The sequence below is a fragment of the Camelina sativa genome, chromosome 11 (assembly GCF_030686135.1).
Source record: "Camelina sativa cultivar CO46 ecotype springtype chromosome 11, ASM3068613v1".
NCBI classification, from domain to species: Eukaryota; Viridiplantae; Streptophyta; class Magnoliopsida; order Brassicales; family Brassicaceae; genus Camelina; species Camelina sativa.
The window spans coordinates 26,140,998-26,213,086 of record NC_141890.1 but is presented as its reverse complement, the minus strand read 5'-3'; the positions used below and the strand labels follow the sequence as shown (position 1 = coordinate 26,213,086).

Genomic DNA, 72,089 nt, shown 5'->3' with positions numbered 1-72,089 from the left:
AGCAACATATTACACTTTTGATGAATAGGTAAACCTAGAATCATAGATTGGGTGATCAAATCAACCTAAGCATTAAGTCTAACAATAGTGAAGACAATCGATTATATAAAGCCCTATTTGTGTTCTGTTGCTAACCCATGAAACCCCTTTTGAAACCCCTAATCTAGCAAAGAAAACTACTCAAACATAGAGAAATGAATCATAGCAAAAGATGAGAAATTCAATGACATAAAAATAAAAAGGGTTCAGAGAATGCTTCACAAGGTAGCCGCTCTTCTCCCTCTCCCAAAAGCGTCGCTCAAAAACCAAAAGAAAAGGTATATCCATCTCTCCTAAAAACCCTAGGTTAAATAGCATACAAGTAGAGAAAAATAAGGAAAGATTCCAAATTCAAATCTCCCAATTAAAAAACGATCTCAGCCCTCTTTCTCTCACAAAGGATCGCCTAAAATAAGGGGAATTAGGCAGGGAATCGGCGCCTAGATGCTTGCCACGTGTCGTCATGAAACCGTAGAGTTGGGAGCATGTGCTCGGAAATCGGGAGCATATGCTCCTAGGTCTAAAATCAGCTTTTCTGCTCCAATTCAACTCCTTTCTGCTCCGATTGCTCCTGCTGTTCCAATCCTTGCTTTTAGCTTCCTAGCCTCTTATTATAACCTGAAAAGGACTCAAACAACTACAAAACTATCAAATAAACGGGGTCAAAGTGAGTCAAAACCGTAACATATCATCCGAAGAAGCATGTGCTCCCACCCAGCGAGCACGTGCTCCCGACTCCCGATCAGACCGTTCCTACTGAGGTACCTCCTGCACGCGTGTACACCCCTAGGGTTCCTTACCCTGTTCCTCCTAAGAAATCTCGCAAGGATTTGGAGGATGCAAAGTGCAAGGAGATGTTGAGAGAATTGACGGTAAAAGTACCCCTAGCTGATGTTGTTCAGATGATACCTGCTTTGAAGAGATATGTGAAAGAGTTAGTTTCTGGGAGAGTGTCAGAGGAAGAGAACGTGACGATGGTTTCAAGAGAGTGCAGTACTGTGCTGCAAAACAAAGTGCTAAAAAAGAGAGATGATCCAGGGCGATTTGTCTTATCCGTGAGAATCGGTAAAACGATTTTTGCAAACTCCCTCTGTGATCTAGGTTCCAGTGTGAACCTTATGCCATATTCAGTGGCTAAAAGGCTGGGATACACGAAGTTCAAGTCTACACGGATTTCGTTAGTATTCGCGGATAGATCCACCAAGCGCCCCATAGGAGTGTTGGAGGATTTACATGTCCAGATAGGGGACACGCTTATACCAGCAGACTTTGTGGTTCTGGAACTTGAAGAAGAACCACGTGACCCCCTGATCTTGGGTAGATCATTCTTATGCACAGCTGGTGCGATTATAGATGTGCAAGGGGGAGAGATCGATCTCCAGCTGGGGGATATGATCGCAAGGTTTGAGATGAATAAGCTGCTCAAGAAACCTATGATAGATGGTCAGACTTTTGTGGTTGATGATGGTTCAGAGGCTGCACATGAGGTTACCGATGAAGTTCTCACTCTCGACCCGTTGGAGGTTGCCTTGACAAAGGCAGAGGGTAAGTATGGATTCTTGAATGAGGAAGCTGACAGTTTTACACGCATTTTGGATGCAGGCAGACGGTTCCAGCAACTGGTAGCTTACGCCAGCCTAGACGATGAGAACCAATTAGGGGAGGAATCCGCCGAGGGAGCAAAGGTCCCTACACAAACCTCATGTGTTGAGAACCTAACACTTTATCACAGAAAAACTTAATTTCTTAACCTACTAAAATTCACAAAGTTAAAGTAACATAAATTATACCTGTGATCGCCCCGGCACTGGGTCCACCAGTCTCTGCAGTCGTGTAAACCCGTGGCACCTGCTCAATCCGTGACACCTGCTGCCCTCCAGGCTGCACCTGCTGCAACGCTGCCACTGCCACCAGCTGCAACTTGGGACACAAGGGCCTGATATGCCTTGGCTCCCTCCAATGATAACATACACGAGCCGTTGTCGTCAGAGCACTCCTCTTGGGACAGCTAGCAATCTTGTGATCCTTGCTTCCAAACCTGAAGCAACTCGCACCACTCGACGTCTGCATAGCCTCCCACCTTCTCTTGGTTCCCTACGCTGGATTACCGCCCCTGCTAGAACCACCCTGCTGCTGAGCCCTACTAGGCTGAACTGCTGGACTAACCGCCACTGACTGTGCCCGGATATCCTCCTCAATCCCTGCTGCAGTCTCAACCAGCTCTGCACGCGTAGCATAACTCTGCCCTCTACAGTGAACCCTCAAATCATCACGTAGGGCCCTCAAAAACCTCCTGATCTAAGCATGCTCAGACTCCATAGTCCGACCCCCATAACATAGAAGTCGACTGAACTCCAAGTCCAGCTCCCGCACTGACCGCGTCCCCTGAGACAACTGAAGGAACTGCACCTCCAACTGGTCCAATGCCTCTCCGGAAAGTACTTGCGGTTGAACTCCCCCACGAAGTCAACCCAAGTCATCTCCCGCTGCACTCTAATAGCAGCCACTGATCTCCACCACAACTCAATATCACCAATCAAATGGTGGACCCCTATGTCCAACCAGAACTCCTCAGGACATCTCAGAGTATGGAAGTTACGTTCCACACTCGTCCTCCACGCATATGCAGCAGTAGGATCTGTACCACTCGAAAACTGTGCAGTCACGAGACCTTTCATCTCCTTGAGCATGGACAAATAACGTCCATGTGCTCCTGCATCCGCAGCCCCTAGCTGCCGCTCCTCCGCCACCCCTGGTGGCACAACCTGAGCCTAAGCTGGTACCACTGTTGGCAACCGCTCCAACAATTGTGCTAGCAAAGCCATAAAGTCAGCACCAGGGACTCCACCCGCTGGGACTCCCACACCCGGGACCCTAGCATCACCGACCACTGGAGCATCAATACCGCGACTCGCCAACACCCTCAGCTGTCACACTCTGGTCCTCCGTCTCACTAACCACTGGGACTCTGCCCCTACCACGACCACGTACGCGTCCACGACCACGACCACGACCAGCAACAGCATCCTCTCTAACCATTTGCACTACCATGAACAGAAGGCTAAGCACGCAATTATACATAACACAAAAACATATACTCACTGTGGAATCACACTGTAGGCTCGAAGAGGATGTTCTAGGACTCCATGACACACACAATTGACTAACTCACATAATCAATCAAGAAATGCAATCCCAAACATCACAACAGAAACCTAGTGAACATAAACCTAGAACCGTAAGGGCTCTGATACCAAACTGAAACGAACCGACCCGTTTTTTTTAAATAATAAATAATAAATAATAATATTAATAATATATAAACTACAACTAGTGGTCCCATACCCACTAGCCACCTAACCACAATCACAACCAAACAGCGGAATAACAAATACCAATATCCAAAACAATATCCAATAATCCAAACAACAATAATCATAGAACCAGCAACCTAGCAATGTTCTAATGACCCAATTTAGCAACCTAGCAATGCCAGACAACATCCAATCGAGTCCCTAGAACATCCTCCTCTTCATTGCCTTGATTCCACAATCACACTTTGCCTTTACCTCCACCACAAACACAAATTGCAATGCATGAGTATTTTATAAACACTCAGTAAGGCAATCCTCCCATCTATTGGGCTATACACACAAGCAATAGAGACATCTCTAACCATCAACCAACAATGAACAAACAACAAATAACAAACCAGGGCTCTGCATCGACCGACACCAACATGCATCGACCGACACCACATAGGGATGCATCGACCGACACAAGGGATGCATCGACCAACACTCGCACTGCATCGACCGACGCATGGACATAACACGAAAACCCTAGGTTTTACATGCCGTCCTCGCACTTGCATCGTGCGACGCACAAAGTGCATCGACCGATGCATCATGCCGAGCATCGTGTTCCCCGAAGCTTCTCGCCGAATCTTTGTTCCTACAACCACAAAACTCGATCCCAAGCCACAAGAAAGCTTTCTAACGTCCCAAATAACCATCTAACAAGCCTAACAACACAATAAAAAGCAGATCAGAGAAGCTCTATCTTAGATAAGCCATGGTCCTGCAGTTACCTATGCCACAGAAGAATCTGAACCTAAAACAAGCAATAGAACACTCCTAGCAAGCTCCTACAACGTTCTACACCTCAGATCTCACCAGGAAACATCAGAAACCCACAGAAATCACCAAGAACACTCTTTCTCTCCTTTGTTTCTCTCAATAACGGTCAAAGTCGACTAATGAGACAAAAGAATCGACTTAAGGGTTTTCCTCTTCCCTTTGCCCAAAACGCAGCGTTTCACTTAAGTCAAAACGCAGAAAACTGAATCTGCATCGACCGATGCAATCCCCAAACCGGGAATTCAGTTCGCGGGTGTTACAAAAACACACGTATTTAACTACAACTCACTTGATGATTCTTTCTCTCTCTCTCTCGTAACTGAAATGTATCGTTGATAGAGGCTTGTAAATTGCAATCTCCTAAGACATAATTTCGTCTCTACTATAGTGTAAGTAGTTAAGTGGGCGTCTATCTTGAGGATTCAACTATCGATCTCCGGATTACACACCTTCGGAGATCCTAGCAAACTATACTCTGTTTTCTTTCAATAATTTATGGGAAGAAGAAGAAGAGACGAAATTGTTATGTCTTCGTTTATGTCAAGTGATTTGTTTATATATTACACCAAACGTTGTTTCTATAACCGACATATATGTCTTTTCTAATCGACACATACAAAGAGTGAAGGTACGTGTATGTTCACTTATAGATGCAATCCTCCAAACCGGGATTTTGGTTCGCGGGTGTTACAGCGGAATTGCGTACTTTCTGGTTTGCATGTTTCATATGTTGATTGTGAATATTTTTTCGGTTGTGTGTATAGCCCAGTAGATGGGAGAATCGCCTCACATAGTATTTATGATAATACTCACGCATCTCATATGTGTTGTGGTGCAGGTAAAGGCAAAGTATGATCGTGGAATCAAGGCGATGAAGAGGAGGATTTTCTAGTGGCTCGTTGACGTATTTTTTGGCTTCTGTTAGGTTGCTAGAGTCGAGTCGTTAGAATGTTACTAGGTTTCTGGTTTGATGTTTTATGACTCTGCTGGTTAAATTAATATTAGTTATTGGTTTATTGGTTTAGTGGTTATTGGATTATTGTTTATTGATTTAATGGTATTGTTTTATATTATCCACTATTGTTTGATTGGGGTTAGGTTGTTAATGAGTATGTGATCACTATTTTAATATTATATTAAAAAAATAGGTCAAGTCGTTTCAGTTGAATCCATGTGCTCCTTAGTTCGATTTCTGGTGGGAGAGATACTTTACACCAAGTTATAAAGTATTAGCAAAAGCCGGTCTTGGACCTGGAGAAGATTATGGTCCAAGCCCGAACTCCTATTACCTAACAAAATAAAAGAAGGGAAATTGCAATCTGTACCCCATATAATTTGATAATTAGTTCTCTCCTCAAACATTCTTCTCACTTCTCTCTATTTTTTATCATTCCCAATCTTTTTTATGTATCTCTCCGATTGCAATTTTCAACAGGTTGATAGTGGACTAGTGGTGAGAAGGTTGATAGTGGACTAGTGGTGGTTCCGATTTTGATTTCGTTGATGTGATGACGGGGTGGTGGTACAATTTGGATTCCATGAAGATCAAGGCCAAGCGGTGGCCGTGGCGAGTTCAAATCTCGGTGGTGGTTCCAATTCCGATTGGAATTGTGCAGAGAGATGGCGACGGAGCAGTTGTGATGGTTGAATATTATGACGGTGGTGGTCTACATAGATAGTGTATGTGATACTCTTCTTTGTTTTTTTAATTATTTCTCATAAAAACTGAGAATGAGATAATTGAGATGCTATTTTCATCACCAGATTTCATGGGTTTCTTTTGGCTGTTCAATCTCTGATCCAGTGCATCCACGGTTAAATATGATAACTTGTTTAACATGATAATTATGCATTTATCAAATAGAATTTTTACGCTACAATAATTGTTATTTGTTAACATGTTAATCAAATAGTTATCACACAAATACTACACTGTATATGACTCGTTATTTTATGTATATGATATAACAAATGAGTTACTGCGATAAACATAAGTTTATCACATGATTGATAAACATATCGCCATATAATTTGATTTAACACGATATATACGTAAACTTATTGATATATGTATATTGTTATTTTGTTAACTAATTTGATGTAACACGATATATATGTAAACTTATTGATATATATATATATATATATATATTTTATGTATATGATATAACAAATAAGTTACTGCGATAAATATAAGTTTATCACATTATTGATAAACATATCGCGATATAATTTGTGTAACATCCGCGAATCGAAATCCTGTTTTAGGGGATTGCATCGGTCGATGCATATAGTGTATTGGTCGATGCAGGTTCAGTTTTCTGCGGACGAGTTAAGTTAAACGCTGCGTTTTGGGTTAGGAAAAACCCTTAACACGAGTTTTGTCTCATTAGTCGGGTTTTGGCCGCATTTGGGAGAAAAAGAAAGAGAGAAAAGTTCCTTAAGTGTTCTTGAGTGTTCTTGATGATTTCTAGAGATTGGAAACTGTTCCTGTAGAGATCTGTAGCTGGGATCGTTGTAGGAGCTTCCTGGAAGTGTTTTCTTGTTGGTTTAAGGTTCAGATTCGTCTTGGCAAAGGTAAGTGCAGGACCATGGCTTATCTAAGCTAGAGCTTCTCTGATCTGCTTGCTTATATGTTGTTAGGTTTGTTATATGGTTATTTGGGACGTTAGGAAGCTTTCTTGTGGCTTGGGATCGATTTTTGTGGTTGCAGGAACAAAGATCCGGCGAGAAACTTCGGGGAACACGATGCTCGGCATGTTGCATCGGTCGATACATTTTGTGCGTCGATCGATGCAAGTGCGAGGACGGCGCGTAAAACCTAGGGTTTTCGTGTTATGCCGATCATGTGTCGGTCGATGCAGTGCGAGTGTCAGTCGATGCTTGTGTAACTTGCATCGGTCGATGCATCCCTTGTGTCGGTCGATGCATCCCCATGTGGTGTCGGTCGATGCAGAGTCCTGGTTTGTTATTTGTTGTTTGTTGATTGTTGGTTGATGGTTAGAGATGTCTCTATTGCTTGTGTGTATAGCCCAGTAGATGGAAGGATTGCCTTACTGAGTGTTTATAAAATACCCATGCATTGCAATCTGTGTTTGTGGTGCAGGTAAAGGCAAAGTATGATCGTGGAATCAAGGCAATGAAGAGGAGGATGTTCTAGGGACTCGATTGGTTGTTGTCTGGCATTGCTAGGTTGCTAGATTTGGGTGATTAGAAACATTGCTAGGTTGTCGGTTTTATGTTTCCTGATGTTTGGTATTTGGATATTGTTTATGATATAATATTGGTTTACTATTGGTTATTTATTGGATATTGGTATTTGTTATTTTGTTGTTTGGATGTGATTGTGGTTAGGTGGCTAGTGAATATGGGACCACTAGTTGTAGTTTATTTATTATTATTATTTTATTATTTACTATTTATTTAATTAAAAAAACGAGTAGGGTCGTTTAGTTTGGTATCAGAGTCCTTACGGTTCTAGGTTTGGGTTCACTAGGCTTTGTGTTGTAGATGTTGGGATTGCATGTCTTGATTGATTATGCGAGTTAGTCAATTGTGTGTGGCATGGAGTCATAGAACATCTTCTTCGAGCCTTCAATGAGATTCCACGGTGAGTTATTGTTATGTTTCTTTGTGTGGTTTTGTTTTGTTCTATGCTTGTTAGCCTCTGTTCTTGGAAGATCAGTGGTTAAGGGTGGTTGAGTTGCTGGTCGTGGATGTGGGCGTTGTTGTGGTGGTGGTCGGGCAAGTTCCCGAGGCCAGCGAGTGTGTGGTCCAGAGTTCCACGAGGAGGTATGTCAGAGGGTCGCAAGCGTATCAGGAGGGACCAGAGGGGGTTTCAGCCGGTGAGCGTGCCAGATGTGCTGGGAACCCAGGTGTGGGGTTGCAGAAGGTGAGCCCAGGGTTGAGATGATCGCTAGGCGGATCTGTTGGCGTGTTGTTGGAGCGGTTACCGAGAGGGGTACCAGTGCAGGCTCCATTTGTACTACATGTGGCGGGGTGCAGCCGAGGGCTGCGGATGTTGAGGACTTTCCATCTTAGGTTAGGAGGATGGAGCAGTTGTAGATGACCGGTGCGAGATTCTTCTCGAGAGGTATCAAGCCCAGAGAGGCGGATAGGTGGATATATGCAGTTGGAGCAGATATTTTGCTGCTTGGTGGTTAATCCAGTTGGATATTAGAAGTTGAGTGGGCAGGTGTAACATTGCAATGTTATACTCGGACCACAGGAGGTACTTTTGGTCGGGAGATGTTTATAGTCGTTAAGGATTGTTGCTTCTGAGGGGATGGCGACTTCCCTCAATACCGATAGCTCAAAGGGCTGAGGGCTCCGAGTGTGGCAGAGGGGATGATGTTCCCCTGAGGGGATGAGTAGTTCCCCTGATACCGAGATCTTGAGGATTGTTGTCCAAGAGTGAGACGGTATAACTCGAAGACGCTGGTCTGAAAGTGAGATCGGTATGGCTCGAAGGTTGCAACCTAAGGGTGGAAGACTTGGGAACAAGCAATGTATAGAACGTGAATATTAACATGATGACGGAATGTAGACCTCGAGAGTGATGGTGGTTTAATCTTGGATTTTAGGATTATGTTGGCCGGTGGGCCAGGTTTTATGACCAGTGCGGTCATTAATGTGTGGCAGATGTGCCATGATTGGGTGGCCGGTGGTGCTGGAGTCCCGGGAAGGAGAGCTGCAGCAGGTATGAGCCGGCAATGGCATGGTTGCCAGGTACATAAGTTCACGAGAAGCCTTCATGGCAGGATAAACTAATCTTTGCGACGATGTTTGATGAAGTTCATCGGAGATGGATAGGGTTGCTAGATTCAAGGTTTTGGTAAGCTTGTTCGAGGGAATAAGTCAAGTGGTTTGAGTTAGCGGCCTGCAAAGCATTTGATGCGGTGAATCAGAATATGCGAATGTATGGTACTTGTTTGTTTTATTACGCTCGTATTGATGATTTGTTGTGGAGAATTGCCAAGCGGAAAGCTATTTTGGAATAAGCTATCTTGTGGAAGTTTTCCCTAAGAGACAAGTTACAAGAGCCAGTTGGATAGACAAGAGGTGGTCATATTCGAGAGGTGGTGAGTTGATGTCGGCATACTTGATTATTAGTCTAGTAGAGCTGAGGTAGTAACTAGAGGATTTATGGAGCAAGGGATCCATCCATCCTAGCGTATCACCGTGGGGAGCGCCGGGGTTATTTGTGAAGAAGAAGGATGGAAGTTTCCGGTTGTGTATTGATTATCGGGGTTTGAACTGGGTCACTGTGAAGAACAAGTACCCTCTTCCCAGGATTGATGAGTTGTTGGATCAGTTGAGGGGTGCTACTTGGTTCTCTAAGGTAGATATGGCGTTGGGTTATCCTTAGATATCGATAGATAAAGCAGATGTGAGGAAGACGGCTTTCAGGACAAGGTATGGGCATTATGAATTTGTGGTGATGCCTTTTGGGTTGACTAATGCGCCAACAGCGTTTATGAGATTGCTGAACAGCGTGTTTTAGGAGTTTCTGAACGTGTCTGTCATCATTTTCATCGACGATATCCTGGTTTATTCTAAGAGTCCTAAGGAGCATGCAGTGCATTTGAGGGCAGTTCTGGAGAAGTTGCGGGAGCAGAATTTGTTTGCTAAGTTGAGCAAGTGTAGTTTTTTGGCAGCTTGAGATGGGTTTTCTAGGTCACATTGTTTATGGAGAGGGGGTTTCTGTAGATTCGGAGAAGATTCAGGCTATCAGAGATTGGCCTAAACCGCAGAATACCACGGAGATCAGGAGTTGCCTTGGTCTGGCAGGTTACTAAAGGAAGTATGTGAGGGAGATAGTCATATTGCATGGGGTGCCAGCAAGTATTGTGTCTGATAGGGATTCTAAGTTCACTTTGGTGTTCTGGAGAGCATTTCAGGGAGAGATGGGCACTAAGGTGCATATGAGTACAGCTTATCATCCCCAGACAGATGGACAGTCGGAGAGGACGATCCAGACGTTGGAGGATATGCTGAGGATGTGTGTGTTGGATTGGGGTGGCCATTGGGTAGATCACCAGAACCTGGTAGAGTTTGCTTACAACAACAGCTACCAGGCGAGTATTAAGATGGCTCCTTATGAGGCTTTGTATGGGAGGCCATGCCGTACACCATTATGTTGGACTCAGGTGGGGGAGAGGAGCATGTTCAGGGCATATTTTGTTCAGGAAACACAGAGAAGATTTGGGTTCTCAAGCTGAACATGAAGGAAGCTCAGGATAGGAAGAGGAGTTATGCTGATAAGAGGAGAGGAGATCTTGAGTTTCAGGTAGGAGACAGAGTGTACCTCAAGATGGCCATGTTGCGGGGTCCGAACAGGTCATTGACAGACACTGAGTTGAGTCCGAGGTATATGGATCCGTTCAGAGTGATTAAATGGGTGGGACCGGCAGCATATAAGCTGGAGTTGCCTAAGGTTATGCATGCGTTCTACAAGGTTTTCCATGTTTCTATGTTGAAGAAGTGTCTCAATGAGGATGATCAGTTGTTGGCTAAGATTCCTGAAGATCTTCAGCCTAACATGACTTTGGAGGCGAGACCAGTGAGGGTTCTCGAGAGGAGGATCAAGGAACTTCGGAAGAAGAAGATTCTTTTGATGAGAGTCTTTTGGACTGTGATGGTGTTGAGGGGAAGTTTCCTGAAATAAAAGTTTCTAGTAGAGGAAAGATTTCAAAAGTGGAAAGTTCTAAAAATGGAAAGTTTGATGGGAGTTAGAATTGTCCATTTTTAGTGGTTGTGAGCCTTGGAGGGGATAGTGTGGCCTTCGTGGCGGACTTTTGAGTCATTGTGCCTGGGTGTGGCGGTCTTTTGAGACATTGTGTGGCCTTCGTGGCGGACTTTTGAGTCATTGTGCCCGTGTGTGGCGGTCTTTGAGACATTGTGTGGCCTTTGTGGCGGGCTGTTTAGCCAATTATGTGGCCTTTGTGGCGGGCTGTTTAGCCAATTGTGTGGCCTTTGTGGCGGGCTGTTTAGCCAGTGTACCTGTTTAGGCGGTGCTTCGGGACAGATGGTCTTTGTGACGGTCCTTCGTGACAGATGGTCTTTGTGACGGTCCTTCGGGACAGATGGTCTTTGTGACGGTCCTTCGGGACGAGTGGTCTTGGTGGCGGTCCTGTTTAGGACATTTGTGTGGCCTTGGTGGCGGTCCTGTTTAGGACATTTGTTTGGCCTTGGTGGCGGTCCTGTTTATGACATTTGTTTGGCCTTGGTGGCGGTCATGTTTAGGACATTTGTTTAGCCTTTGTGACGGCCCTTCCGGCATGTATATGATCCTTGTGTGGGCATGAGGTATTCTAGTGAGCGGATATGTGGTTGGTAGGACATTGTGCTGTCTTACGCGAACCACGGGAAGGAACCCTAGATAGGGATAGGACTCAGACGTGTTCAGAATTGTTTGCTCGCAACTCTTGGGGGACTTTGGTTCTCCTAGTACTGCCATATTCTGAGACTTTGTGGCTTGGGAGTATGGTTGGTATATCGACTTCGGATGACGATCCGGGGGCGCGCTGTAGGGTGGCAACCCGAGAGACGAATATTGGACTTCCTTAGATATTATGGCATGCAGGCTTAGGCCCGATGAGGAGCCAACATTATGGCATGCAGACTTAGGTCTGATGAGGAGCCAATAAAAACTCAAGGTCTAAGCCTCTGCGTAAAGGAAAGTCCAAAAGTCTAGAGCAAATAATGCATGGAGCGTGAGTCTATCACCCAGAGGTGACCTTTCGTAGATCGGTCGGAGGAGTGCGGGCCGTGGAGACGGTTGCACAAGAGTCCTTGGCTGATGGTTGTTTGAGATTCGAGGACGAATCTATGTTGGTGGGGGAGAATTGTAACATCCGCGAACCGAGATCCCGGTTTAGGGGATTGCATCGGTGGATGCATATAGTGCATCGGTCAATGCATGTTCAGTATTCTGCGGACGAGTTAAGTTAAACGCTGCGTTTTGGGTTAGGAAAAACTCTTAACACGAGTTTTGTCTCATTAGTCGGGTTTTGGCCGCTTTTGGGAGAAAAAGAAAGAGAGAAAAGTTCCCTAAGTGTTCTTGAGTGTTCTTGGTGATTTCTGGAGATTGGAAGTTGTTCCTGTAGAGATATGTAGCTGGGATCGTTGTAGGAGCTTCCTGGAAGTGTTTTCTTGTTGGTTTAAGGTTCAGATTCGTCTTGGCAAAGGTAAGTGCAGGACCATGGCTTATCTAAGCTAGAGCTTCTCTGATCTGCTTGTTTATGTGTTGTTAGGCTTGTTAGATGGTTATTTGGGACGTTAGGAAGCTTTCTTGTGGCTTGGGATCGAGTTTTATGGTTGCAGGAACAAAGATCCGGCGAGAAGCTTCGGGGAACATGATGCTCGGCATGTTGCATCGGTCGATGCACTTTGTGCGTCGATCGATGCAAGTGCGAGGACTGTGCGTAAAACCTAGGGTTTTCGTGTTATCTCGAGCATGCGTCCGTCGATGCAGTGCGAGTTTCGGTCGATGCAGTGCGAGTGTCGGTCGATGCTTGTGTAACTTGCATCGGTCGATGCATCCCTTGTGTTGGTCGATGCATCCCCATGTGGTATCGGTCGATGCATGTTGGTGTCGGTTGATGCAGAGTCTTGGTTTGTTATTTGTTGTTTGTTGATTGTTGGTTGATGGTTAGAGATGTCTCTATTGCTTGTGTGTATAGCCCTGTAGATGGGAGAATTGCCTTACTGAGTGTTTATAAAATACTCATGCATTGCAATCTGTGTTTGTGGTGCAGGTAAAGACAAAGTGTGATCGTGGAATCAAGGCAATGAAGAGGAGGATGTTCTAGGGACTCGATTGGTTGTTGTCTGGCATTGCTAAGTTGCTAGAGTTGGGTCATTAGAAACATTACTAGGTTGCCGGTTTTATATTTCCTGATGTTTGGCATTCGGATATTGTTTATGATATAATATTGGTTTACTATTGGTTGTTTATTAGATATTGGTATTTGTTATTCTGCTGTTTGAATGTGATTGTGGTTAGGTGGCTAGTAGATATGAGACCCCCTAGTTTTACTTTATTTATTATTATTATTTTATTATTTACTATTTATTTAATTTAAAAAAAACGGGTCGAATCGTTTCAATTTGATGTAATAATCATCTAACCATAATATGTTCGTACTAAAGCTTCAAAATTTCATTAAAATATATGGATATGGATATGTAATCTTATCCTGATATCATACTATTTAGCATGATAAATAAATAATTTTACAATAAAATCGCAAAATGTTTTACTAGATAATGATTAGTGTTGGGGAATCTCAGATGAACAGTATTATTGGCCGGAACAGTGTTTTCTATCGGTTTCTGAATCATATAATCGGCTTTATAAAGAGATAAGATTATTTTATGTTTAATGGCATTTCTGTAGTTAACATAAAAAAAGAAGGATAACTAAGGAAAAAAAAACAAAGAGAGGAGAGAGAACTAAATATGAAATAAAGAAGGCTACAGATTTAATTATTTTTTCTTCTGGGGTTACAGATTAATATAGGCCAAAAAAGAATGATTTAAGTGTAACCCTAACTTTAACCCTAAGCAGAACTTTGACTCTCCTCCTCGTACGGAACTCTGCGACACAGGGACACGAGTTTTGACGACCAAGCCACTCGAATAAACAATCCAGGCATCCGAATGACGTTTTCCGACAAATTCTCAAAACAAATCGAACACGTCGATTCCATTCTCTGTTCTTCCGACAACTTCTGTAATACTTCAGCGGAAGCACCCAGCATCAGCTTAAACATATTAGATGCCCCCGGACAAACTTAAAAAAAAATCACTTTAACACATCCGAAAACTTATGAATATTTTTTTAGATCTTTATGGTTCATATAAACAACAGGCGACAAACGCCTCTCATAGGTGAATTTCACATTGACGGTAACCAAAACAGGTTCTCTAAGAAGCTTGTTCATCATTCATCAAATGAAAAGAACCTTGTTTCGACGAGTTAGATTTTCACCTATATATCCCCAAGGAGCTTGTTCATCATTCATCAAATGAAAAGAACCTTGTTTATCACGTAAGAGTTCAGAGATACGACTTGGCGTGAGGCTACGTGGAAACAAGTGGATATGAGAATTTGGTACATGTCGTCTTTTAGTGGAATCTAAAAGTGTTACAATTCCACTTTCGTCTTGACTTTGTCTTTACAATCCATGATTCTGGAGAGATTTTGACTATGTTCTTACACTCTTTATTTATTTTTACATTTGAAACCCACGCAGAGACGATGATATTCAGAATGTAGTTTTCCATTGCAGCAGAAGAGGAGCTTCAAACAAAAATTAAATCCTAATTGTGGGATTGGATTGAAGATCGGTGATGAAGCAGTAATTAGAGAAGAGAAAAAATAATTGATTTCTTCATAATGAGTGACTTTTTTTTTTGTTTTGACAACCAGAATGAGTGACTTTATTATAATAGTATACTAGATTTAACAATACACAGTGGTGGGCTTATGTTTTTTTTAATTATATTTTATGTTTTATTAGTTTTTGAGAAAGTTTTTTTTTTAAATAGAAATATATTATATTTGTGACGTATTAAAATTTTCTTAAACTCTAAATTATTATTCTATGGTAATAAATTTTTGGTATGGAAAATACAATTATAATAGAATTTGGTGGATTGTAAGTAAAATGAACATATATATAATACTAGGAAAGAATTTTTGGTACTGATAATTTTTAAATATTTAATTAAAATCTAAATAATCTTATTTTTGTCAATTTAGCATATTAAAAATTTTTTTTGGCAATTTTTTAGGGACTAAGATTGTAAATTAAATAAAAATTAAAATAGTTATAACTAAAAGAGTAGAAAACAAAATATACTTTAAAAATGTTAATACTTAAATAAATAGAGATAAAAATATGTTTCGATTTGTTTTCTATCATATTTATTTTTCTTTTATTGCAAAATTGGATATTTTCCACTCTTTTTTGTTTTTGAAACTTCAAAAAATTTGTTTGATACTTGCTCGGTTTATTCTGGTTTAGATAGACGAGATTTTAATGGAGGAGAAGTGAACGATGGGAATTTAACCTGCGCATGGTGGATTCACAATCCACTGCCTTGGTCCACTTGGCTACATCCGCCCCTACCCTCCCCGCCCTTCATTTTATTTTGTTTATAACAACTATTGGATGAAAATATTACTATTCATGAGTTAGGTGTTATTACGTACACCTCTCTTTGTTTGTTGTCCTGTACACCTTTTGGGTTTTGCAGCCCTATTATAACCAATTTTGATATAAACTCATGTAGAATTATCTTCAAAATCTCGCATAAACTTTTTACTTGTATAATTTATATTTTCCAAACACAAACATCGACACCATGCACGATAGATATAAAAATAAAATTGCTTTAAGGATAATGCTCTATTAATTTAAATAACAATGGAAAATTAAGTAAAATCATATTAAAACAAAGGCAAAGAATTAACAGCACAAACCACAGTCGTCGTACTTTTAAACATAAACAAAGGCAAATAATATTAACAGCACAGACGACGAGTAAGAGAACGAAGATGGCTGAGACAATGGCACCAACATTAATCATATTGCTTCTACACCACACAACGAAAATTCTTTAGTTTATGTTTTTCTTCTTCGTTTAGGACTATAGAGATTATATTTATAGACAGTCGTTTGTATGTTAATAAGGAAATTCATATATATATATATATATATATATATATATATATATATATATATTACATTTATATAAAAGTAAAGTACATATAGTCACGTTATCTTCCGTAAATATTAACTTCACTTTTTCGACAAAATGTTAAGAAATAAACTTTTACTTATTTTCATTTTCCATGTTTTGTTGTCATTAAATAAGGAAATAAAAGGGAATTAACAACATAGTTAATGATAGAATTTCAAACAAGGATTTTTAGTTTTTGCTTATTGATAAATACGAAATCCACAAGTAGGCAAGTAGCCAATTGATCAACTCAACTAAGGCTCTGGTTTCTTAACAGAATATCTATTATTACAAGGAAAAACTCGAAATGGTTTCAGTTCTTCCTTTCTATTTTTGTCTATACTTTTCTTTGCTTTGCAGAGAGTTAACTACTATATCCTTGTGGAGATGCAGTAAACTGAATGGTGATCATTGGGTTTACCCCAACAGCTGAGGGCAATGTATCACAGACAAACAATCCCTCTGCTTCCCAGCTCTCACCGTTCTTCAACGAAAGAAATTTTGTTTTTGTTTTTTTCAATTAGCTAGCTAGTATTAAAAGTCCAAAGAATACCACGTCGAAAGATGAATTTGACACCAAGTTAGTAGTAGATGTAGAAAGATTAAATTGAGCTTTGATATATATATGCCACTTGCCACGTAGCACTTCGAAGAAGAGGTTTTTTTTCAGAAAATTGTCGTGGCATGTTGAGAGAGATGTTAACGAAGTAGATTATGTAGTTTGGTCTTGTCTTAGACAATATTTTTAGAGAAAAATAAATTAGTAGAGAAAAAATGAAGATCTAACAAATAATTAACGATCATGGTCCCCCACTCCTTTGACCCAAAAAAAAAAAAATGTCCCCCACTCCTACCTAGTTATGGTTAGTCATGGACTCATGACGGGTCTAATACACCTGATAATTAATCAAATAAAATGTTTCGGGAGTTTACTCAAATAGCGTAGAAAAGGTTAGAAATGACTAGAATGTCATTTTTTCAGAATATTTAATGACATAAATTTTTTAGGAGGTGAGGTAGGAAAAAACTAATTATGAGGGTGCCATTAAAAAGCATTGCCAGGTAATTGTTTTTATCACAACTGTTTAAAGTTTTTAGGGGGAAAAACTCCTGCTCATTTAATCTATATAACGATAGAGAAATTATTTACGACATAGTTATATAAATATTGGCAGAGTTTTTGGATAGAGTTTTAAAAATTAGTAGTTTAATTTGGTAGAGATATCAGTGAGGGCAGACAAAATAAAAGCAGAGAGATTTATTGTTATCGGTAGAGATATTGGATAGATATATTGTAATGATGATAGAATTATGAAATTTTGATAGAGATGTCAGGACAATGGTGACAGATATCGTACGCTTATGTCGGATGGCAGTTTTGTTTGACAGATTTATGTAGTCATTATGGCAGACATATACGACTTAGTAGTTTTATATGACATATATAATTTTAAGCGATGATAGATATTTCCATACTGATAGATTTAATTAATAGCGATAGAGTTATTTGTTAGTGTAGTGGTAGACATATTTCTTACTGAAATAACAAAAGTTAGGTAGAGTTAAACCAACAGACGTGATAGAGTTAATTGGTTTGACAGATTTATACTATTGTTGTTTTAGGTTTTACTATTGATTAACAGTCTCCTTTGAGACGAGTTTCAAGCAGCCGCTAAAACTTCAAAGAACCGTCATCTGACCTTCTCGTCAACTATTACAGAGGTAGTTGTACATTAAAGTTATGTGGTTCTCCATTTACAGATCTAGATCTATTTCTCGTTTTCCATAATGGAGGATATATCACTAGTGTGTGGAAAGTGGGTTTTAGTAAAGAAGCGGTGGGAATTTTGTGTTGACGAAAGAAGAGGTTCGAGGGTGCTAATGGTGAGCAAAAAAACATTATATGAAGATTTTGTTTCCATGGTGTACGAGGATTTTGGGTTGGAGAGAGAGATGTTTGGTGTTCAACTAAGTTATAAGTTTTCAATGACGTTGCAAACAATGCCAGCTGATACACCTCCTGTTTTTGTCTGCAATCATCGCCAGTTTGAAGGATATCTTAGAATGTGTAAATCTGAGCGTCTATGTGTTGAGCTCGATATTGTAGGGGAAAGGAAAGTGTTGATCGATCAAGGTCCTACGGAGTATATAAGACTAAAAGAGAAACTAGGGGTGAGGAGTACAAGAAGAGGAAGGTAGGCTGGAAGGAACCCATCCACACTGAACAGAAAGTGGAGGAGAACAAAGGAGTTGAGGAAACGAAGTCATTTAAGGAGAAAGAAAGAACGGAGGTCTCAGATGCAACAATTCCTATCATTGATGAAGACGATGAATACCGATTTGACTGTTGCGAGGATAGTGACAGAGCTAGCTCCGGGGATGAAGACTATTGTTTGTATTCTAAGTTTTCAAACGTAGACGAAGATGAGAGAGAAGAAAAAGGTCAATATGGGAGGAAAAATAGGAGGAGGGCACCTTTGCGAGCAACGAGTTCAACCCCGGCTAAAGATTCAGTCCTTATCGAAGTTGGTGGTGTTGTAATTACCAAATCCATCAACCACCCATATGTAGGATAACTTTTCGGCCACATTGCCTTAGGACTCATTATCTTCATATAGAAATTAGAGGCCCCAAAATCCGTCCTCAAGAGGTTGTCCATGTTGGCATCAACTAGCTCAAATGAATAAGCATAAAGAACCACAAGAAGAACTTCTTACTAGGGATAAAGAAAATGATAACTTACATTTCTAGTTATATAAAATTCATTAGGGCATCCACCTTTGCAGCATCAGCCTTTTCGAATGGATCATAAGCTGTTGGGGATAACTTAACACCACGCAACATACTCTTGACCATTAAACTGCCAACAAAAGGATCTTGTTGGGTGGATGATAGGTTCCTTGGTCTAACTTTCCTTGTTACAACATCATCCTTGCACAACACTAACAACTTTTCCATAGCACCATCAAATGCCTTATTGCGAGCATCTTCAATAGGATCTGATTCATCAGAAAGTGTGGTTGGTCAAATTGAGGCTTTTTTTGGTGACATTGGTTCTTGTTTAATGGATGTACTATCGTCAACTTGCTTTACAAGTTGTGGGCGTTTGGTGGACTTTGAGTCTACTGGATCATCTTTGCTTTGGGCTTTGGGCTTACAGAATTTGGCTTGTGCATTTGGATTTCTAACAGCACAAGATATGGGGTAGCCATCTGAAGTTTCTTTCACCTGAACTAACCATGACTAAAACACAACATGTAATTTTTTGTCAATTCACATACCTCAATAGTCAAACATATGATAATACACTTCCCTAGTTTCTCAAATAGTTTAGCTTTGTTATGTTTTAATAACATAAAAGTAGATGTTTAAAATTATAAGATGTCAATGGAAAATTTAAAAGGAAGAAGTAGTAAATAGCAACCAAAAACATTTAAAATGCCACCAAATCGACTAGAACATCATTTTAAGTATCAATATCTGGTACGGAAATGTTTGAACAACTCTAGAGGAAAATTATAGAAAATTCATCAAGCAATAGACTTAAACTTCTTATTTTGTAATTCTACACTCAGCTACCCATTACGCTGCGAATGAAAACCCTTTTTTTTAATCAACCAATTTAACTTAAACACTAATTTAAAGAGAACTGTCGGTCGAGGATCTTACCTCATCTTTCTCTCCAACCACACCATCTTCACCTGTTGTAGATTCGGCGGCCTGAGTTTGAGGTTTGCCTTTCTTTATGAAATCAACATCCGCTTCTAGATTTGTAACCTTCTTTTCTAAACTTTTAAACTGTTCACTTAGCAAGACCACTTGACCGCCCAAATGAGAGTCCATGGTGTCAAATTTATTGGACAATGACGCTAACATATTCACCACGCTTTCAACACCAGCTACATCCAACGACACATGCACTCCACCAACTGACTTCGTCCTTTCAGCATATTCATCCCTTTTGCCTTTCTTGTCCGAACCACCAATTCCAAGCGACTTCTTCTTCGATTTGTTAAGCATTGCTGGATTTCCTATATTGTCTTCGCTTTCCACCTCCGCATCCAACTCCACGGCTTTCCTCTTTCCTGGCTTCCTCTCAACAACAGAACCATCCCAAGCTCGCTCATCAACACAGGCATTCATAATATCACCCAACAAATTGTCCAACAATTTAAAAACACCATAACCTTCGGTCTCATCAGGCCAGAATGGAAACAATTCTGCTTCAGGTTTGACAACTAAATGATGAATTTGGAGCTACAAAACACCAGAAATTGTAATCAAGTCAGTTATATTATTAACATCATACAACAGAACTCGATAAATACACTTGTATCTGCTTTAACAAACCTTCTTTTTCTTCCTCTCTGAGAATAAGAAGTCACCTATACTTTCCCTGGTACGACATGCATCCCAACTAAGCAGGAGGACATCATCACCTTGGTTTTTATTCCCGTATTCTTTGCCTAGTTCTCTAATACTCTCAAAAGCCCAAATCAACAGAACATGTGCACATCCATGAACCACATACGACGTGTTCTCATAGGACACGATTTTTATGGAGACTATTAGTCTCTTGAAACTTACTCGACCCCAAGGAAACCTCTCAAATGCTTCCGTATTGAAAACACGTTTAGCATATTCCAAAGGGATCCTACTAGATCGCGAAATCCCTAAAATACCGACATGCAACACAAACAAAAGCCCAATCATTTTCCTTTTCGGCTCACCCCATGTCCTACATTCCCTCAATACGTAAGTCAACTTTTTCCAGTTTGGTCCCACCCTAGAATCAACCTCATCTCGCCCCACAACTCTCTGTGATCAACATCCACTCTGTCTTCCTCATCAATTTTGTCACAGTTGAGGCCGGTGATATCACTAAACTCATGTAAGGAGAACCTAATTGGATTACCTTCTATTAGCGACCACATCTCATATCTCCTATGTATTGCTAATTGTTGAGTTAAGAAATGATGCACAATCTTGGAACCCCATACATATCGACTATCAGCGAGCTTCAAAATCCCTCTGACGTGCGAATTATCACGAATGTTGTTATAGACATCATCCCCAATGCAATCTCTCAACAGCCCAAAACTGTTTAATGTGCAATTAATGTGCATGCTCCTCTTCTGTAAAGGAGATTTTCACTGAGGATATAGTCTCGGAAGATACCTTAAGGTCTTTTCAGTACTACTAGATGCCATGTCCTCCCTGCAAATGACATTTTCAAAATCCATCAGACTCTATGCGACAAACATATCACATTATACAAAATCTTACTACACAATATCTTCTCTCAAAACTTAACTCTATCATTTCATCACAAATGATCTCTTCCTATACAATCTCTACCACAACTACATAATAGCCTCTGTAACTCTACCAATATACACATACCTTCATTGCCAATCCCCGCCAAATTCAAATCCAGTTACATTTTACAGATTTTTTTCACACTAGTTGCTACCAACCCAAATGTATCTTCACCCACACTAACTACCGCCACCAATTCCTATCAACCATCTCTAATTACCAGTTATTTTTCCTCCACCAATTCCTATCAACCATTTCAAAATTAAAGAAAGGGTTTCATTGTGTTACTAACTAACTTTCTGGGAGACTCGAAATTAAACTACACCCCTTAACCCAATCTTTCTACTCATCGTCGTCGTCACTATAACCTACTTTTCTCGGCCACCGCTAAATCTACCCAACCCACCTTCACCAAACTAAAATTTATAATACACAACTGTACTATCAACACATCCGAAGCTGTCACGGTGTTTATATAACTATACGTTTCACTCAGAACTTACCTTTACTGGATTCTCGCCGACGCCTAGCTTCGTTCTTCCGAAAATTTTCAAAATTTGCTTCTCTTCCTCTATATTAAAACCCCCTCACGAGAAAAATAACATTTATCCCAACTCCAACTCACCAGATCTCCTCACCCTCGCAGAGCCTTAACAAAGATTTTTCTTTTATGGTAATTCTGGAAAAGTTTTAGGTCGAAATCTCTCTTTAACTATCGGGTTTAACAATATGTAATGGTACTTCTGTAATTAATAGTTTAACCTAATGCTTTAACGTTTTTTTCAAATTTTTATGTGTTGTTTGAGTAAAAGTTGTTGTTTGAGTAAAAATCGAACTTATAAGTGATGTTTGAGTAAATTTATGAAATGTTTTAACGTAAGAAAACATATGCATTGCTTTCTCTTTAAAGTGAAGGTAACATTTGAAAATAATATTATACAATTTGGTATCTTTAGAAGAGAATATATGCCATTTGACAAATAAAGATCGACATAAACTTTTGCTTTTAGTTTTACACCTCTCTTTTGCTATCCCCCTTTTACTTTGTTGCTTTAGTCGTAATCTTTGTTTCGGACCGGATATGCATTCCTTAAGACTTCCTTTTCTTATCTCTTTTTCATTTAAAATAATTATTATCACAAGTATTATGTAACAACAATCCAAACAAAAATAATTAAAATATGCTGAAAAAAGTAGAAAAAGAAATAAAGTTTTGACAGAATCCAAAGCGATATACATCTCATCTGATTTTTTATGCTTCTTTGAGATCCACGCTCTTGCGAATCCTCAGAACTTTGACATTTATTTACCTGAAAAAATTTAAATTTTATATACACATATTATTAATTAAAACTTTGAATATCCTAATAATAAAGGTTACTATACTACTCCTCGATTCACCTAATTTTATGATGCACGTGCAAGCATCTTAAATAATATAACATGACTCATGACAGACCTTTATCATAAAACCCATGCATGTATAATTTGAATATGTTTTTGTGTGTGTTTTTCGTATCTTTTGTGATTTAAATCGGGTAAAACTAGAAATTATGTAAGAAAAATAATTTTACCTCCGCCACGACTGCAAACACCTCTGAGGAAAAGAAGGAAGATAATTAGAAGAACAACTGCAGCTAGTAGTCCTATGATGATCGCAAACGTCCTTTCACCTCCGTAGTTTGCTTTATCTATGTAATCAACAACAGTTTAGCATTGCAAAAAAATAAGGATCTTGCTTCATTTAAATATTAGTGCAAATTGCCCACAAAAAAAAAATAAAAATATATATATAAAAATATATATATATATATATATTAGTGCAAATCTTTATTTTCAGTAAGTTTTATAATATTCAAAACAAATTCTAAAGCAATATAGATAACTCAAGTTTTTTTTAGAGAGAGTAAACAAATTTATACATTAGAGACTTGCCTTACTAATAATAGTAAACTAATAGTAGTAACTAGTAAGTAAAGAAAACTTACAATTATGAGACTTGGCATAGTGTTGTGCCCCATCAGTTGAATATCTTGCGTAACACTTAGCCAAGAACATGTCTCCGAAGACGGACGTGCCACAATCATTCTTTAGCCGTCCGATGGCCGTTCCTAAACAGTCTTGGCACTCCGACACCGTTAGATCTCCTACACACTGTCCCATACCTTGAACATCACCGGACCCTCCCGCTCGAAAATAGCCTCCACCATTGACTAGCTCCGTGAGAACGGCGTCTCTCCGGCCGATCCCATCAGTGTTGTAACCCTCAGAGGGTCCACACTTCTTGAGGACAACGGTCTTGTCTTCTTGGCCAAGGAAGCTGATATTATCGTACTTGATGTAGCAGCCGGCTAGCTGGAGTGCTCCACCGCAGGTGAAAGGACAAAGAGGGCCAACTTGAGAGACGGCACGTGCCACACACGTAGCGCAGTCGGGCATGGAGAGGTCACCGCGGCATTGGAAGAGGCCACGGGCTGTGTCCGAGGAGGAAGAGCCCATGATGGTGAAGTTGTTGTAGGATGAGTATGTGGCTGAGTTGACTAGAGAAGTGAGAAGAGAGTTGAGGTTTGACTCATAAGCAGAGGACGGAGAGAATTTTTGCTGGGAGCAGCCGCCGTAGACGAATGTGTCTGTGGCGGAGGTTGCGAAAGAGATTGAAGGAGCCGTTGCGGCAAGGAGAAAGAAGAAGGAGAGAGTTTTGATGATGTTTCTTGCCATTGGCATTGATGGTAAAAGAGAGAAAGACATTAGCAATGAAAATGGATACTTATTTATACATGTTAACTGATTAAGGTTTACTTAAAGGTAAACTGCATGTGGAATGATAAAATGGTAACGTGAATTCGTATGATTTAACTACTCACAATATATATATTAAATATATATAATGGTAACTAATCAGTAATCGCAGAAGAATGAAGTTATTTTTATAGTATTCATTTCCATATTGATTATGTTTATGCGATTCAATAAACTAGGGCTGGGCAAAATAACCGATAACCAAATAACCGACCGAAACCGAACCGAAAAAAACCAAACCGAATCGAACCGAAATTCTTCAAATACCCGAATGGTTAGTAAAAATCTATATCCAAACTAACTGAAACCGAACCGAACCGAACCGACAATTAAATGGTTAACCGAAATATCCGAAAACCTAGAAGATATCAAATATTATATACTTAATATTATGCAAAACTATAAAATAAACTTAAAATATAAATTATTTCTAGATTCAAAACAATTAAATATTTTAAATAATCAATATATGTAAATGTTATTATTTTGAATTTACAAAGTTAAATACTATTTTGTAAAATTGAATCCATATTTTTCCCTTTTTTGTATTTTTGTTATTGTATATTTGGTTAATTTTGGTTATATTCGGTTAGTTTTGGTTATATTTGGTTTATTTGGTTAATGTTAATATAATTTATGTTAGTTATGGTTATTTATTTAAATAACCAAACCGAAACCGAACCGAAAGAAACCGAACCGAACCGAACCGAAATTTCAAAAATATCCAAATGGTTACTATATTACTATATCCAAAATAACCGAAACCGAATACAACCGAACCGAAACCGAATGGTTAACCGAATGCCCAGGCCTACAATAAACCATCATTGTTATTGATCAAAATTGTTTTAAATTTTTATCATATATATTTTCAAAATTTAGCAATCAATATTTAGTGTTTTACTTAATTATTTCTTAATCTGCAATAAGTTAGCTTATCAAATTATTGAGAAACGTTTGAGGGTGTGATCGCAAAGTAAGCTAATTAGTGATGGGTAATAATTAGAAGGTGTAAATTAATTGTAAAATTTAAATATATTTTCAATAACATGTGGATGGGTTCACTAAAGAAGTTCTAAGCTTTTCATAAAGCAGGCAGCCATGCAAGAAAAGGTTTTCTAATTCTTAAAATTTATAATAATATTAGGCATATAGAAAATAATTTATTTTAAAATGCAGTAGTTATCATGATTATGTGCTTATAAGCGTTATACATATATCTAAAATATAACTTTATAGGTCGCAGTACCGTAGTGCGGACCCAAATTAATTTAGAATATATGTATACATTAATCTTAAGTATTTACTATTTACTTTTTTATTTTACTTAATGTTGTGAACTCTTTACATAAAATATCGATATCAGACTATTCAACACTTCCCATAGATTACTCCAAATTTAGACTCAACTAAATATCGACTTAAGTGTTAGATTATTATTTGTTGTGTAAATATGTAATTTTAAGTTGTGATTAAACTTTTATTTGTAAATGATTATTTCTTTTTACTTTATATTTTTTAGTTGTAGTTAACTTATAATTTTTGACGGGAAAAAAACAAATTAACTCTTATTTTCAAGATGTAGTGAAGTACTAATGTCAACGGCCCATTTTTTCTTTTTCTTTTTTAAAGAAGTTGTAATGTAAACAAGATAACTGAAAAATTCACAACTTCAAAAAAGTAAATAGTAAATAGAGACTTTAACAACAATCTTCACATTTTCAATAATATTATTATTATTTTTTTTTGTGAAAAACATTTTCAATAATATTATGTTGGTCTTTCTTCCATAACAAAAAAGTGTTAAATTGAAAAGAAAAAAGGAAATAGTATTTATTTTATCTTTCATAACTAAAGAATGTCAAATTGTAAAGCTGAATATTCTTTTTTCTTTTTTCTTTTTTTCTACAAATAATTCTCGAAGGGAGGGTAGGTGGGTGATCTCCGTGAGAGCTTTAAGGTTCATATTTTTCTGGTTAAATTTAATTTAATTTTTCTTAAGTTAAAATTGTAAAGAAAGAAGAAACCTCCAATGCAAATGCCAATCACTTAACCTCGCGAATGACAGAGTTGTGGGATTGTCTTTTACAGCTTGATTTGTTTGATGTGCGCTATTAAGGTCCTCTTTTCACCTGATTTGTCCGGCTGGAAACACAAATCAAAGGGAAATGTGTTTGTCGGCTCTCAGTGCAAAACAGAAAACATTCAAAAGAGAGCTAAAAACACTTTCGAAAGAGAATTTTTCAGATATACAAAATAGAGTGAGAAAGACTAACTTACTGCTACAAACTGTGCAGGTACAAGCTATATCCAATCCGTCGCCAGCTCTGTTCCAAGAAGAGAAAGACCTCCACACCAAATGGAATTTCCTCAGAAGGGTGGAAGAAGCGTATTTCCGACAATGATCTCGCATTAACTGGCTTAAAGAGGGAGATTTAAACACGGCTTACTTTCATCGCATTACCAGGATCCACAATGCATTCAACGCCATCAGATCCTTCTCTAGCTCTTCGGGAGCTATTATTGATGATCCAGTTGAAATGAGTCGACTGGCTGTTAGTCATTTTGAATCTCTACTTGGTTCTGTTGTTATGCTACCCATCTCCGTTGGTCATGCACGGATACAAAGCATTATAACTTACCGATGTTCCCCTGAACTAAAACTCACAATGGTAAAACAGCCTACCATTGAGGAAATCACAAAGGTAATGTTTAAGCTAAATGCAAATAAGGCACCAGGGCCTGATGGTTTTACCTCTGCCTTCTACAAATCCGCTTGGGGGATCCTTGGTTCAGATGTCACCACAAGCATTCAAAAGTTTTTCTACACATCCTTCTTGCCTTCAGCGACTAATGCAACAACACTTGCTTTGATCCCGAAATTCCCCGGAGCCTCTCTCATCTCAGATTTTTGACCAATCTCCTGTCTTAATACTCTATGTAAAGTCATCTCCAAGCTTCTGGTAGCAAGAATCAAACCTGCCCTCCCAGCTTTGGTCCAGCGGAATCAAACTGCATTTATCAAAGGAAGACTATTAGTTGAAAATACCTTGCTTGCTGTGGAACTTGTAAATGGTTATCATCGAGAGAAAGAACCCAAACGGATAACAATAAAGGTTGCCATCACAAAAGCATTTGATACTATCCGATGGGAATTTATCTTTAGCTGTCTAAGGGGAATAGAAGTACATGAACTCTATATTCAATGGCTTCGGGCATGTATATGCACTCCCTCCTTCTCATTTGGCTTCAATGGGCGCGTGCATGGGTACTTTAAAAGTAGAAGAGGGCTCAGGCAGGGTGATCCACTATCGCCTTACCTCTTCGTTCTTGCACTAAATTGTCTTTCTGCCATGTTAGATAAAGCTGCAGAAGAAGGAAAAATAAAGTATCATTACAGGTGTCGTGATTTAAAGCTCACTCACTTATGCTTTGCAGACGACTTGTTGATATTTGTAGATGGATCATTAGCCTCGGTTCAAAGGGTCCTTACCATTTTGAAGGATTTTGAAGCTGTCTCTGGTCTGGCTGTCAGTCTCCCTAAGACTAGTTTCTTCTCTTCCGGGCTTTCTCAACCTGAAATTGACCAGATCAAACTTGAAACAGGGGTTAGCCATGGACAACTACCGATCCGTTATCTAGGCATACCTCTCTGCACTAAAAAGCTTACCTTGCTCGACTGTGCTCCTCTGATTCAGAAAGTAAAAAGTAGCTTAAATGCCTGGTCCACGAAATCTCTCTCATTTGCGGGAAGGTTACAACTCCTAAACATTGTGATTGCTGGACTGACGAACTTCTGGTGCTCAGCTTTCCTCTTGCCAAAGAAGTGTATTGACACATTGAACTCTCTAACTGGTGCTTTCCTGTGGAAAGGAACTACAAAGGGTCATCACTAGGCCCGAGTGGCTTGGGAAACTATCACAAATGCGAAATCAGAGGGAAGACTAGGTATTCGTGACTTGCGGAAATGGAATACAGCATGTATGATAAAACTTATCTGGCTCTTATTCTTCAGGGCAGGCTCGGTGTGGGTTGTGTGGTTCAAGTCGGCTGTTCTCTCTGGGGATCCTAGTAACTTTTGGACCCAGAAGCCAAGTAACAAGTTCTCCTGGTTAACGAACAAACTTTTAAAGCTTTGGGAAGAGGTATTCCATTGGATAAAGATTAAGGTTGGCAATGGAAGAAGTTGTAGGTTTTGGAGCGATCACTGGTGTAGTCTAGGACGGCTGTCAACCTACCTGCACAATGAAGGAACTTTGGGCATCCCGCTAAGATCAACCATCGCAGACCTCTGGCGTCATGGCACATGGAGGGTACCACCTGCACGATCCGAAAAACAGGTCAATCTTCATATTGAGCTAACTACCTTACAACTAGAAGACGAAGAGGATAAGTACATCTGGTGGATTAATGACCAACTGCGAGATGGTCGAACTACTGGTAAATCTACACTGCCCTAAAAGAAACTCTACCTAAGGTGGCATGGTATAGGATCGTTTGGTTCACTAAAGGCATACCAAAGCATAGATTCCTCACCTGGTTATTTGTGTTGAATAGATGTCCAACTAGGGATAGACTTCGATCTTGGGGTTTACAGGTAGATCCGTCTTGTCTGCTATGCAGATCGACTGAGGAAAGTCGTGATCACCTTTTCTTTGACTGTCCATTCAGCTGGAGCATCTAGAACCTCATCGCCAACCGCTGCTCCTTCTCCATGTCCGTTCTTGGTCTGACTGCCTTCAGCAACTCACCAGCTTCCAAGGTTCTAGAGTTGTCAAGATACTCCTTCTCACGGTTTGGCAAGCTACGATCTACAACATATGGACGGAAATGAACCATCGTCTTCATCGGAACAGCTTCAAGTCCGCCGACCTTATTGTTAAACAGATCGACTCTCTTGTGCGAAACAGAGCACTCAGCTACCGTCACTCTAACTCCATCCTATCCTCCGACATGCTACAACTCTGGTTTGAAGGATCTTGTTAAAAGAAAAGACAAACCCTAATTGCCCCTGGATTCTCCTCTTGTTAAAAAAAAGGATCTCGTGTTTTTTCATCCCAATCATTGATGACAGCGTGGAGTGGTTCGCCGTTTCATTGGTTATGATTCAACTCTTTGGTTCAAGATTGGTTCTATTCTAACTAAGGGGTTTTTAGTTTGGTTTAATATTTATTTTAATATTTATCTTATTGGGTTTCGGCTCTGTAAAATATTTGGTTCCATGCCTTTAAATTTGAATGATTTAAAAAAAAAAAAAAAAAAACCTTTTTCGAACGAAGACACATTTCTCCAACTGTACCATCGCACTCATCGAGTTTTCCATTTCTTCTTTTTAGGATATTCATTGCTTGCTCTCGAAGGAACACCCGTACCACTTCATTTAACATTTCTTTATTTTCAAAAGATAGGAGAGTTTTCGTACTATAGTTAACATATGATAATATTATCATCATAACTAAACATTTCAGGCATACTCATAAAATTTGTTGATTTATTGTTTGTTTGTATTGATGTTGGTGAAATCCAAAGTTGTAGATAGAAGATATTCAATTTTGGTAACATTAAATGTATTTCAAATTTGTCATTCAGAATCACTATTGTAATACTTCCTCTGTCTCACAAAGATTGATGTTTAGAATCTTTTATATATTTTAAGAAAACAATAATTATTGAATTTAAATATATTCTTTTTTTTTACTAAAGAGATATTATTTAATTTTAAACTAATAACAGTTCAAAATTTTAAATCTTTTCAATGATTATTTCTTGAAGTTTACAAAACATCAATCTTTGTGGGACAAAAAAATATCCCAAAACATCAATCTTTGTGGGAAAGAGGGAGTATAAGTTTGAGTTTGTTATATTTCCTCAATTTCAAAATATAAGATGTTTTGAATGGAAGCATGCAGATTAATAAATAACCATTTTAAAAAAGTTCAACTAATCATAAACAAGACTGCATAGTAAAAATTATTAAACTAATCTAAAAATAGCATAGAAAATTGAAAACATCTTATATTATGAAACAAAAAATATTCTCTAAAACATCCTATATTATAAAACAGAGGAAGTATTATTTTCTCAAAAATCTATACTAGTATTTTTGTAGAGTCTTTTAAGAAAAAAAATTTATATATTTTTTAACAACACCAATATAAAAAAATATTGAATCAAATTGATTTAATTAAAATTGTAAATTTTTGTGCGGTATACTGTGGATTATATACTAAATCACTATAATTAACAAAATAGTACATTAACAAAATTAAAATAAAAATTTGTCAATGATAATATAGTTAATGATTTATTTTTCATGTTCAAGAAAACCCTCTACACTTTGTGTGTCTCGTTTTCAATATTTTTGTTGTTGTTTACATTATTCATTTATATTTATGTTTTTTTGTTTTTAGGAATATTATTTTTATAGGTTGTGAAATACTTCGGAGATTTAGAGGAGAAAAGTCTTCGGAAGGTCTAGGAAATACATTCTTTGAGATAATGCTTTGCGCAACTTCGTTTTGATGTGAAACCGATGCAAGAAAATCTGACTTCGTTTTAATAGTAAATGTCTGACTTTGGCTCATTTTTGGGTATGCACCAAGTAGATCCGGTTAGACGATATCAAACTTGGTTGATGATGAGAATCGATCATAGTCAAAGGTTATTTTCTAACAAAATGATATATGTGAGGCGTGCTAGTCCAACAACGCCCCGGGTGGCATTATGCCTGTTTATTTCGTCCGACGATTACCAAAAAATAACGAGTAATGCATGGACTGATCGGTTTTTATCCGATTCAAATATTTTTTTACTCCAAACTAACTTTTAGGATTTTCTTTTATTATTTATGTTAGAGGTTTGACTTCTTGAGATTAAACGCTGGGAGACTAGTTTAACTTTATCTTAGTGATTTGATTTCAAAAACTGAATAGAAGTATAGAACGTTGCCTGAGTTAACTTTATTGTAGTGATTTTATTTTAAGAACGTTACATTATCTTATTCCTGTTTCATTATCGTATTTATAATTTCATGAATCCCTACAAATTTTCTATGCCCAATGCTTTTATCTTATTGATTTACGTCGCTTTCATTTCTGTTTAATTTGAGTAAAAACAACAAAAATCTCTTTTATGGTCTTAACTCTATTTGAGTCTAACAAATTTGTAGTGTAATTTTTGGTATTTTTTGGATTTGATCCTAAAGTATTACATAGTCATGTCTTTTGACTCTGGTAGTGTACACATTAATTTTTAATTGTTCTTTAATCAAAATTCATTCAAAAATATAACCTCAGACAATTAACAATTAAATTAAATGAGACGTTAAATGTTTTGAAAAAAATATCCAATTCTTCAAAAACGAAATGTAAAATAAAAACAATTTCCACAAATGATCGACATCTCTACTCTCTCTTTCTCATTATCTAATAATATAGATCCGGAATCTTTTTATCGTTCCAAATATCATTCCGATGTTATCAGAATTACTACCAAACTAGGTTTTATCCCATGGTGTACCACAAGTCTTTTATTTTGTTGATATATATATTGTTAACGGTTATAGCTAAAGTTTTGTAGAAACTCTTGATTCGCAAGTTGAGAATATACATTTTACGATTTGTTAGTTAGGATTTAGGAATGAATAATCTGGCATATTCTTATTATGATTCTCAATTGATATTATTGGATTAATAGTGTACATTTAAAGCTAATAAGATCTTACCAAATATGTAATCGTTTATTAAACGCAAATTAGATATTTCCTAAGATGTATTCATCTTGAATTAGTTGCTATATTATAGAGATGTGAATTAATGTGATTAAGAGGATGTGGTTACATAATTTGGGTTATCAATTCTTTTTGTCAAACTCAGTCCTAAAAATTCGGCATGCAAATTAGATCTTTCCTAAGATACAATGGGCATTAATTGACATTAATTGGATGTAAATAAGTATGCTATGGGTTAAAAACCGGCCCAAAATATTCGGCAATCTTTAGGAGGATCCAGATAATTGAATCGGTTATAATTTTAGTTAAAAATCCGACCCGAAGTTGCCAAAAAGTGATGGCACCCTATTGTACTCCAAAATATATTCCAAAATGTATTCCAAGCTCTATATGTGGATATACTTGTTTGGTTACAAATATCCTAAGATAATTTTTAATACATATTCGTTTATAAAAATTCAAATCACATTATATACTGAAAAAAATCTAAAATTTTATTAACTTTATGTATTAAATAGTAATTAAAATAATTAAATATAAGATTAAATAAAAATGAAAGGAGAATTATATTTTAACCTAACATATTGATTTAAATTAGATAGATATATTTTAGGAAATTAATATTATCAAATAAAGAAATGATTGTGTTTGGTTGTAAGGATTGTAGAGAATTTAGTTGAGACTTGTTTGGATACAAAGATAAGAGAGGATAACACAAAAATGTACTTCAAAAATGTTAACATAGATGCAGAGATTAACATAAAAAAAATATTACCTAAAAGAAGAGCTTCATATATATCACAATGCACGGTAGTATTAGTTTATGTATCAAAATCTTTACTAATAAAAAGTAGAAGCTAAAAGCTCCTAAAGGCATCCAGATAGGATTTAAAACCTCCAATTGTGATTAGACATGTCACTAATTAACATTTTTTAAAATCTCCAGAATTTATACACTTTTCAAGATTAAAAAAATATTAAAAAACCACCAATAGTAATTAGCCACCTCACTAATTAACAATTTTAAAGGCGTCCACCTAAGCTTTAAAACAACCAATAGTGATTAGCCACCTCACTAATTAGCATTTTTAAAAATCTTCAGAATTTATATATTATTTAGATTTTTAAAGAAAAAGAAAAAATAAAAAAACCACCAATAGTGATTAGCCACGATTTATGGATTATAGAAATATCTATATAATAAAATATTTGTAAATTTCTCCTGAATTTATATATTATTTATATTTTTAAAGAAAAAGAAGAATTTAAAAAACCACCAATAGTGATTAGTCACCTCACTAATTAACAATTTTAAAAAATTTCCATAATTTTTATATTATTTAGATTTTTAAAGAAAAAGAAAAAGTAAAATCTATGGAAATAAAATCTATATAATAAAATATTTGTAAATTTATGGTTGAAAAAGTTTAATCTATACTAAATAAAAGTAGGAGCTATAAGCTCCTAAGGCTGTCCACATAAGATTTTAAACAACCTATCGGGATTTGACATGTCACTCATTATAGAAATATCTATATAATAAATATTTGTAAATTTCTCCTGAATTTATATATTATTTGGATTTTTAAAGACAAAGAAGAATTTAAAAAACCACCAATAGTGATTAGCCACCTTACTAATTAACAATTTTAAAAAAATTTCCATAATTTTTATATTATTTAGATTTTTAAAGAAAAAGAAAAAGTAAAATCTATGGAAATAAAATCTATATAATAAAATATTTATAAATATTTGGTTGAAAAAGTTTAATCTATACTAAATAAAAGTAGGAGCTATAAGCTCCTAAGGCTGTCCACATAAGATTTTAAACAACCTATCGGGATTTGACATGTCACTCATTAACATTTTTTTTAAATTTTCAGAATTTTCTATATTAAAAATTATTTTAAACAATCTATCAGGATTTGACATGTTATTCATTAACATTTTTTTAAATTTCTGGAATTTTCTACATTAAAAATTTTTAGAAAAAGGAAAATTTTAAATTTATGAAAATAAAAGAACTTTGTACAACGTCCCACATCGGGTAGAAAATTTTTAGACAATGGTTCAGAACCCGTATAAATAAGATTAATATGCTTCCAACAACGAATGCGTAGGAAAGCTTGATTTATTAGGCGTCCAAGTTTAAAAGTTTTATTTGGTTTGATCCGGTTTTTTATTTGATCAAACTAAAACTTTAAAAAGTTTCAAAAACAATTATAATATTTAAAATTTTTAAAAGTTAAATATTATAAATATTGAAACTTTTCTAAAGGTTCAAATATTATATTTCAAAACCTTTTAGAAGTTTAAAATATTATAAATATTGAAACTTCTAAAAGTCTTAGCTTTTAAAAGGTTTCAAAATATTATAACTTTTAAATTCTTAGCTTTAAAAGGTTTTTTAAAAGTTTAAATTTATTCGGTTTGATCCAGTTTTTTATTTGATCAAACTAAAACTTTAAAAAGTTTCAAAAAAAAAATAATATTTAAATTTTTTAAAAGTTAAATATTATAAATATTGAAACTTTTTAAAAGGTTCAAATATTATATTTCGAAACCTTTTAGAAGTTTAAAATATTATAAATATTGAAACTTCTAAAAGTCTTAGCTTTTAAAAGGTTTCAAAATATTATAACTTTAAAATTCTTAGCTTTTAAAAGGTTTTTTAAAAATTATAATTTATAAATTTTAAAAGTTTAAAATATTATAAATATTGAAACCTTTAACCGATAAGAATTAGATATTTCACTAATTAATTACTATGCACAAATCATCTGAATATTACTATGCACAAATCATCTGAATATCATCTGAATGTTTTAGATGAATATTATATTTGATGTAATATAATAATTTTGTATTTGATAGTGATCTGTGTATGACTTTACAGATGATTTGATATTCTTGCAGTAAATTTTTTATTTTTAAGTCTAAGAAAGATTGACGTCGCAAGATCATTTGATGTTGTTTGAGTTTAAAGAAGAAGAATCGACGAAAAGTTGTTTTAACTATACATGTGTTCATATACAGTAAATAATATGAAGAATAAGAAACATTGAATAAAAAACACGAAAACATAGGTGGTAGCGATCAATTAAATATGAAAAATGTGATAAATTCATGATTATAAAATTGTTTCGTTTTCCTGGTGGTCAAAAAAATAGTTTAGGATATGTGAGGTCACCAGTTTGATCCGCTTCGCCTGGACGTCGAGTTAAATTCATGATTTTTTTATCAGATTTGATTTTATAACACAACTGATTTTTATATTTTTTTAAATGGTGTATCTGAAATTTAATTTTTTCCTTAATACTAATTTAAACTTTTTTATAAGATAATATTTCATTACCGTCATCAATCATATATAATTTTCATCGAAATATATCAAATAAACCCACTCATAGCATGGGTTCAAAACCTAGTATTACCTAAAAGAAGAGCTTCGTATAATCGTTTGATCAGTTTCTAATTGACATATACACATCAAAAAGTCTTTATCTTTACACTATTTTTTTTATCAACGAATTTACACTATTTCTATAAAAAAAATGTTTCCAGCTTTGAATAGGTTTATTAACTAGTATTGGAATTCATAAGCACGCATATTCTTAGCTCTCCATTATCAGATTATATCGCATGATCTTACTCATTTCCGATACTAATTGATTAATGTAAGAATATGCAAGGGCTAGTATATACTAACTATAATTATTAGATTAGCGACACATATTCTAATGGTAATATTGCACTTTAGCACACTTTTTGTCTACAATACACTTTCTTAGATTGAATTGTCAAAAACACCCTTTTACTAAACCACCTCTTTCCCAACCAATTCTTTTTATGCACACAATAATATGCTCAATAAAAAAACAAAAGTATCATCCTAACCACATCTTTTCTTCAACAAACCTCACAATATCTTTTTTCTTTTCTTTTATTTACAGCAATATCTTCTTATTTTTCTTTTCTTTTATAATTTCTTAATTTTCAGATCCATCATCTTCATCACTCTCTTTCTCTCTCTCCAATGAACATCTTCACCACAAAAAAAAATGGGGAAACTCTAGATACTCAGTTCATCTCCCTCCCTCCATGATATCATTCTCACACATGCTGTTTTACCTTCTTCTTCATATCTCTAATTTATTTTCATACTCTAGATACAAAGCTTTGACTTGGATAAATGCCAAATTATGATGAAATCTATTTTTTAATCTTAATAAAACATTCAATCCAAATATTAAAAAAAATATTTTACTACGAAATAAAAGGAGAAATAAGGAAAAACCATATATCTCCAATTCATCTTCTATTGTTATAGTTCTCACTTGCTTCGTTCTCTCCACAAGGACTTTTAAAAAAGGTAACATATGGGAATTGGTTGTTGATGGTACAAAGAAACTAAACATATGGTCACTGTTTCGTGAACATCATGTGGTCAATTTACATGTAAACTAACCATATGATCAATGTCTCGTGGATAACCCTTAAGAAAAACAACATATGGGAATTGGTTGTTGATGACACAAAGAAAATAACCATATGATCATTGTCTCGTGGACATCATGTGGTTAATTGACATCTAAACTAACCATATGACCATTGTCTCGTGGACAACCCTTTAAAAAAACAACATATGAGAATTGATTGTTGATGCCACAAAGAAACTAACCATATGGTCACTGTTTTATGGACATCACGTGGTCCATTTACATGTAAACAAACCATATGGTCATTATTTTGTGGACATCATTGGTTTTGAAGATTAAGGGGAGACGAATTAGACATGAACAAAATCCAGAAAACTAAATCGAAATCCAGAACAAAATACAGAAAACGAATTGAACTCACATTATATAAGCAAAGCTTCTAGATCTTCTTTCATGAAGATTGTATAAAAAAAAACATGAGTGCAATTTCCTTTTCGTTGACAAAAAAATAGAGAAATACCAGCAACAATAAACCTAAATCAGATATGAAGAGATCTAATTTCAAGTTGGACATGAACAAATAGAAAGAAAAATAAAAATAATTGATGGAGAGGAAGAAGATGAGGAAGAGAGAGAGATGGAATTGGCAAAAAAGTGGAAAAACATGTTTGAGGCTAAAATGGTCTAAAAATAATGTGAACAATGGAAAAATTGACAAAAAGTGCCTAGTGGTCAAAAAGTGTGTTAAATGAACAAAGTTTCCCACAAAGTGTGTCTCCATGTAAATCTCCATATTATAATTAGCTACAGATGACATGATATCACACATTTCTAATACTCCCTCTGTATCATAATAGTTGATTTTTTAGGATTAGCACCAAGATTAAGAAAAATAATAAATATTATATTATTATTAATTACTTTTGTTTTATATTTCTTTTAATACTCATTTACTTATATTTTTCTCACACTTGTCATTCAAATGCATGCATATATTTGATTATTTATTATAAAAGTAAAAACATTAATTAGTTGTTTGATTTTAAGAATAAAAATACATTAAATAGACTAAAGAAATCATCCTGTGATACATGAAAAAATCCTAAAACATCAACCTTTATGATACAGAGGGAGTACTAATGAAGTGAAATGGTACCAATGAATTTGAGTTCGTGCGCCTCACCAATGAAGCTGGCTCTCTTTTTCTTTACACTGGACACGATTTTGGTGGAAAACATTTTGCAATGCTGCACTATTAAAATCGTTCTGTAAAATAAATGCTAATTAGTTAGTTATAAACATAAAGTCCATTTACCTGAGCAATAAGTTCTTAATTAGAAATTTTTAAAGGTGAAAGTTGGAATCGAAGAATTGTTCCAAACCAAAACGAGTTGGACGACATAAATTTTACCAATGTCGAAAAAAATCATTTAAAAACTGGTTTTACTCATGATTTAGCTTGTAAATAAGCCTAAAGGAGTTGTTAGTTGTTACCACATGGTATATATATGAAACAGTATTTGTTGATGATAGTAAACCCCAACTTGAACTTCCACCCCTTGAGATACTTCCTCTGTTTTTTTTTACTTGTTACTCTAAGAGGAATTCGATTAACACTTGATATACAACATTTTTGACATTACCATTTGTTGATTGCTGAGGCGATTCTTCCACTTCCTTAACATTTGAATCCACTTTATGCACCATCAATACATCAGAAACGGAATGTAGAACCTGTAAAACTGAGGCACTCTCCAACGGTTCGATTAAGGGATCTGAATTCTTCACCGTTTCCACGAACGTGTCAGGATTCTTCACGACTTTCTGGATTTGATGAACTTCTTCTATATCATCGGAAGCTGGATCATCGTCACGTTCCATCATGACGATCCGAAATCTCTTGTGATTTATCTGTTGATGACCAGGAGTGTCTTGTTCTTCACAAAAGATGCATAAACGTTTTTTCATTATGTCATACACCTCCTCAAATGAATACTTTAGGGGAATCATGCTTGTGTGAGGAAGATTTTGGTCCGAAGAGCTCGAATGCACTGATACCAATGAAACAGTATTTGTTGATGATAGTAAACCCCAATCCATGAACTCACCGAGAATTCGAGGAAAGGGAGATCTCAGCCTAGCAAGTGATTACGAAGGAAGAAGAATCACTTGTAAGGGATTGAGAATCAATAGATTGTTAACAAAGAGATTTAGGGATTTTGAGAAATTGTTTATTTGATTGATTAGATTTGTAAATTGTGGTTAAGGCCATACCCCATACATATAGAAGCCAGAAAGATGAAATAAGTAAACCATAAATCATAATTAACTAAACCAGAAATCAGATAGCCTAAACCAGGTTATTAACCGGTTTATCCTGTAACAATATATCAAACAACATTGAAATTATTTTCCTAGGAAACACATGATACTTGAATACAAAGACTTCTCCCTACCTACAAAGACAATTCAATAAACTATGAGATTTGTTTTTTTTTTTATGTTAGATTATATGTTTTAGGGTTTTGGATGCTATATGTTCTAGAATATTAAAATTACGGTTACTAATTTCTTTTAGAATTATTTTAACTTTTAAATATGTTTTTTGGATATTACAAATAAAATGTTACTTGACCAAATGTACATCCAAATTAATAATAGGGAGATATAAGTTTCATATATGTTATATTATATTTCTATATATATATATATTAATGATTATATATGTTATTGTTTTTATTGAGTTATTTTGGATTATATATATATATATATACATATATACTCCTTTCGACAAGAATCACAAGATATTTTTATTATGTTTTATATGATATTTTTATTTTCTAATAATTCTGTTCATGTGAAACAAAGATTTAAAATTTTATGAAGTTAGTAATGTGAATATAATAGTTTTGAAAATGATCTAATGTTTTTAAATTATTGATGGCTAAAAATTAATGGTGTTATTTCTTAAATTTGTCTATTCGAGCAAGGATTCTCCACATTTTATTACATTCAGTCACCAATTTTTTCTTTTTCTAGTTTGTGTTGATGAAAAAGCTTATGTTACCTTTTTTTTTATCAACCATTGGGCCACAACATGCCGGCCCATTAGCCTAATCCATATATTCGTAGGAAACGGGACTCGATCTCTAGTGTGATGGTGTCTTGTGCATTAAGAACTTACCTTTGACCACTACACTTAGATCACTTCACATCTTATCTAATTCTTATACTTATTACTTCACTCAAAGTTTGGTCCGACTGACGGAAGTTTAGCGTCCCTTTTATCAAATTAATTTGGCTTCTTTTCTTATATTTTAGCTCAATGCGCCATTTTAATTTAAACTTGTACTTTTTCATTCTTCTTTCTTAGATTTTCCTTTTTTTTTTTTGCTATGATTTTGTTGCTCGTGGTTGTTGAGTAAATTACCAAATCCCAAGCCTTTCTATGATCCATTAGTTCATAACTAAACTGTATGAATTAAAAATAATTTTCTTGATTATTCTCTACTGATTTGTCAGAGACCATCATACAAGGTCCAGAGCAAGGACCTAGGCTTTAGAACCTGATGTTAAATGGGGATTCAGGTATGAGTTTCGACTTGACAAAGGATTATGTTTACATTTTTCTGAAGTCAGCTGCTGAAAGTTAGTGAGGAATTGGATGAAAAATATACACCAAACAGTCTTTGAATTCTAAAACCAAACCAAATTATCAAAATGGTTTTATCTATAAGAGTAAATAGTAGAAGTGTATAAGTCTAGGGATCTCCTTGTAAATACTTTAACACTAGGTTCCATCTCTATGTATATATATGGATGTAGCTACTCTGTTTTCATATATACAATCATACATTCCTTATATGGTATCAGAGCTTCGATAAACCCTAAAAAAAATTTTGATTTCCGTCGCTCTCCGCCACCACCACGACAACCTCTGGTAACAACTCTCCTTTGTCTGGTGAGGTCATCTTCACCAACACAACCACGCTGTTCAACGTCAACACTGCTAACGTTACCAAGCTCAATGACACGAACTACCTTATGTGGAGTCTGCAGATCCATGCCTTGATTGACGGCTATGAGCTTTCTGGTTATCTCGATGGATCTCTCCCCCTCCTCCACCCACCATCATTGTAAATGCCACAACAAAACCAAATCCTGATTTCACGTTTTGGAAACGTCAAGACCGTCTTCTATACAGTGCTCTCTTGGGTGCAATGTCGACCTCCGTTCAGCCGTTGGTTTCTCGTGCTACCACTGCTGCTGAAGCATGGGAAACACTCGCTGCAATAACCGAAGTTCATGAACGACTCCGTAATCGAGAAGTCACACTCCAAACTGCAATCACAACTACGCCATTCCCAGTCTCTGCAAATGTTGCTCAATACCATCGTCGTAGCGACTACAACAACAACAACAACTACACCTATCGCAATCACAACCGCTCTTCCCGCTCCAACAGCAACAACAACAACTGGCAAGGCAACAACAACAACAACAACTGGCAAGCCAACAAAAACAACAACAATAACAACCGCTCATTCAGGCTGTATCTAGGCAAATGTCAAATCTGTCACACACAGAGACACAGTGCTCGCCGCTGTCCGCAGCTCCACTCGATTCAAGCCTCCGCTCCACCACGTTACAACACCTCATTTACTCCATGGCAGCCACGCGCAAACATGGTGGCTACTACATCGCCTCCGGCCATTTCAGATAGTGGTGCAACTCACCACATCACATCTGATCTCAACAACCTCGCTATTCACCAGCCATACAATGGTGGCGATGATCTCACCATCGCCTATGGCTCGACCATGCCAATCACTCACACGGGTTTAGCGCTTCTTCCCACTCAAACTCGCACTTTGAAACTAGACAAAATTCTTTATGTTCCTAATATACACAAAAATTTAATATTTGTCTATCGTCTATGCAATGCTAATCAAGTCTTTGTGGAATTTTATCCTGCCTTATTTCAGGTGAAGGATCTTTGTACGGGGTCCCATTACTCCAAGGTCGGACTGCTAATGAGTTGTATCAATGGCCTATGACGAGTCCCAATGTTGTTGCAATGATGTCTGCTGCTGGTCCACGCCCAAGCCTTCTCTCTTGGCACTACTGTCTTGGCCATCCAACCTCTACTATTTTACATGCTATTGTTTCCTCATTTTCTCTCCCTCTTGATTCCTCATCCCACAAAAACTTATCTTGCTCAAAGTGTTTCATTAATAAAAGTCACAAACTTCCTTTTACTCACTCTACAATTCTCTCTACTCGCCCTCTTGAATATGTTTACTCTGATGTTTAGACTTCTCCCATTCTCTCTCACCAAAACTACAAATATTACCTTATTGTTGTTGACCATTTCACCCGCTATACATGGTTCTACCCTCTTAAACGGAAGTCCGACGTGAAAAAAAAAATTATTGCCTACAAGGCTCTTGTTGAGAATCGGTTTCAAACACGTCTTGGCACTTTGTTCACGGATAATGGGGGTGAGTTCATCGCTCTACGGCGCTTTCTCTCAACATATGGTGTCTCACATCTCACTTCTCCACCCTATACTCCTGAACACAACGGTGTGTCGGAACGGAAGCATCACCACATTGTCGAAACTGGTTTGATGCTTATGTCCACCGCGTCGGTTCCTAAAAGATATTGGCCATATGCTTTTGCAACTGCTGTCTTCCTCTTCAATCGGATGCCAACTCCAGTTCTGTCCATGCAGTCTCCGTTCCAGAAGCTCTGTCAAACATCACCAAACTACGCAAAACGTCGGGTTTTTGGCTGCCTCTGTTTCCCTTGGCTACGACCATACGCACACCACAAACTTGATGATCGGTCTCAACGTTGTGTCTTCCTTGGCTACTCGATGATGCAAAGTGCCTATTATTTCCTCCATGTTCCCACCGGTCGAGTGTATACCTCTCGCCATGTCCAATTCATCGAAGATGTCTTCCCTTTTCGTGATCTTCCAAAACTGCCGGCTACAACAGATTCCGTCTCACCGGCTCCGGTCCCGCACTCACCGGTTCTAGTCCAACTACCTCTGGTTGCTCCATCACCAGCACCTCCACCTCTGGTTGCTTCATCTCACATATCACCGTCGATCATGTCCGGTGGATAACACAACAAATGGGCCTCTCACCACTTCTCAGGCCCAACAGCAACAAACACAAACCCACCACCCTACGACCAACCCAGCACAGCCCACGAACAACGTTGTGTCTCCGTCTTCGCCAACAGCTTCTCCGCCTCCGAGTTTGGGACCCCTGGACTCGAACCTTTGCCACTCCACCTCGAAATCATCTCAGGTATTGTCTTCTAAGTCTTCTTCTTCTTCTTCTCCCTCTCCTACGGAGCCTACTGCTCCACAAGAAAATGAGATGAGACCCACATCTCAGCCACTCCCTAAGTTTAATGAGCCTACTACTCCACCTCAAAATGAGTTGCGTCCCACAACTCAGCCACGACCACAAACTAACATCGTTCCGCACCGAGCCCGTCCAATTCAACCACAGAACCAAACAACGACTATTGAACCACCACAAAATAACCACAATATGCAAACCCGTGCCAAAAACAGAATCACCAAACCAAACACCAAACTTTCTCTTCATGTTGTCGCTTCTCCTATCTCCCTAAAGGAACCTACAACCATTGCACAGGCCTTGAAAGATCCGAACTGGAGTCCTGCTTGCTCCAAGGAATATGATGCTTTGACTATCAACCATACTTGGGATCTTGTTCCACCTAATGCTCACCAAAACATTGTTGGCTGTAAGTGGGTTTTCACAACTAAATTTCACGCCAATGGTGTTCTCGATCGTTACAAGTCACGCTTGGTTGCAAAGGGCTTTCATCAACAATATGGTAAGGACTATGCAGAGACCTTCAGCCTGGTAATCAAATCTACCACCATTCGTCTTGTTCTTGATGTTGCTGTTAAGAAGTCCCGGCCACTCAAACAACTTGATGTCAACAATGCTTTTCTCCAAGGTGATCTCACTGAAGAAGTATACATGTCCCAACCACCTGGTTTTGTTGACAAGGACAGACCTCACCATGTTTGTCGTCTCCGCAAGCCTATCTATGGCTTAAAGCAAGCGCCTCGTGCGTGGTGCATGGCATTGAAGCAACACTTACTGGACGCAGGTTTCACCAACTCACTTGCCATGCATCTTTGTTTATTCACGGCTCTGGCTCCACTATCACTTATGTTCTGGTCTATGTCGATGACATAATTGTCACTGGCAATAACCACTCCGTTATCGCATCGGTTCTTACTTTCTTCTCACAACGATTCTCCATCAAAGACCCAACCGATCTGCATTATTTCCTTGGTATTGAGGTTTCACGGACATCCACTGGTCTTCATCTCATGCAGCGCAAGTATATCATGGATCTTATACACAAGAATAATATGCACAATGCCAAACCGGTGTCCACCCCTTTGTCGGCCTCACCGAAACTAACTATGGCGACGGGTACTCCTCTTGATGATGCTTCACAATACCGCTCTGTTGTTGGAAGTCTCCAATATTTATCCTTTACACGTCTGATATATTCTATGCCGTCAATCGCCTCTCTCAATTCATGCATCGTCCAACAACAGATCATTGGCAAGCGGTGAAACGGGTTCTTGGTTATCTTGTTGGCACACCTACACATGGTATCTATCTTCACGCTAATTCTCCTATCTTTCTCCATGGTTACTCAGATGCAGATTGGGCAGGTGATACAGATGATTATGTTTCCACCAATGGGTATCTTATCTACAATGGCCGCAATCCAATCTCTTGGTCTTCGAAGAAGCAAAAAGGTGTGGCTCGTTCCTCCACCACGGCTGAGTATCGGGCGGTCGCCAACACAGCTGCTGAGGTTTGTTGGTTGTCTTCTCTCCTTACTGAACTGCGCATACGTCTTCCGCAACCCCCGGTGATTTACTGTGATAACATTGGTGCCACCTACTTATGTGCAAATCCAGTCTTCCATTCACGAATGAAGCATATCGCTATCGATTATCACTTTGTTCGCGACCAGATACAAACAAACAAGCTTCGTGTCTCTCACGTTTCTACTCATAATGAGCTGGCTGACAGTCTCACCAAACCACTCTCAAGAACAAACTTCCAACGTGCGTGTCTCAATATTGGCGTCAACAAGCTTCCTTCATCTTAAGGGGGTGTATAAGAGTAAATAGTAGAAGTGTATAAGTCTAGGGATCTCCTTATAAATACTTTAACCCTAGGTTCCCTCTCTATGTATATATATGGCTGTAGCTACTCTGTTTTAATATATACAATCATACATTCCTTATATTATCTTCCAAACTTGAAAATGAAAGACCAAATTAGTTACTTCATGGAATTCTTAGCTTCCCAAAGGGACCGGCAATATATGGATGAACGTTGCCAATACTCATTCCTTTTGCCCTATTTATTATACTTCTATGCGCCTCATGAATGCAAAACAATGAGATACCTGAGAATTTGAGCGAATAACGACCATGTCAAGTCCTTTGAATCTTCCAAGTTCCAACCAGTCTATAAATACTTGAAGCCTCGAGAACTTTTACATTGAAGCTCTTCTCTTTCTTTGCTTACGCAATCTATCTTTATCTCTCAGATTTAGGAGTCCTGATAACACCTAGGTGGTCTTCAACGAATTTGTTGTTGATACGAGTTACAACTCACCTATTTTACTAATACATCAGTCCTTTTTTCGATAACAAATTCACTCTCCATCACCAAAAGAATATGTAAGAAAAAAATCTAGCAATTTAATTTTCTGATGTTGTGTTATCAAATTTAAGGTATTCTCAATTTTTTTTTTTTTTTTGGTAAGCACAAAACAGAACAAAGAGTAAAAATATTAGTTTCCTGTTTGGATTAAGTCCAGTCTTTAGGATTCAGTTTCGGGCATAATTAACGCAACCACTTCCAAACTCTTTCCTTAAACCCTAAGAGAACGAAACAGATCCAAAACTTTTTCAAGAAAAAACTTCAGATTCTACCCTACAATGGCAGATTTTGCAGCAAATCTGTCCATCAAAGCCAGAGAGATTCTCTCGACTCCAAGCCATAAAGGCTTAGTGACGCTCGTTGATCAACTCTTCACGCCTAGAGAATCCGAAGACTACTTAAAAGCTCGTATTCTCTACGACTTCTGCGTCTCTAATTTCGCAGACTGCTTAACCCTAAAGCTTCTCAAGATCTATAGATTCTCTTCTGACGACCTCGTCAGAATCCGATCGATCTCGCACCTCTCTGAAACTCTCACGGAGTTAAGAAACCGCAACAACTTCGAGATCTCTGGCCTCGCTCTCGACGAGATCAAACCGCTTCTGATTTCTTGCTTGACGGTGCAAAACCCTAGAAAGGTTGATACTGACTACTTGAGAGTCATTGTTTCTTTCGTAGCTTATAACGTTATGGTCTCTCGTAATGAACGATGGGAAGAGCTTAGTGATTATATACTCTTGCTTGTGAATCAATATCCGATTAGGGCGTTTAGTTACTTCGTAGATTTGCCATCGCTTTACGTTGGATTCATTCACAGGTTCTTCCAGAGGTTACGTGAGGAAGTATACAAGGTTTTGCTTCGTCCTGAGAAAGATAGAGATGTATATTGGATTTTGGCTTTGAAAGCTGCTGTTAAAATGGGGATCAGATTATAGATTCCGACAAGAGATTCGATTTGACAAGAGATATACTTCACAATGTTCTGAAATCTGCTAGTGATGTTGTGTGGATGGAGATGGAAAGAGAGTTTCTGATAAGAGAGGGATTAAATCTCTCGAGAGTTACCTTGAGAAAGACGCTAAAGTGTGTAAATGGAGTACCAAACAATGCCGTTTTGTGGCATCGTTTGCGTACGGGGTCTCAGGAGTAGGGAAAAATACAAAGGAAGCTGCCAAGAACATCTTTGTAATGGTTACGAAAATGGATAAGTATGTTCCGAGTTCGGCCTTCAAACTCAACCATTTTTGCGTTGATAATCATCAAGATGTCAGAGTTGGATATGACCTTGAATTGTACTACCAGTTTTGGAAATGTACTCCAGTGGAAGTCTTGAGTTCCTTTGCAGCAATTGGTTCTGATGATCGGTCAAAGAGTGATAGCAATCAGACGACTCTACGATATAGTCTGTGATCACACTTCAGACCAGTGGGAAATAGATGTTTCAGAGATCAGAGGTCTTCAGCCATTGCTCATCAAATGCCTAAAGGAAGAAGGAATGTCTGAGAACCTGTACAGGATTCTTGGTCAGGTGGTGTTCCATGTTGCACAGGAGACGTTTAACTACGAAAAGGATCCATGGTTTGATCTATGGGACTATATAGCATCGGAAAGCAAAGCAGAGTTCAAGAAAGCGGTTTATATCTTCCAGTGTTTAACAATGCAGCTTGAGTTTAAAGAATTTGTGGTTCCTGCTATAGCCAATCTTCTTCCAGAGATTCATAGCAGGCTAACTGCACCAAAAGAGTTGTTATTTGATAACAGTAGCTGGGTCTTGACGTTTACGGGTGCTTACTGTTCAGCAATTCACTTGCTAGAGATCAAAAGTCACGCTGGATACGTTAAGGAGATTGCACACAAGATGATAGATTCTGTGAAAGAGCTTGTGGAAAGAGGAATGGAAGTTGGGCTTGTGATGAGAGCTTTTAGAGATCTTGAAAGCATTGTGGAGAAACAATCGGACTGGTACATGACCTGTGAGTACAGATTCCTTAAAGGTTTGCTTCAGAGGCTCTACACAATCAAAGGTATGAAATGGAAAGTAAGATTGTGTTGTGGAGAATTAATGTTAAGATCGAGAGGTCAGTGGATGATAATCTTAAAGTGTTCCCAAAGAGTGAGTTTGATCGACTGAACCAACCTGAGCCTTAGGCAAATTCATTCTTGCAGTATCCAGTTTTCTTTTTTCATTTGTAGTTGTTTGTTTTGGTTCTTACAAGGATCCATGGCTGAAAAGATTTTAATACTGTCTTTTCCAAATCCAAGTTTTTCCAGAGCAAACATAACCTGAGATCACATAACAAGCAACTTACAAGAAGATATCTGTCTACAATATTTTTACAACCGACTTGGTAACAAACGCACAAACAACAGAACGAATCCTAAAATCAACTCCCTGTAATTATTCATCAGATTCATCTGAATCCTCAGCTGTAACGTCAGATGAACCTTGTTCTTCTTCATCATCCTCATCTACATTGCTCATTTTCACTCTGCTTGCCGTCATTTTGGCTAAAGCAGCAGCTTTACTTGCTCGATGTGATCGGTTCATCAAAGCAGAAGGTGGAGGAGATGCTACTTCTTCTTCTTCATCAGAGGAAGTTTCTCTAATCCTTACTCGTCTTCTTGACTGAGCTGGTCTTGTTGAGCAAGGAGCAGGTGTCTTTGGCACTGTTGTAGTTGCAGTGATATCCAAGTTGTAGCTTACTCCGAGTGTTTCTGTAATTTGCCATTTTAGCAAAAAAAACAATCAAATTCTCTAAAGCATGGACAAAATAGACTCTAAAATAACTTTAACCATCTAGTTTTACGTGTAACTAAAACCAAACAGTAATGTAGAATGCAAAATATCAATGTACCAAAGATGGAATCGGCTTGATCTTGTGTAAGCTCTTCGCTGGGACAAACATCCAAAGATTTTAGATGTTCAAGGATCGGTTTCACGTCCCTAAGAAGCTCCTTCTCTGAACATACAGAATCTGCAAGTTGGCTTAAAAGCTTTTTCATCAACTTTATCACATTTTGTTTTGATGGTTTCAGATGGAGCAGCACAAGTGTTTTGCCCAGTGCTGCAACATATGCCTTCTCAGCTGCAGTCTTTTTTCCCTTGAAGTTAAGCATCTATGGGAAACAGTATTAGCAAACGGGTTAACCAGTGTTACAGACATCTTGAGAAGATGATTGCTCTCAACTAACTAGAAAGGCAAAAGACATTCTGATGGTGAAAGTGCAACTACTCTCTATTATCGCATTAATGGACAAGAAAATTTTGGTCAGATGTATGCTTTCTTCATTCTCCACTAAACTTTCCTGGATTTTGAGGAAAATGCGATACGATAGACGTCTAAGGAAAGCAACTAACCTCGATGGCTATGCGTATGGCTAACCCTTCTTCAGTACAGTTTAGTAAAGGCTGGATAGAATCTTCTGGTGAGTCTGGTGATTTATTGAATTGGGTTTCAGGCTCACCTCTTGTCTCTTTTTTGTAAAGCGGGGTTTGCATCATCTGTAGAATAAATCTGGATGCTTGGACTGCACGCTTGCGTTGATTTGATACAACGTATGACGAACTTTTACAGTTTCCATCAATACCAGGCCACATTGAACGTATGAGAGGAACAAAAGCCTTTGACACGTATCCCTGCATTGCATGAAAAATCATTCAGTAGTGTTATACAAATACACCATTAAACCTCTTTCTCTTAAGGACATCATGGTTTCTGTTACCTTATGCTTTTCGGAGAGGGAAGCATAGTGCTCAAAGAAGACAGATAAACACTGTTTAAACCTGGAAAATGAATAAGAAGAACAAATCATTAGTATTAGTTCTGGTGAAAAAAGTTACCAATTGAAAGCAAAAAATCTCTATACCTCAGTTGTTCTTTTGACTCCTCGCTGAAATATAATGCAATCAGCTTTCCCAAAACAAAAGGATAAAATGATGCAGGCAAGCTTGGGTACTTCTCTCCTAGAAGAAGAAGTTTTGCAAACCCCTCCCCAATGGTTGCTTTAACCGACTCATGTTCATTACTATCTGCGAATGCTCTCCAGTCATCACTTTCAAGTCCAGCATACAAGAGATCGAGCATTTTAAAGTTCATATCCTCTTCGGCATTGGATAAGTCGATGGGGGCAAAATCAATGCTCTCATCCTCAAATTGTGACAAGAGATCTTGTCCCATTGCCTTATCAACTTCTGTTGGGCTATGCCACATCCTAAGATCAACTAGTGCCTTGCAAGCCATGATACTAATAGGAGGAGGGCTTCTACAAAAAGCTACCCGTAGCTGCCTTATAAGCTCTTCACTAGGCTTCTTCTCTAACAAACCAAAAAGACCAAGGCATTTTATAGCAATCCTCTGCACATCCAAGTGAGTGTGCTTTGCCTGCATGACATGAATCATATCAGAAAGAGTGTTTGTTTGTGCAAGTGCCAAGTTTTTAATGCAAAAGGGTTTCAACTGTATGATAAGCTGTTTCCTTAAAATTGTTGACACCTTTTGACAGTTTTTCAATGAAACAAAAGGATTCAGAGATCATATGGAATATCAGCATCTTAAATGTAAAATTGACAATGAAAAATAAGCTGCTTGATAACCTCAAGGTCAAAATTTAAGAGAAAATAAAACAAGAAGCGCCCCTAAGCAGTGATATATGACAAAAGGAAATAGACAGAGGAGAGTAGAAAATATACCCCTGGAAGCAACAAAGCATGCAATATCTCTTCTGGTTCAATAGCCTTTCCTTGCAGTGAATGCAAAGATTTTCCATTTTCCAACAGAAGACTTGTCAAAGAAAGCATGTGCATCCACTGCAGGAAATCCGCAGTCCTTTCCCTACAGGGTCTTGCTAGTTTTTCAACAACAACAAGTATAACTTCTTCATATTCTCCAGGGGCAGCATGGAAAATCTTAGCTAACTTGGACACTGCATCAGCCCAATCTTTATCACCACCAAGGTTTATACCATCTCCAATCACAATACTGTTCCCATCTTCATCTAATTCTTGCTCAAAAGGTCTGTGGAGCAGCTCCTGAACAAAAGAACTTGCAGTCTTGTGGAGCATTGCATCAGAAAAATCAAGCATGGTGCCCAGCAATAATAGCTGCCTCGAAGCAAAGTGATGATTTGGTCCTGAAAATTATATGTAAGCAAAGGGTATAACCCAAACCAAAACAACTATGTTTTGGGATTTTATAAAATATTTGACTCACCAGCTTCTATATGAGCTTTAACTAGATCAACATAATCAGATACTGATGCAGGAAGAATTCTTTCCAGCAAATCATTCGCATCTGAAGCTTCAGCGGCATAAACTGCTGCCTCAGCTCCCATCGCAGTAGCAGCATCAGAACCCTTTGCCTGTGTGACAATTTCATCATTATTAGTGTGTACCGTATCTACAACCACTATGCGCATAATAATCACTGCAAGAACAAGGAATTTTATTTCAAATGCTATTCTATATAGCAAACAATATATTCTAAGAGGATTGTGACTTAGCTCAGGCACAACCTATAGATACATATGCGTTCTCAAACAAAAGGCTATGCAATACAAGAAAACGTGATGCAAACTGTTAATACGTGTTTTCTTATTATGATAGTATTGATGCATTGATTTCTGAGACGTTTTTGTTCAGTTTGACATGTGAGGTGTTCGAAGGAAAAAATTTGCAGTAAAACGGTAACTTGAAATCAGAAGGAAAGCCAGGTTTAGACAAATCATCACAGGAACTTTAAATAGAAATTGTCCAACGTCCAAGATAATGCCAGTAAAAATTAGCATTCTCTGGTTCGTGAATCAAGCAGTCAGTTATGGAATTCATCAAAAACATCTCAGTTTAAGCACAATATAATCCAGTTAAGCTAAATAGGTAAATATTCGGAAATTGTGGCTTCACAAAATACATGTTTGAAGCATAGAAGTACCTAACCTCAGAGCAATGAATAGTTGGTAAGTTTACAGACTTACTTGAGCACTTTTGCTCAGTTTCCTGCATATAATCCTCCAGTAAAGAGCAATCTCTGGCTCCATGAGTTGGATGTTGGGTACAGAACAAGTGCTCTCATCTAAATCAGGTAAAGAAAAATATAAGCACATGCAGAAACTATGCATTGCATATGTATAGTACAGAGTTAAACAGACCTCTAGCTTCACCATCTGCTGACAATATGTACTGCTGGATGCTTTTGTCATCGCTGGGCATTATCAATCCTTCACTTAACAGAACTTCCAACGCCGATTCTGCTACAGATTCATATGTTTCAACATCAAGGTATTTAAGAAATTTAATAGGATCTCCTTGACAAGAGTTAGACAGCCATTGATCTTTCATTAGCTTCAAACATTCTGTTGAAACATTTACAGCACGATCAGCGAGTCCTCTCTGAAGAATCGTGGTCCTAAGCTTGATGCTAACACAACAAAATGGAAGAAATACCAGTCAGGAGAAAGAGAAGGACAGTAGGAAAGAAGAAATACAACTTCCGTCAATAAGGTCAAGTGTAGAACATTTGTTACTAAACAAAATGGCATAAAGCTTCTATCTGAATAAAGTAAAAGAGGCAGAAACTTTAGGCTGAATCTGACTATGCAAAACGATGAAGAAAGAAATAAAGAGACCAAAGCTCTAAAAGCCCAAATTCACCTGAGACTCTGAAGAGGAACTTTATTAGCCAGAACTGAGTAAGCAGCTTTGCGTACTGATTCATTAACATCGAGCGTGCAATCAATAATTGCTTGGGTGGTTGCAATCGAAGGAGGCAGAGATAAAACTATTGTTTTGCGTACTTCCTGAAATCATTAACAAGGTAACGCAATATGACTTACATTGAAAATGTGATGTAGGATGTAGCTATTAAGTCCATACTTTGATAGCAAAACCAAAAAACAGTACGACAAGACAGAAACTTTACCGGATTCTGTTCCAGGGGAAGCACCTCAAGAAGCAAATCAAGAATATCACTGTTCTCAGGATCGTTCACAAAGCGTGAAAGAGACCTGACAGCAAACGTACGGATAACAGGAACTTTATCTCGAACACGCACCATCATACAATCAATTACATCATCCCACAATTCATCCGCAACTTCCACTTCATCTGGCAGCCTCAATATGATCTGTAAATACCACAATGTACAGAAGAATAAGCGGAAACACTTAAAAAGTCTCAAAATTCCTAACAAGCTAATCTTATATTTGACCTAAAAGACCTTTACCCAGTAAATTGAATCCTAATATACCTCTGAGATTATCTGACACGCTCTAAACCTAGCGTTTCTATTCGCAGCCACGGACCCAGCCACCAGAAACTTCAGAAATTCTTCTAGAACAAGTGCTCTCATCTAAATCAGGTAAAGAAAAATATAAGCACATGCAGAAACTATGCATTGCATATGTATAGTACAGAGTTAAACAGACCTCTAGCTTCACCATCTGCTGACAATATGTACTGCTGGATGCTTTTGTCATCGCTGGGCATTATCAATCCTTCACTTAACAGAACTTCCAACGCCGATTCTGCTACAGATTCATATGTTTCAACATCAAGGTATTTAAGAAATTTAATAGGATCTCCTTGACAAGAGTTAGACAGCCATTGATCTTTCATTAGCTTCAAACATTCTGTTGAAACATTTACAGCACGATCAGCGAGTCCTCTCTGAAGAATCGTGGTCCTAAGCTTGATGCTAACACAACAAAATGGAAGAAATACCAGTCAGGAGAAAGAGAAGGACAGTAGGAAAGAAGAAATACAACTTCCGTCAATAAGGTCAAGTGTAGAACATTTGTTACTAAACAAAATGGCATAAAGCTTCTATCTGAATAAAGTAAAAGAGGCAGAAACTTTAGGCTGAATCTGACTATGCAAAACGATGAAGAAAGAAATAAAGAGACCAAAGCTCTAAAAGCCCAAATTCACCTGAGACTCTGAAGAGGAACTTTATTAGCCAGAACTGAGTAAGCAGCTTTGCGTACTGATTCATTAACATCGAGCGTGCAATCAATAATTGCTTGGGTGGTTGCAATCGAAGGAGGCAGAGATAAAACTATTGTTTTGCGTACTTCCTGAAATCATTAACAAGGTAACGCAATATGACTTACATTGAAAATGTGATGTAGGATGTAGCTATTAAGTCCATACTTTGATAGCAAAACCAAAAAACAGTACGACAAGACAGAAACTTTACCGGATTCTGTTCCAGGGGAAGCACCTCAAGAAGCAAATCAAGAATATCACTGTTCTCAGGATCGTTCACAAAGCGTGAAAGAGACCTGACAGCAAACGTACGGATAACAGGAACTTTATCTCGAACACGCACCATCATACAATCAATTACATCATCCCACAATTCATCCGCAACTTCCACTTCATCTGGCAGCCTCAATATGATCTGTAAATACCACAATGTACAGAAGAATAAGCGGAAACACTTAAAAAGTCTCAAAATTCCTAACAAGCTAATCTTATATTTGACCTAAAAGACCTTTACCCAGTAAATTGAATCCTAATATACCTCTGAGATTATCTGACACGCTCTAAACCTAGCGTTTCTATTCGCAGCCACGGACCCAGCCACCAGAAACTTCAGAAATTCTTCTAGAAACTCGTCGCAATCGGAATCACCATCTGGATTATTACAGCGAAGACAAGCGAATTCCGCCGCGAATCGCACAACACGCTCCGCCGCGGCGGTTCACCGTTGAGCGGCGATGAAAAGAGGGGTTAGGGTTTTGAAAAACACCGAAGAGAATCGACGGACTGAAGAAGGGGAAGACGAGGACGAGGAGTCCTCTTCGTGGTCGGACTCAGGTGAAGATAGTTTCGATCGGATTGTGGCGAGCTCCTTTAGCTTTCGGTTGTGAGTAGCGTACGATGTGCGAGTCTCGTTTAGGTTCTTGGCGATTTTCTGGGTTAGGTTTCGATCTGAGTCGGAAGCCATGGCGATTTCGGATTCTTCGCCCATTTTTTTTTTTTCACTGACGGATTTGAAATTCAAAATGTTTCGAATCGACGCTCTTGTGAATGTGAGGGTTTAGATCTGTTGTGTTTCAAAAAAATTTGGGTGAGCGGGACGATATTACCTTTTTAAAAAAATTAAAACGATAGATTTGTTAAATGGACTGTTTTTTTGTTAATAACATAATTAGCATTAGCATAATGTACCGTTTAATAGCTCGTTTTTTTTTAATAACATAATTTCAGCATTAGCATAATTAATCGGGCCAAGAAGAAATATCAGATGAATTAATGATTGGTCGGATTTTAATTCAGAATCAACTCTTAGTGGTTTAATATTTGGTTTAATTCGGGTTTTGAAGTGTAAACCGATGTAACCGAGATTTGGGGATATTTAAATATAAAACTTTTATTTTAGGGAGAAATAGGTGTAGAACATTTGTTTGATGGATATATAGAACGAGGTCAAAGTTCGGGTTTTATCTGGCTAGATATGATAATTATCGGAGGAAATAGCCCGTTTTTCGGATAAGTATATATTGTATGACGATAGTATAAGTAAAAAATAAGCAGTTTGAAAATTTTAAAATATATGGTGAATGGTTGAGGGGATCAAATATTTATAGAGTAAGAAATACTGATTTTATTGTTTTTTTATTTGTATATTATATTAATTGTTGTTATGCTTTATTTGTAAATTTTAAATAAAATAGTTATATTTTAAAAATATAAACATATACAAAATTCAGTTGGTCAACTACTTGTATCATCCTTTTACAATATAATAAAATGTCTGAGGTGTTAAAGAAATAAATACAAAATTCAGTTGATTTGAAAATACTTATGGACTTGTTTTGTAGTCACATTTAGGTATATGATGCTTATGGGCCTGTTTGGCACTCCATGAGCGGACTGATGCTCCTTTAATAGAAGAGGGCTGGTGTGGCGTTTTACAACTAGTGATGGCTTTGGGGCAAATGGTGGTTATAGAGTTCATACTTGTCATTTGAAAACATTATTTGAAGTTAGTAAATACCAGAGTTTTTTCGAGGATGAAGGTTGTTGTTTTGTAATCACTGACATTTATGTTCATTTTACATGTTTTTCCCCGTGCCGAGATTTAGAGGTTTTCACACCTCTGGGGTAAGTAGGGAGTAGTAGGAGCTTTCAAATTTCACAAAAAAATTGGAATTACTATTTTAAAAAGATGATGATCTTGTTTAGGCTTTTGTATCTTTATGACCGAATGGTTTTCTCTGGAAATAATATTCTCTATCTTTTGGATTGTTGAAATCATTTATCTTTGGCATTGTTTTAGTCGCTTTATTTGTTGTCTTTTGGTTCGGGTTTTAAAAATTGTTTTGCGAACATCATTCTGTGGTTTTCTAGCAATTTTCATCCTTGTAAGTTGAAAGATTCATGAAAGGTTTTTACTATAAGAATATTTCTTGATCTTTGCTTAATATAAAAGGTTTTCGTGGCAAAAAAGGGAAAACAAATCGATTGTACTCTCTTAAATGGAGAACACAACAGCTGTCTAATATCCGATTTTGTTCTCTTTTTCTATTTAGAGCCTAATTAATACTCAATCATCAAAGCACAATTGTTTTGAAGGATAATAGATTGAACCCCTTTATTAACCTCGAAATAAAATAAGTAAATAAAATTTGTATACATAATTGTAAAATAAAAAACTCAAACCGCTTTTTTATAAACCAAACCGATATATAATTTCATTCTAATTGTAAAATCTAAATTCTAACCACCTCATTTGTAAGTCCAGACCGACATATAATTTTCTTTTAATTATAAAAACTATACCCTAACCACCTCATTTGTAAACCCAAACCGACATATAATTTCGTTCTAATTGTAAAATCTAAACCCTAACCACCTCATTTGTAAATTCAAATTGACATATAATTTCATTTTAATTGTACCATCTAAACCCTAATCACTTCATTTGTAAACCCAAACCAACATATAATTTCGTTCTAATTATAAAATCTAAATCCTAATTCTCATTTATAAATCTAAACCGATATATAACCTCGTTTAACTGTAAAAATCTAAACCAAACCAATATTTAACTTTCCTTAATTAAAATATACAGAATTTGTTTCCTTAATTTGTTTTACTTTTTAATTTAATTTTGATTTATTTTAAAATTGAAATATTAGATAGAAGATTATGATTGGTTGAGAGAGGGAAGGTGAATACAAGGGTTCAACCTTAGGGGTGAACCTAAATATTTTTCTTTTTTGAATACTTTTTAATGATAAATGATCTTCAAACTAAGGCTGTGATTGGAGACCTATGTTTCGCGGAATTTATTTTTTCTTTTTGAAAAACGCACCTAAAACACCATTCAACAATTTTGTATAATAAATTTGTGGTTTTACATAAATAAAACAAAAAATGACATGTTGCGGTTTTAAAAGTAGAAAAATGCTTTGGACCGCTTTTGTAGAATGAAACTGCTTATAAGCAGGGTCTGATCAAATACGCACAACAGAGTATATATATCTTTTTATAATTAAAATATATTATAGATGTGTTATTATTTTTTCCACATATATATTTTTATCTAGCTTATATTTCTTCTCTCTCCTCTCAAACAATATTAAAAAAATACTGTTTTATTTTTTATTAGTATTAGATAAATTATGTGATATTATGATGTACTAATTTTTGTTAAAAAAATATTATAAAAAGATTAATTCTCACCCTCAATATACTTTACATTTTTAATACTATAAAAATAATAATTTTTACCCTAATTTTTGTCAACGAAATGTTTTTAATATTATTTTCCTAAACTTAAAGATCCACCAATATAAATTGAGCTGTGTAATAAATATTTTTTTGCATCAGACATAAATATTCACAAACCAAATACTATCTAAGGCTTATAATTGGTAAAAAATACAATTATTTAACTAATCATAATATTCTAATCACACAATATTTTGGAAAAATAATCTATGAGAAATTTTATTACATATATTAAATTGGTTTTATATTAAAATGACTTAATGTTAATTGGGATATCTAAAATTCATGAATATATGAAAATGTTTATTCATTAACATTAAAAAAAAAAACATTTATGCTAATTATTTAATATTTGTCTTCTAACATACTTATTTATATTTGTAATCTGCACAGATTCTTGTCTTTTTACTATTCGAACATTTTATTATGTACCGCTAATATTTTTTCACCAATCAAACTTTATTATGTACCGCTTATTTTGTATTAACCGCACTTGTCTCGAAAATACATTTGTTCCGAACGTACCACACTTCAACCTTACCGCACTATCAAATCGTTTATCCCACACAACCAAATCCGCTGTTACCATTTGAATCGAGAAAAAAATTATGAATAACGCACATCAGCTACCAATCACCACTATTATTATAAATTTGTGGTTTTGCAAATAAAAGAAAAAAAGAAGGTGCATTTTTTTAGAATAGAAAATAGCCTTGGACCGGAATAAAACTTCAAAGAAGTTATTACCCAGCAGTCGGACTGCAATGGATTATATTTATATTTATATATTTTTACTTTTATTATTATTAAAATAGTATATAGCTGTTATTTTTTCTCCCACATATATACCTTATACCTAAGCTATCTATTATCTTCTCTTTCTTCTTATATCATTGTTATATAATATTAATATAATATTGTATTTTAACTTTATTATTATTGGATAAATATTGAAGAAACATGTGATATTTTGGTATATTAAATTTGTTAAAACATTTTATAAAAAAAAATTGTTTCTTAATTTAATAACTTTTTGTCAAAGAATTTTTATTCATATCATTTTCCCTAAATATAAATTTCCACAAACCAAAATTGAGCTTTTTATATATTTTTAATATAAAAAGGTTTTAATATAATTTTGACCAAACACAAACATTCAATAAACCAAAATTAATTGTCTTCTTCTAATACAAGAAAGAGTCATGTACATATATGTTCACTCTTTTCACATAAATATATAAGGTTCTGATAAAAATACAATGATTTAACAATATTTGAATCACTCTATCTTTGAAAAAATAAGTTATAAGAGATATTAGTGAAGATAATTAATTGGTTTTATACAAATCTTTTTTACTTATGTTAAAGATATTTTGTATAAAAAATATATCTACAAAATATATGAAAATATATTACACATAATAATTTATAATTATATTAATTATTTATATTATTTTGTACCGATTATTGTAAACCGCAATTATTTTTTTCACCAATCAAGTTTTATTATAGACCGCTTAATTTCTGTTACCCGCACTTGTCCCACAAATATATTGTGACACCTTGGTTTTAGAAACTTGAAGAGAGATTTAAAAGAATTTATTTGGCCACCTATGTTACCAAAGTGCATTTATCTTTTCGGTCAAGGGTCCTGAGAGAACTCTAGAGTTAAGCATGCTTGAGCTGGAGTAGTCTCAGGATGGGTGACATTCCGGGAAGTGATTGTCAGAACTGTGCGAGTGAGGACAAAACACAGGAAAATATCATGTGGTGATTTGTAGGGACGGTAACAAGTCTTTAAAGCCTCCTGGATGTAGCAAACCGGCCGTCAGATATAGATAGGCTCACGGACCTAGTGAGTGGACGTGAGGCCCATTAAGGAAGGTGGGCTCATGGACTGGGATTGGACATGGAGCCCACTGAGAGGTTGGCGGTCGGGGCGTTACAAGTGGTATTAGAGTCGAACCTAGACGCGTGTGGAGTCGAGTGGGCTCACACCGTCGAAGGTGATGGTCTTGGTGCAAAACGAGGACGTTGCGAGCTGTTAGTGGGGGTGAATTATGACACCCTGGTTTCAGAGACTTGAGGAGAGGTTTAAAAGAATTGATTTGGCAACCTATGTTACCAAAGTGCACTTATCTTTTCGGTTAAGGGTCCTGAGAGAACTCCAGAGTTAAGCGTGCTTGAGCTAGAGTAGTCTCAGGATGGGTGACCTTCCGGGAAGTGACTGTTAGAACTGTGCGAGTGAGGACAAAACACAGGAAAAGATCATGTGATTATTTGTAGGGACGGTAACAAGTCTTTAAAGCCTCCCGGACGTAGCAAACCGGCTGTCGGATATAGATGGGCTCACGGGCCTAGTGAGAGGACGTGAGACCCATTAAGGAAGGTGGGCCCATGGACTGGGATTGGACTTGGGGCTCACTGAGAGGTTGGCGGTCGGGGCGTTACAATATTTCTCCCGCATGAAATGCAGTTGAACTGTACCGCACTACTAAATTTATTGTCACGCACAAGAAAATACGCAGTCACCATTCGGGACAAACAATTTTATAGTGCGGTACGGTTCAACTGTGGTTCAGACGGAAAAAATATGGGTCTGATGGTGACAGCGGATTTGGTTGTGCGAGATAAACGATTTAACAGTGCGGTACGGTTCAATTTCGGTTCGTGTGGGAGAAATATATTTGCGGGACAAGTGCGGTTTATACAAAATAAGCTATACATAATGATATTTGATTAGTGAAAAAACTATTTGCGGTTCAGTATTAATTGTGTGAATGGTAAAAAAAGGAAAAGCGGTGTGGATTACATCTATATATACATTTTTGGAGACATTTATGAAATAATCCTGATGTTGTCATTTATTTACAGGGAATGCCATTGGCATTAAATTTTAAATTAATAAAAATTTTAAAACTTGGGTTTGTCCAAAGTTCTCTCATTTACGAAGGCCCAAGCCCATTGCTATCTTAAAATTTTGGATACAAGATTTAATGGAGTTTTTTATCCGATATTTTAACATTAAATAGAGAGATATAAAAGATATTGGTTTATCTTACTCGATCATCACAGCGAGATCTGCGATGAAACTTCTCGACTTTTTAGGATCCGAAATTATTATTTAATCTTTTTTGCTCATTGCTAACATATCTATATACTCATATGTATAATACTAATAACAAAGCAAAAAATTAGTATGGATCAACTGAAAGTTTAAAATGTCGAAAATTAAAAGGATTATATGCACAACAAAACTATATATTCCAAAGTGTCTAATTATAAGTAGATGAAACAAACTTAATTACAATGTCACAATATAGTATACGCATATAATTTTAAAAATTCAAAATAATTTCAAATACTATTATCTATACATTGCAAACCAAATATACACATAAAAAATATGTACATTTTATACTACATAAAATTTAATTAACAATATGATATCCTAACTTCACTATAACGCAATACACCACAAACATACTACTTATGCACTACATAATATATTGATTTAACATATTGTTCACTTCAAATTTATAAAACATTACTTAAATTTTTTTAAAGTAAAAATAGTTCTGCGGTGTACCGCGGGTGAATATCTAGTATTATAAATAAATTTATTAATAATTAGTATGTCTGTATATTATTGTATGTTATGAATTAATGATAAAAATAATCATATTTATGAACCTTAAATACTATAGTTGATCAAAAAGTAAAATTTTTTTTTTTGACATATTGATAAAAAGTTCAACCATAAAATATACAATTTTTAAAAAAATTATCGAGTACTTTGATTTTTCCATAACATATTTGCAATATTGTCTCTTATTTGCGTAATAGCTTCTCCAACTCGATTTCGTGATGATCTATAAGGAGAAAGAAATTCTTGTTTATTTGGATAGTCAGAATCAACGAGATAATACTTCTCTAATGGAGGCAAAGGAAACACGGTATCACTTTGTGGTATCATTTGCAGAACAGCTGTATCGTTACATGATCTTGGTGCTCCATTCCAGATATATGTGAATAACATATTCAAATCACATATTACCATGATTTTCAATGACGCATTATCGTGCCGATTCCAATACATTCCTTGTAACTCAGAGTTTACTTTGACGCATACATGAGTCTCATCCATAGCTCCAACAAATCCACTAAAATATTGCCAATATCTCTGGTTTACCTAATGTCTTTCAAGAATTCGATAATTTTTTGTCTTGTTAGAGTTCTAATATAATCACATGCCAATAATTCAGTTGACGTAAGAATTTCCCTAAATTCTTTATGTACAGTCTCTTGATTTCGGCCAAATCTTAAACCAACATCTCTTTGAACTTCATTGTGTCCGCATATCCGTAAAAACATAGCCACACTTCTTCAATACTTATATTTAATTTTGGTTGTAGACCATAATTTGTTTGCAACATATTACACAATATTGTGAAACATGGAAATGACATCTGTAATAACTAAAGACAAGCAGCAACATCATGTTGTAGTCGATGCCATATATGCCTCTATCCCAAACCTCCTTCAGTTTGGACTGGTGCTCTTTGAAAATATCGATCATAATAAGCCAAAGCTGGTTGAATTACTAACTCTTCGAATTGTTCATTATCCAAATTCCACAATTCAACTCTTTCTTCGTAATTTAGATTGTTTGGGTCTTGTGATCGCAGCTGACATATACGAAACACCTGAAATTACAAATGATAGTTCATTAAAGATAAAATTATTTTAAAATCTCACAAATTACATTTAAATTTAAAATTAACTAAGACAATATAAATAATAAAAAAACATTAGCGATATCGATTAAACACGAAACCACATATTATTCATCTCCTACATTACTTTGATGACTTTCATTTGGTTCTTGCGGGGTTCCCCAAATATTGAATATGCCTCCTGGTCTAGGTGTTTGTGGCATTCGTCCAGATTCAAAATAATTAGTGAATCCGAGACCGGCTGAAGTTTTTTGTTGATTATTCTTCACATTTTCACCTCAGTCACCTAGTGAAAATCCATATTGAACATTTGTTGGAGTTGATCCAGATGAACCGACTTGCTGAAAATTTGGTGTTTGTTGTCATGAATGTAAGTTGGATGGTGTGCTCCATAATAAATGCTAGAATAGAAACAAGGAGATAATTTTTTTGGGGTTCAATCGTGAGTTTTTTATGAGTATAAGGAGTGAAAATAAGGAAAGAGGGATATAGTTGTTGTGACTTTTGAGATATGTTGCATCTGTATATATATAGCTTATTTAAGGCCGTGAATGGAGAATAAATAAGCAAAGCGTTTTTTGAGATTTTATCAATTCCGCAAAAATTTCACCATTCAACATAGTTATTGCATTTGGGCGTTTATCAAAAAAAAAATTGTGGAATTAACCACTGTACAAAGACATGGACCGCTTTTCAAATAAAACAAGTATTTATCCAGTGGATTTACAAAAATCGCACACAAGATATTACACTTTTTAATTAATATAACTAATATTTATATTTATAAAGAAAAAACAATTTTTTCTCCCTCTGATACGCTGCACGGAATTGCCGGTCATGCTGCGTATAACGCTCCTTAAGCGGAAGCGAAAACAGAAACGCTTGGAATCGCTCGGAGTCCTCTTGGAATCGCGCTTCCTGAAATGAGACGTTTGGAAACATTGGGAAGCGGACGAATCAGAGTTTTGTTAATATATATAAAAATTATATATATATATATATATATATATATAGATGTTTGTTAATATATATATATTCACAATTATGACACATATCCGCTTCCTAAATTTAACTTATTTGAACTAGTAACTGATTCAATAATAAATATGTATTATTAAAATTTAATTTTCAATAAATTTTGGTATTTTAAATTCAGAAATTAAAATATATATTTATTAATACAAAACAAATGAAAATATATACTTATACTAGTTATTAATAAAATAATATGAAATCTGCAATACAAATTATCTTTCACCAATCAAACATTATTTTGTACAACTTATTTTGTAGTAACCGCACTTGTTCCGCAAATGAATTTGTCCCGCACAGACCGCAGTTAGACCGTACCGCACAGACCGCAGTTAGACCGTACCACACAATCAAATCGTTTGTTCCGCACTACTAAATCCGTAGTTACAATTCGGACCCTAAGGTAGTGAATGGAAGCAATGAATTTGCGGGTTTCAAATAAAAAAATCAAAACCGCACATGTATAACTAATCCGTAGAAGAAAAGTTAATTTGCGTTTTTTGAAAGAAAAAAAACGGGTTATTCAGCAAATAATAGCATGGATCGCGTTTCAAAAATATAGTGGTTAATAACCAGCGAATTTTGAGAAAGCGGGCTGTTCAACAGATAATAGCATGGACCGCGTTTCAAAAATACAGTAGGTAATAACCAGCAGATTTTGAGACCGCAAACAATAAATTCTTTATTTAATAGATATTTTTAATATAAAAGTGTACTATATATACCTATATTATTATACTTTATCAAAAAGCAAAAAAAACATTTATCCCCTATTCCCCTTCCCCTCTCTCTCTCTTGAGATTTCACTCAACATCATTTAGATAATGTTTTTTTTAAATCACTCAACATCATCTATCCCCTATGTACCGATTTAATAATTCTACATTTTTATTCCATTGGAAAAATTATATTTTTTTTGGAATAATAAAGATTTTTCATTGCAACCATTATAAATTTCATTGGAATAATATAATAATTTTAAAATTTAAAATATTGTTACTAAACAAACATTAATTATAAAAATACCAATAATTATATTAATTATGTGCGAAAAAAATATATTAATTCTGTAATTTTAAAATAATAATCACATAACTAAAAACACAGAATTCCTTTCCTAATTTACAACTAAATATGCATAGATGATTTCCTGTAAATTAAGATTGACATGACAGGTCAGAAAACATTGAATAATCGACCAAACAAAATCCCAATATTCCTTACCTAATTAACAACTAGATATGCACAGATGATTTCCATTAAATTAGCAATTAAATATTTAAGGATAATTTACCATAGGCGATATCCTCGAATAATCAATCAAACAGAAAACGAATATTCATTTCATAACATTCTATCAATTAAGATTTTAATTACGTATTCCTCAAACTTTTAGATGTAAATAACGAATAAGCAGATATGATAATATTCTCCTAACTGAATCCATAGTCTTTCCAAAAAACAAAAAACGAATATTCATTTCTAAACATTTTATCAACCAAGATTTTAATAACGTATTCCTTGGGATATTCTCCTAAATGAATTCATAGTCTTTCATTAAATATAGATATGTCATCTAATCGTCGAAGAAACGCAAATCCTTCTAAACTAACAAGTTCAAATCAGTCAACCGAAAATTCAACTCCTCCAACAGAAACAACAGTACGGGTAAATTTTCTTTAGCTTGTTTCTTTAAAAATTTAAAATAATAATTATACTTGATATAATATGTGACATTGTATTTGCGGAATTTGTAGAACAAAGACAAGTATAAATAGATGTACATTCAGGAAAAAACGTTAATTCAATTGTTCGACGAAACAATTGTGATGAATAATTATACTCTTAAGAATCTTACTGCTATCAGTAGAGAGTATGTGGTAGAAAATTTTAACCAAGCATTCAACATGAATATAACTTATGGATTCTTCAAAAACAAAATTGATGAATTCAAAAAAAGTTACAAGAGGTGGAAGGTTCTTACACATAAAACCGGAATCACGGTTGATCATGATACATCCATGATATATGCATCTGACTCATGGTGGAAGGATCAAGAGTTTGTAAGTATAAATAATCCTTCTACTCATCAAGATATGTTTTAAATTTCGGTATCACAAATCTAAATAATTTAAATTTCTAGGGATGCAAAGTAACAAAGCCACCTCAATTTTGGGATGTGATGCAACGATGTTTCATATTACATGATGTTCAATCACAATCTCAACACTCTGCTCGACAAAGAAGAGAACAGTTGATGAACGAGCATGCAAATGATGAAGAGGATCATGATGATTCAGACAGCGATAGTGGTGACGTTCCACCCCAAATTCCTGTGACGCAAGACGAAGAAGAAGAAGTGTATCATGTTACCATTAATGACGATGACATGAACCAAAATTTTGCTCATAAAGGCCAACAACGAGGGAGGCTAAATTTGCAGTCAACCACCAGACGTGGGAGTAATTCACAAAGATCTGGAGGAAGCTCAAGAGTTTCTACTGGTAATAGTTCAAGAGGAACTCATAGGAGACAATTTTTTGAGACAACAATACAAGACACAATTGTTGGCTATAAAGAATTCCAACGACAAAGCTTTCAACAACTTCGCCCTGGTGGTTTTGACCAAGATGATTACGATGAATTTTAAAAGGCAGAAGCGATATTTATTGATCTTGACCTTCCCATACATACTATATTTTATTGGGCCTGCATTAATGCACTTAAGAAGCTTGTATTTTAGCGTAAATATTTCATTGATAAAGCCTCAAGCACCGACGAGGATAAGCTACAATTGTTGGAAGCGATGACTGGTGTTTCGCGGAACAACCAAGATGTGCCAAAACAGTTAGGTTCAGGCCATTCATTTGGGAGTCCACATTCAAGAGGTCTATCATCCAACATACCATCTTCTGTGGGTAATAATTTAGGAGCGCAAAATTCACCTGGTTTTTGGGGACCTGGTTATCAACAATGGGGAACACCACCAAATGTTTCACAGTGGGGGCACACCGCCAAATGCTCCACATTGGGGCACACCGTCACACATTCACATATATTTAGAATGGAGCACCAGGTTCATGCCACGATACAGCTGTTTTACAAATGGCCCAACAAAGTGATTTTGGATTTCCTTTGCCTCCATTAGAGAAATATTATCTCGTTGATTCTAGATATACAAATAAACAAGGATTTCTCGCTTTTTATAGATCATCACGAAATCGTGTTGTGAGATATCATATGTCTCAATTCTATTATGGTCCCCCTCCTAGGAATAAACATGAATTGTTCAACCAATGTCATGCATATTTACGGTCTATTATCGAGAGAACTTTTGGAGTTTAAAAGAAAAAGTGGAGGATTCTTTCTAATTTTCTAAGATAAAATGTTCACGTTAAAAAAAAAAAGTGGTTATGGCTACAATGGGATCCCGACCCAACCGGTCAACACCATCCCAACCCCATCGGTCATTCTATCCCGATCCCATCGGTCAACACCATTCCGACCCCACCGGTCCACACCATCCCGACCCCACTGGTCTGCATAATCTCGACTCCACTGGTCCACACAATCCTGACCCCATCGGTCCACACAATCCTGACCCTACTGGTCAAACAAAGTCCTGACCTCACTGGTCAACACTAAACCTCGGGATTGAACCACCATCAACCCCGTCATCCATATCCTAACATTATGCTTATTCACACGTCCGAGACTTTATTTGCTCCCAACTCATCCACTCTCAGATCAAAACCTTTGAGCCATACCGATCTCACTCTCAGACCACTGTCCTCGAGTCATCCCATCTCACTCTTGGGTCATCACCCTCAAGATCTCGATACCAGGGGAACCACCATCCCCTCAGGAGAACCATCATCTCCCAGGAGAACCACCATCTCCTCTGCCGCTCTCAGGGCCCACCACCCCTCAAGCATCGGTATACAGGGGAACCACCATCCCCTCAGGAGAACCACCATCTCCTTATTAGTTGTTCAGAATCCGCCGTCCCTAGAGCAAACAAGTCTTGACGTCTCTAAGCACTTTCCAACAAGAATTACCTCTCGTGGTCTGCGTAAAACATCGCAATGTCATACTAACCACCATATTCCATCCCGGAAACTCAACTCCACCTTGGCCACTTCTAGGCCACACTCCAAACATTCCAACCACTTTGGATGTTCACACGCACCCTTTCCAAAAATAGACAAGTTCTAACTATTCATAAAACTTTCTATTTTTAGAAACTTTCTACTTATGGAAACTTTCCATTTATAGAAATCCCGAGTTACTTTCCTAGACAAATCTATTTCCATTATAGAGACTGTCATAGAACTATATACGCTCTGATACCAAATTGAAATGACCACACCCGGATTCCCAATCCTCACATAGGATCCACGGGAAACGTTCTCACCGGAATCCCATAGTTCCTACAAGATGATCGGCGTAAAAATCGCTCCTTACAAAAACTCCCATAAATACACCAAAAACCACCTCATCTTATTACTGAGTCGCACAACCAACCACCCTAGCGACCGAGTAACAAGAGAGGTGGGCTGGAATATTTGATTTCGTCCAGCCACGGACAACACTTCCCCATGAATACTTCAATTCACTATATTCGACACCTCCACCTGGCATCACCTCCGTAAAACTTCCTCATCCAAACATAACTCTCCTACGATCCAAACACATAACAAAAAAATGTTAGTGTCGACCGACACCACCTTGGTGTCGCTCGACACTCCAACATAGCCACTACACAACCAAGGGAAACGTCCATATTAACTTTGGATTAAAACAAAAACTAACCGTTCGTTCCAAAAATCCACCGTTGGATATGAATCCTATAGCACGACAAAGCTCTCCACCAAATTTCACCCAAATCGGACTCTGTTTCATCTTTCAAATGTTGCCCTGAAGTGTCCATTATGAACCAGATTGTGCAGTCGTCTGCAGCTGATAGTGTCGACCGACAACACCATGCGTGAAACCACAACATAGCCGTCTCCCTCGGCCCCTCTTGGCCCCAAAACTCTAAACCTTCACAACTATTGATTCCTTAATCAATTAAGCACATAAACTACACCTTTATAGACACCATTGCTATAGAAAACAACCCATGGATTCTCTCAATCCATCTTACCTAACACAAATCCATATTAACCATCTCAATCCTATAGTTGAGCACCATAACATCTACTTACCTTGGATTAGGCCGAATCTGAGTAAGGAACAACACTACACCACCAATGGTGCTTCCCTTCCCTCCTCCACGTCTCCACAACACATCTCAGTCTATTTCCTAATCCTGTCCAACCCCAAACCATCTCCTTTGTCCCTCCTTCCAAGAGAGATAACCACAACTCTCTCTTCTCCTTCAAGGGCAGGAAACGGCAGGGAGAGGTACCCCCCAACACGTAGCAGGCGTTCTTCTTTTTATTGGAAACTTTAAGGTTTTTCCAAATTTACTAAACCGCACAAAATCGGAGAACGAACCAAACCAACAACCTTTAAACAATATGGTGTCGATCGACACACCCTTGGTGTCGGTCGACACCAACCTCCAAAAACCAAACCAAGTTCACGAGCGTTACAAATCTCAAGCTTAGATAAGCTATAGTCATGCACTCACCTTTGCCAAGAAGATTCTGAACCCTAAACAAGAAGATCTACACTCCCAGGAAGCTCCTACAACGATCCCAAGTATAGATCTCTACAGGAACAATCTCAAATATCCAAAAACTCTCAAGAACACTCACAAACCTTTTTCTCTCTTTCTTTTTCTGCAGAAACGACCAAACTCGACCACACCCTCGAGTTTCTGCTTTTATAAGCGATTCCAGGGTTTTTCTAACTCTAAAACGCAACGTTTAACTTAAACTTGTCCGCGAGAACCAACCTTGCATCGACCGATGCATCTCCTAAACCGAGATTCCGGTTCGCGGATGTTACAAAGGTGGTCCATGTGTATAATTTGCTTTCAAATACGCAGATTTTTTTTTGTTGAAAAAAACGCCAAAAGTTAATGAGTTTGTTGATTGGTGACCCACATGCAATTTTTTTTGTCAATACCGCTTTTCTCGATGTCACCACTCACGCCCTAAAGTCACCAATCAAGACATTTAAAACAAATTTGCGTTTTTCAAAAAAACAAATCGCAGATTTTGGGGCACAATTAACACAAGACCGCGTTTCTATACTAGAAAAGTCTGATATACAGCGGTCCAATAGAAATCCGCGGTCAACAGTTATTTTTTATTTTTATTTTTATTTGAATATTTTAAAAAAACGCAACTCCAAAACTGCTTTTTAATGGTTACTATTCATGGCCTATATTTGTGGGACAAGTGCGGTTATTACAAAATAAGCGGAACAAAATAATGTTTGATTGGTGAAAAAAATAATAGCGGTTTTAGAGTAAGCGGTACAAATATTATAATTAATATAATTGTAAACTATTATTTGTTTTGTGTTAATGAAAAAGTATTTTAATACATATATAATGTATAAACCTTAGATAGCAAAACTATTATAAAGTAAAACATAGATTTTTGACATACATATTGCTTATCAATTAAATATTTCAATCATAAAAGTACAACACAAGGTAAAAAATAAAAACAAATATACAACGAACCCGAATGATAAAATTTATGTAAAACTCATTTTGAAAGCAATGATATAAACACATTTTATATGTTACAAAAAGATATATCTTATATATATATATATATCTATATATTTTATCTCTTAGAATAACATTTCTATTAATAAATTAGTAACAGTTTTGTAAATATTATTTAAAGATAAAAATATATATTATTATGTTGGCTTTGTACACAAAATTTTATTATAATAAAATATTATATGCGCTAATAATATTTATCTTATACAGTATATCTATACCTATATATATATATATATTTGGCCAAACATACAATATATCTATATAAGATATATTCTCTTGTACATGTGATTTCTGGAGAAATATAGGTGTAACCTATATTGTAACATCCGCGAACCGGAATCCCGGTTTATGTGTTTTTCTTTGCAGGATCTATGTGTTTTTCCTTAGAATAAGTTATGAACCTGGCTATATAATGCCTTGAGTTGTAGTTCTTATTTTTCACATTTGGATTAATAAAATTGCTTGTTTGTGTTTCACAAAAAAAACCTTTGCTCTCTAATTCGTGAGTGTGTCCGAATTCTTGAGTGTTCTAAGAAGTATCAATAGACTTTCACATCTATTGTGGTTCTTGTCAATCCACCATTCATCTCCACCTTATCCGGATTAATTAGCGAGGTCCTTAGACCAGCTAACAACTCATCCTTGTTTTGATTCAAGATCATTTTGTAGTCAAACCTCATATCATTTTGGTATTAAAGCTTTAAAATAACTATTATCCACTAGCTAATAACTGGGTTTTATAAAACCGTTGGATATATGTTAGATGAGATTTTAAAATGATTTCTTTATTGAAAACAGCAAACTATTTAAAATTTTGTTGAATGGTGAACATAAAGTGGTTTTCATTTTATTCTTCTCAAATCTGCTCTGGGTATGTCTCCAATCAGACTTTTAAGTCAAAAAAATAATAAATTATATTTTTATAATTTCATATATGATGCAATACTAATTGTTGCGTTTGAGCTTCTTCCATACATTTTTGTAATACTTTGTAGTGTTTTTTATTAAGATGAAGTATGCTTGTAGGTGCCGCTTTTTGATCTGCGAGAGTAGACCTAAGATCCGACTTTTATGAACAGTTTTTGACATAGCTGAATACTAATGATTGAGAGTTTTTAAATCCAATATAAAGAGTGACATTAATGAACTGAATAATGTGAATATTAAGCTTAAGCACGACATGGTACAATTATATACATCATCATTACATTATCTCACCAACGTTATATTTAAATGATAGTAACAATCAGTTGGCCCACTTTAGGAATATGTTCACAGACAGTCCGTACTATTATTATTTGATAATTTTCTTGCACGTCGTTGCTCTGCTGACTGATTAATCTTTTTTCCAATGAGCTAATTACAAAAATGAAATGATGTAAGTTTTTTTTATTTAAAATATTAAAATATTTTGATCCGCGGAAAAATATACACTATGCGGATTTACATATATTAGTTTATACTGCAAAACGTTTATCCAAAGCAACTGAAAATTAAACATACAAACATTTTTATCGGTGCGGGATTTAGCACCCCCAACATACCGATCTAAACCAGAAAGATAATTCAATTATTTAACCGAATTCCCGGTTAAGATCCAATTGAATGTTTACTTGAGGTCTGCTCGGAAGAAGGAGGCCCAGTGGCCGACTTGAAGAGAAGAAGCAACTTTCCTTATTTTAGTTCGAGTTATAAGGAAAGCTAATATATTCTGTAATCTAGAAAAGAGTATAAATAAGGGGAGACTCCTTCATTGTAATCATCCAACATTCAATACAATAATTCAGCTTTTTCATTGTTCTTAGCGAAACCCTAATTTGAGTTCTAAGAGATCTAAACCTTTTTCCGATTTCAAGCTCAGATCGAGTTCCGTGAGAGATTGCTTCCTTGAATTTGTTTCCCCCATCAAACAAATTCATTGTGGAAACCTAGTTTCTACAATTGGCGCCGTCTGTGGGGACGCAAAATCGTCTTTACAAGCTAGTCTCTCAAAAGCAGCTCGAACAAAAAAGTCTCTCTCAAATCATGCGACAATGTCCCCAATTTCTAACGGGGAAGTCATCGGCGCAAACCGCACCTCTTCAAGTGTATCCGACATCGCCGGCCTTGCACCTTCTCAGGGTGACACCGAAGCACGAGGTGACACTCTAACCGCGCAAGCCACGACCGTTTACGTTCGTCGTAACAGTACCACGTTGGTCAACCTGACCGATAGCCACCCCGAACTCCTGGTTGGGGCCAGATCCAAAAGGAAACCCAATCAGGTAACAGGGCAAACTCACGAACAACCGGTCAACCTCGAAGTGGAGCGTTCGGACGAGCAACCCCTAAATGGGGAAACGATGCACACCACGGAGCAGCAACCTGGGGCCCAAACTGGGGATCTTCCGGACCGCACTACGACGATGGTACAAAACCCGCAGGTCATCTCTATGGAAGATTTCAAGATCTTGTTCGGCACCATGACAAAGGAGATCTACCAGATGATCTCCGACACCAACCGCAAAGTTGATACTGTCGTAACCCAAACGACCCCGTTACCACTATCCACAGGGCAGTCACCTATACTCGGAGCAGGGCCTTCTGGTTTGACACGCCGTCTCGATTTCTCAGACATACCGATAATCGACCAACCAGAACAGAGGACTATTCCCCAGGCAACATCGAGCATTCGGCCGTCGAACCTGAACTCACGGGTCTGTGAAACTCCGGTTATCCAGATCACCCTTTCGACGAACACGGGATCTTGCCTCCAGATCGAGGAAATCCAGTCGCAGATTCGCGGCATGAATTCGCTCCTCCACCGGGCTATCAACACAACCCCCGAGATTGATAGGATTTTCGAAGTCACTCGACGAACTCCTTTCACTCAGCGGATCCTCCAAGCTGCTATACCAAATGTCAAGCTGAAGCTCCCAACCTACCTCGGAG

General features: G+C 36.6%; 3 protein-coding genes and 2 pseudogenes across 4 annotated transcripts; 2 read left to right on the top strand and 3 right to left on the bottom strand.

The window, feature by feature from the left end:
• Positions 1–18,680: 18,680 nt before the first annotated feature.
• On the bottom strand, positions 18,681–21,073 carry LOC147934408 (uncharacterized; annotated as a pseudogene).
• A 1,276-nt stretch (positions 21,074–22,349) lies between these two features.
• On the bottom strand, positions 22,350–24,148 carry LOC104724123 (plasmodesmata-located protein 7). The gene is made up of 3 exons (XM_010442574.2): positions 23,237–24,148; positions 22,823–22,939; positions 22,350–22,558 (listed from the first exon to the last, which is right to left on the bottom strand). Exons 1-3 carry the CDS (start codon positions 23,994–23,996, stop codon positions 22,551–22,553), a joined length of 885 nt encoding a protein of 294 aa, XP_010440876.2. The 5' UTR covers positions 23,997–24,148; the 3' UTR covers positions 22,350–22,550.
• Positions 24,149–45,243: 21,095 nt separating this feature from the next.
• On the top strand, positions 45,244–47,244 carry LOC104728254 (uncharacterized; annotated as a pseudogene).
• LOC104724122 (uncharacterized) lies at positions 47,188–54,109 on the bottom strand. Of its 2 annotated transcripts, XM_087476016.1 has the most exons (16): positions 53,482–54,018; positions 53,155–53,358; positions 52,887–53,032; positions 52,385–52,653; positions 52,207–52,308; positions 51,880–52,083; positions 51,612–51,757; positions 51,110–51,378; positions 50,936–51,033; positions 50,176–50,323; positions 49,656–50,095; positions 48,833–49,347; positions 48,689–48,749; positions 48,324–48,602; positions 47,821–48,082; positions 47,188–47,680 (listed from the first exon to the last, which is right to left on the bottom strand). In XM_087476016.1, the coding sequence occupies exons 4-16, from the start codon at positions 52,433–52,435 to the stop codon at positions 47,364–47,366; spliced, it is 2,892 nt and encodes a 963-aa protein (XP_087332142.1). In that variant the 5' UTR covers positions 52,436–52,653; positions 52,887–53,032; positions 53,155–53,358; positions 53,482–54,018; the 3' UTR covers positions 47,188–47,363. The 2 variants fall into 2 exon arrangements, with proteins under 2 accessions (XP_087332142.1, XP_087332143.1); XM_087476017.1 differs by lacking the exons at positions 52,207–52,308; positions 52,385–52,653; positions 52,887–53,032; positions 53,155–53,358 and having other exon boundaries at positions 53,482–54,109.
• A 10,187-nt stretch (positions 54,110–64,296) lies between these two features.
• On the top strand, positions 64,297–66,495 carry LOC104728253 (uncharacterized). The gene is made up of 5 exons (XM_010447263.2): positions 64,297–64,347; positions 64,444–64,530; positions 64,611–65,082; positions 65,233–65,543; positions 66,214–66,495. Exons 1-5 carry the CDS (start codon positions 64,297–64,299, stop codon positions 66,493–66,495), a joined length of 1,203 nt encoding a protein of 400 aa, XP_010445565.2.
• The last annotated feature ends 5,594 nt before the right edge of the window (positions 66,496–72,089 follow it).

Excerpts from the sequence above, each read along its gene's own strand:
- LOC104728253 (XM_010447263.2), top strand. The coding sequence starts at position 64,297 with ATGAATAATTATACTCTTAAGAATCTTACTGCTATCAGTAGAGAGTAT. Across the intron at positions 65,083-65,232 it reads CTTTCAACAACTTCGCCCTG|CCTCAAGCACCGACGAGGAT; the intron begins GTGGTTTTGACC and ends TCATTGATAAAG. Across the intron at positions 65,544-66,213 it reads TATTTAGAATGGAGCACCAG|ATCAAAACCTTTGAGCCATA; the intron begins GTTCATGCCACG and ends ATCCACTCTCAG.
- LOC104724123 (XM_010442574.2), bottom strand. The coding sequence starts at position 23,996 with ATGTCTTTCTCTCTTTTACCATCAATGCCAATGGCAAGAAACATCATC. Across the intron at positions 22,940-23,236 it reads CTATGCCAAGTCTCATAATT|ATAAAGCAAACTACGGAGGT; the intron begins GTAAGTTTTCTT and ends TTGATTACATAG.
- LOC104724122 (XM_087476016.1), bottom strand. The coding sequence starts at position 52,435 with ATGACAAAAGCATCCAGCAGTACATATTGTCAGCAGATGGTGAAGCTA. Across the intron at positions 51,379-51,611 it reads GTTCCTCTTCAGAGTCTCAG|CATCAAGCTTAGGACCACGA; the intron begins GTGAATTTGGGC and ends TTGTTGTGTTAG. Across the intron at positions 50,096-50,175 it reads TAAAGCTCATATAGAAGCTG|GACCAAATCATCACTTTGCT; the intron begins GTGAGTCAAATA and ends TATAATTTTCAG.